Genomic DNA, 72,089 nt, shown 5'->3' with positions numbered 1-72,089 from the left:
CAGTGGGCCTAGTTTAGGTTTTGTTCAAGTAACAATGTATGATGTGCCAATTGTTCCAGTGTATTTTGGAACTGGAATGATACTTTCTTTGTATTTCTGAGAAGGATTTTTTTTTGCTGTGCTGAGCTTTACTACATCTAAACTCATATACAGTTCAGATACACACTGGTATAATTAAATTCAAATACATATCCAAATATATAATTATTAAAATGGCACAGAATGTTCAATTTGATACCTAGTATTGGTTCACGTAATTTTCTTTATGATTGACTAAACCTGTCTTGGAAAAGACTAGATACACATGCAGCTAAAAGTAAGCTTTTTGGTCACACACAAACTCTGGGTGGCCTTTCAGTTTCACCATGTGCAGAAGTAAAATATTTTGATGTTATTATTGATTCCAGTTTTTCATTTAAAGCTCATTAGATACAATTATCAGGGTGGTTTTCTTTCATCCCAAAAATATTGCCAAGAAGTATTTTACTTTAGAAAAAACAAGTCATACTTTTGTTACTTCTACTTTGGACTAATGTACAGTAATGCCTTACTGTCTGGATGTTCTACTGGGTACCTAAACAAGCTCTACTTAATACAGAATGCATCAGCCAGACTCCTTACTAGAACTAGATGATATGAGCAAATCATCCCTATCTTATCTGCTTTGCATTGGCTTCTAGTGAAATTTTGCATCGATTTAAAAATACAGTACTACTTTTCACCTATAAAGTTTTAAAGAGTACCCAAATTCCTAATGTTTTATGAACCTGTATGCCTACTTCAATCTAATAATAATGAAAATGTTGACAGGGGCAGAACTTTTCCTTACAAAGGTATGGAAGATAGCCTTCGGGTCTTAGTGAAGTAACTGGTTGCTTAACTTCCCAGGGAGCACTCATGTCTTTGTTTTCCCTTTTAGTTATGGTGTCATAGATAATCTTGCCTGAGTCACTGGTTGTACTCTTTACAAAATATACATTAACTTTAGACATTATGTGACTTTTAGCATCCCTAACTATTTTCTCTCTTTCTCTATCTCTCTCACACTCTCTTTCTGTCGAGCTACGCATGGCAATCCTGACTGCTCCCACCCTCAAGACCTATTTGAGACATCCTGGTGCTCCACTTCTGGTTGGAATTCTCATCACCTGGAGGCCTGCTGATGGCTCTGTATTGTGTGCTTGGGATGTGTGTGGTGACTGAGGATGAACTGAGGATTTTTTCTGTGATGGCTTGTGGCTGCAGTTACTGGAGTTTCCAACAATGAAAGTGGACACCATATAAATAAAATAAAATGTAATTAATAAGTTAGTTTCCAGTGCAAATGTCATGTTTTTCATCACTTTCAGTTTGTGTGCTGTTGACGTCTATGTTACTTAACAAAACATTAAGTGGTCTTTGTGTTAATTAAAAGTTAATTAGTGTGAAACAAAATCTTGTTTGCTTGGTCCTTATTTTGTATGTATTTTCTCAGAAAGGCTGGGGAATTTGCTAACTGAAGAGTTTCCTGTGTGGTGAAGAGATTAAGAGAAAGTGTGTTTGATCTTTTCTTAATGTGAAGTAGTTACATGTACCGCCTGGCTAATCTCAGGAAATACTAACTTAGTTGGGAACTTGTTTGCTAAAATACCCAATATAGTCATTTCATACAAATGTATCACTGACCTGAGCTACTACCTTAATTAAGTAACTGTTCCTCCTCTACACTGTACCTGTAAAAGTAGTAAGGCATGCTTATGATTCCGTTTCACGTTCTTTAAATATTATCAAGTGTAATTAATCTCCTAATTAACCCTTCTAAACACTACAAAACTGTCCGTACAACAGAATTTACAATTCAGCTCTATTGTTTTTTTGCCCAACACTGAGATAAATATAAGATAAAACATTTCAGTGTTAATTATAATAATAATATATATGCTATATATGCTTAAATGTAAAATGGGGCACCTTTTATTTGAACCCTCCCAATATTCAAGTGATCAATGTCTTTGGAACATTTAAATGACAGGTGTTTTATTTGTTACCTTGTTATTCTTGTTGCAATCATTTAATAGCTCTGAATGTCTATTTTCGGATTGAGTCCTGGGTTTCACCTATAAAATCTGCATCAGTTGGTAAGAAGGATAAAAAAACATGACCAAAGATTATTATTATTATTTTTATATAGTAATAGTGCAAGGCATTTGGAAGCTATAGAAAATAGGGAAACACTTTTGCAGAAGCATTAGGCATGGCCAATACAACAATTTGGGGCATTCTGATAGAAAAAATAAATAAATAAATACTAGGTACTAGATACTAATCACCCATTCAATTCATTCACTCACTCATCATCTATACTGCTTTATCCTGTCTGCATGGTCTATTCGGTCTATGCCAGGAGACTTAGGGCAAGAGGAGAGATACACCCTGGAAGGGCTGCCAATTCATTGCAGGGCACACACATACACACATGCTTACATGCTCATTCATACACTTCAGGTAATTTGGAAACCCCAATTAGCCTAATCTGCACATCATTTGACTGTGAAAGAAAACCAGAGTCCCCAGAGAAACCCTACCAAGCATGGCAAGAACATGCAAACTCAATGCACGCAGACCCTGAGGCAGGAATCAAACCCAGACCCTAGGGGTGCAAGGTGACAGTGCCACTGTGCCTCCCTCATTTAATTATATCTTGTCTCTTTTAGAGCATCCTATCAAGCTTGCCAATAAGATGGTGCATCGTTATTACTTTCAGCACAGCAAGAAGCTGACCTTATGAGAGAACAGAGGAAGTCAATAAGATACAGTAGTGCAAACTAATCCCTGGAACCTCATGAAGGACCTCGTAGTTACCTAGGGGTAGTGACTGTGGGGTGGCGATTCTGTGACCTCACTAGTGACAATAGAGTGATGCATACTGTGATGTCATACTCTGATCATGTCACAGTTGTCCCTTGTCAAACGACTTCAGCTTCACCATTCTACTTATTTTTGCTTCACAAGTGCTTTTAACAATTGTTATTGTCGCAAAACTACTATAAAGAATCAAAAGGGTCATTTTTGTCCCATCTGCAGTAAGAAATTGGAGACCAGATTTTTTTTTTTGAATGGACTATATATATAATTTTATATATACGAAATGGGTTTTATTAACTATTAGATTATTTTTTTATGTTATTCGCTCTCTTTTCTTGATGACTTTGTTAACTTCTTCACAAATCCTTAGACAAATCTGGAAAGTACCATGGGCTGGAGTTGAGCTGTTGTTGCTTGTTTTTTACTGACATTTTGCTGAGAAGACACAAGAGTTCCCCTCTTTATACAAAATATGGCTGCTGACCACACAACCTCAGACTTGGCACTTGCATGAAATGAAATCAGTTCATGCAAACGTCACTTAACTTCAACAGAAATAGCAGTGAAATTTTTTTTTTATTGTGTGAACTGTAAGCAGGCTTCAGGTATCTGTTTGGCATGGGGGTTTCCCATGTGGCTATAAGGTAAGACCTCAGAATCTTGCATTTAAATGTACACCTTATGTATTAATAGAATTTATCATGCAGGGGAATTATATTTTTATGTTGCATCCTGTCTGAGGCAAAATCTACATAATTACTGTGTATATATAAAGCAAGACGTCTCCATTTCCTTCCACATAATTCCTCTAATAAAAAGGCTTTGCGTCATATTTAAGAAAAAACTTAGCATTAATGAAAGTTGCTTATTGTGTAACGTATTTCCTTCTGCCAGCCAGTTTCCTGTTGACTAATAAAAATAAACTCATGAGAATTGAGAAAATTACAAATATTACAGATGTTGCGTAGTTTAATGATTCCCACTTTGCATAATTTAAGAGTGTAAGAGTATAGGCATAATTTTTAAATAAATTTTGTTAATGTTATCGTATCTTTTTCGAAACAAGCAGTGAAATTGCAACAAAAATATTCATTTATTAATTATTTATTTATTAATTAATTAATATACATTTAACATGGTTCTTATCAAGACACATACTGCTCAGCTAAAACTACTATATATATATATATATATATATACTGTGTTTGTGGTATGTTTATGTTTATGTTAGACTTTATGTCTGTGTATGTTTAAAGTTTAAAATATGTGCAAATGTTGGCTGGAGCATTACACATAGTGCATGTGATGCAAAGGCAAGACCAAGAAAAAAAAATTCTGGGAAATCTTGTTGTCTCACAAGGCTGGCTGCGTCATTTCCTCCTATGACAAATGTGTGGTTTCAGGTCTTTAAAACGTTATGCCGGGTTGCGACCATGACTAGTTTCAACCTCTGTGCATGGAGAAATGAATGGCCATGATAGGAACATGTTTTGGCAGGGCCACAGACCACAATCAACATCTAGTAAGTAGAACAACTGCACAAAACTACTGCAGACACGCTTTAACGTAATGGTTAAATGGACAGTGATACGACAGATAAATACATGTAACAAATAACAAATGTTATTCAGTCACATTTTTGAAAGTTACTTATTGTACATTCAAGATATGTTGGTGCTTTGGTGGTGACAATAAGTAATAATACTAATACTAATACATTATTGGGGCATGACCGTTATTAATGGAAATGATTTTGTTTATTTATGTTTGCCAGTAGTTTTGTATTTTACCCTAATGTTCATAGGATGTTCTTAACTGATATTAAGTTTGATGTTTCTTCTATACTTCCTAGTGATCTTCCTCTCCCTTGTCCTGTTTACTCTCATTAAGTTAGTAAACACAAGCGTCCCATGCAGTGAGAGCTGCAGTAAAACTATTCACAAAGGTGTAAAGCTCAGCAAGTTTATGAAGAGGAACACAGCGGATCTAATAAAGGCATATGTAAGTCCATTTTCAATCTGATCTGTTAAACATATTCATAATCAATCATTTTGTCATGTTTAGTATACAGCATAGAAATATTGATTGGTTGTTAAAATCCTTATATGGTCAAATGCAGTCAGCTGCAAGATAAAACCTTCCATTCATAAGCTCATGTGTAACATTTGTGGGTGTTTGTGGGTATTGGTAGGAACATAAATAGCTGTGGCAGTATACAGCACAGGGTTGGTTTCCGCAACACATATGGTGCACTTGGACTGGGATGAAATGAGGAACTATCACTCACACATTTAGTCCTGAATTAGCTGTAATAGATATAAATAGTTATGTCTATAAAAAATGTATGTTAATATTTTGGTATATTATGGTTGACGTTGTGGAAAACGGGAAATCATAACCAATTTCTTGTTCGCTGTCAATTCACTTGCAACTTAAAGTTTATGGTTCAAGGCACTTTTAAACTAGCTGGGCAAATTTCAGGTCCTTGCTACAATTGAAGTGTGATGAGGAATTGAAAAGACAATTGAAAATGTCTTTGAGACAAACTTTGTTTTTAAGAATATTGATTTAAAAGTATGTAATACTCTATATTTTATTAGCTTAACTAAGAGGTATAATAATTCAAGGAATTCTGCTGATCAAGATGGATTCTATGCTAAAAAAAAAGCCTGAAATGGTTCTTTGCCATTGTTCAAAGTTAATAAAATATTTATGTTCTTTCATCCAGCAAACCATCCAGGGAGACTTTGCGGAGCAGTTCTGCAAAATGCAGATAGACAACGTTCCAGCATTGAGCCTCTCAGGACAAACTCCAGCTGATCGCATATTGAATGTTTACACACGTCTAAAGGAGTTCCAGCCTCACATCAGGAAAGTTCTGGAGCAGCAGACAGACTTGCTGCCTCCTCAGAGCCCTTTGCTTAAAAGCCTGGAAGACACTTTGCAACAGACTGACCACCTCGCCCACAAGGTGAACTGCATTCTGCAGATCTTGCAGCCTAATATTCCCATACCTGAGCCAGCAGCTGGACCCACCGGGATTCCCCTGCCTCAGAATGTGTTTCAGCAGAAGATCTACGGGTGTGTCGTCCTGACTCGACTCAATAATTTTCTCTGGATTACTGTCAACGAACTGAGGTCAATCAAGGGTAGCATGTGTATAAAAAAAAGGAACTTTGTTGATGTCACAGAACTAGTGGACAATGATTTAAAATGATTCATCTTTGAGGTTTGACTTGTATATTTATTATTTATTTATTTTGACATAAAGTAAATGAAAATTAAGGGACATACATTTGATTGTTTTATTTGCAGAAGTATTTATTATATTAATTTATTGCTATGTCATAATTAATTAATGTATTATAATAATGCACATCTGTTCTGAAATGACTGTAACTTATACCTGTTGCTTTTTAAACAAATCTCGGCACTGAATGAAAATCCTATTTTTTTACTTATTAAGAGGTGACTGCAGGTCTGAGAATTTAACTAACCTAATGGTCAAACTTCATCAAACCTGACATCTTAGCTGTGTCATACAATGTTATTCTTCTGTAGACAGACATATCAAATGCAGCATTGCAGTTTGACCCAGATTAAGATTTCTGTCCACTGGGATCATAAGTATTGTCTTAGATGATGATATTCGACTGCTCAGGAATCCATAAAGATTGTGATGTGGGCCATATTGGCTTTGGGATGTGCTTGAACAAAGTGGTGGCTATTGCTGGTGCTTTTGGGCTGCTGTCTGAGACATGTGTTGAAACAGGTTCAGTAGACAGGAAGTGAAAGAGACTGTGATATCAGCCCTTAATGACGCATTCAGCTAAACACATCAGATAGGAAAGAAAAAACACTGACTAGCCGTCGCCCCTGTCACAAGACGGGTGTCTGTGTGTGTGTGTGTGTGTAGTTTATCCTTTAACCTTGTGTGCATCATGAATTCCAAAAGTATACCACACTGCTGGACAAATCCATTCCTGTCAAGGCTGTAATCTCACCTTACAAATCTGTGCTTTCTAGGTATCTTGTGTCAACATGCCTATTCTGCATGGTGCTTAAAGGGACAGATATATAGGAAGTGGCACCCAAATATAATACCCTTTTCCCCAGTCACATGATTGTAGAAATAGAGTCTGGGATACAGTACATATTTGTTTAAGTCTGAAGTTCCTTGTTGAGATCCTTGTGCTATGCCAAGCTCAGCAGTTCTGACATAGAGGTCAGTAACTTTGTATCGAATATTAAAATGCATATTTTTGAACCACAATAAAAAATAAAAGTTTTAGTAAATTACAAACTAAGACAGATGATCTTATTATTCTTATAATTCTGGTTCTTGCCACCAACATTTATAACTAATAAACATTATAATTAACTATTTATAAGATTCAAAAGTGTCCCCTCTAATTTTTTTGCAAAAAGCAATTTGAGGGTCAACTGCTTGAGTTGGATTGTGCTTAAACCTGCAGAGTTTGTTTACAGACTCAAATGTAATATACCAACCTTGAATGTTAAGCATTTCATGTAGAACTTAAGTAACAGGATTGGATATAATTATGTATTGGACATGATTATTATTATTCAATTCAATTCAATTCAATTCAATTCAATTTTATTTGAATAGCGCTTTTAACGATTTACATCATCACAAAGCAGCTTTACACATTATAATATTCACTGACCAGCCAATTATATTACAACACAAAACTGTAGTATTGTGCAGGTTCCCCTTGTCCACCTGGTCTGCTTTGACCTCTCGGGACATTAGTCCACCAGACTTCTCTGTCTATTACAACGATGTGGTGTCTGGCATCAGGATGATGTCATAAACCCTATCTGTATTAAAAATTACTTAAACGCCTTTGGAATATGCAGTGATTGATATGTTTCAGCTAACTATGCAGTGAGTAAATTCTTATTTTTTTACATAACCATGTTGGAACACGTATTCTGCTGTCATAGAAAAGTTTACTGCAGTCATTGAATAGTTAAGGACTGAAATTCTCGCAAACAGTTTTGTATGTACCTGAACCTCAAATGACAAACTGGACTCCATATTAACTTTAAAAAATCCCTTGCAACACAATATTACTGCAGGTCAATCCCTGCTATACGTTATCACCCAAATGTCTTGAATATTTCAGATATTACGGCTTGCTTATCAGCAACAATCTGATAATTATAATTCACATTTATTTCCTTACACATTTCCTTAATTTTCTTATTGATTCTGTAAAGGTGCTTTGCAACAATAACTATTGCTGAAAGCACTATATATAAATAAAACTGAATTAAAACTGAATGGAATGTTATTGTCTTATAAACTTAAGAAGATTGCTGAAATGACTGGAACTAGGTTGAGAACTGTCTATCGCATTATTATCTTGAAAAATAGTGTTTAACTGTCAACTTTATAAAAGTAATATTGTTAAAAATAAATAAATAAATGATGGTGATTGGTGCATAAAACATCCACAGATGAAATCAGCTATTCTTTCAGCTATTTTATAACAAGTTTTTTTTTTTTTAATAATGAAAGAAAGAGCATGTCAACGCACACAATGTGATAAGAGCTCACAGGATTGTGACTCATCCCATCAGTGGATTTTTTTTGTTCCCTGGTGGCAAAGGTATATTCCAGGACTTAAACTGTGAACTCAAACTGTGAAATGCTTCCCAGAGGATGATGGAACATTTTGACACAGAGTTGGCACCACACTGTATGTTATAATCAAAGCTAAATAAAAGAAAGAAGATGGTTCAATGAAAGATTAGAGTCTAGACTTTCTTTATTTTATGCAGAAAATATCATCATGGGATGATTATATTTTTTATTAATGCAGACAAGAACAATAAGATGATTATGTATAGACATATAGATCTTCAGTTACTAAAAAAGGTTTGGATTAAACACAGTTTAAGTGACCATTAAAGCCAAAACTCATGCAATATCTACTGTAAGTGCTAATGCTGATTTAAAACAGAAAAGAAAAAAAAAAACAATGGCTATGCTTCACAGAAATGTTTGAGTCTCTGGACTGTATATCATACTGTAGTCTACCTATGAGTAAAATATAATTAGAACTGTAATTCTTATGAACTTAAAGAGAAACTGGTAAGTGGTAGACCCTTATGCTGAACATTACCTGTCAAGGTTACATTTTGAAGAAGAAGAAGGTGGGGATTTCTTACCTTCACACAATATGTTCTACAGAAAACAAAAAAGTGAGAGGGAGAAGAAAGGGGATTGTCTTACAGTAAAACAGAAAGGAGGGCAGTGAGAGCTCCTGTAAACTTCTTTCTGATTACACAACTTCACTTCAAAGTGGCAGTTTTCTTTTCTACTCACAGCAGCTACCAAGAAGTGGTTTCAAACCAACATTAACGTCCTGATGATATTTTTTTAAGTGCAATAACATGCAATTCACTACCACCATATAGTGGTGTATATATATATGTATGTATATATATATATATATATATGTATATATATATATATATATATATATATATATATATATGTATGTATATATATATATATTGTACCCTGTAGTAAAAGATGTATCTCTATTTAAAGAATTAGTTTAGTGACTGCTTAGAAAAATTGCCTCACCCTACTAGTATATACTGGTAAAACACTGTTGACTTCCATGTAGTGAGATAATGGAAGTCACTTAAACACCTAAATTGGAGTCACTTAAACAGTAGGTGAAGTTAGATAGTAAAAAAATCAACAATGGTAAAAACCATAGCTATGTTTAATTGGAAATTTAAGAGAATTTCCATACACACACCTGTTAATGAGGCTAACAAGATAAAAGGCTTCACCTTGCTAGGGAGCATAAAGATTAGCCTTTGGAGCAGAAAAAAAGCCAGGTGATCTGATGATCTCAGATTAAACCTAGTCCAGAGTGATAGGTGCATCACTTCATGCGCTTCTTACCCTGATGCACCGACTGACCATTACTCTTGTGACAGGATGATGGGCACCCAAGGCTCACTCATGCCCTCGGGCACTAAAAGCCAGACAATGCAGCACAAATTGCCAAAAAAGTCAATGCTGGGCATGATAAAAAGGCATAGGAACACATGCTGACTCGCCTCCATACTCCCCAGATCCCAATCTGATTGGGTTCCCATGGGATATGCCAGACAAACAAGTCCAATCCACAGAGGCCCCACCTAATAACCCACAGCACCCAAAGGATGCCAGACATCACATTACAACCACAGGGGGAACCTACACAATACCGAACATAATGATTTGCATTGTAATTTATGACGTGTATACTAGTATATTAATAATTAATTGATTATTGTAATAATAGCCCAAACATAATAATAACAATAATACAAAAATCACATTTCCCAAGGACACATAATATTCCATTTTTCATGGCTGTTTTTATACTGCTGTATCCATACAGTACATTTCCAATATAACTATTAACATAACTATTATGGAAATATATGTGGAAATTCAATTTAGTTTAGATTAAAGTAAAGTTTAGTGCTTTTTAGTTGTAGCAAAATAGTTCTTTCCTCATTCTTTACCACAATTTATGCTTGCCATAGGCTATATGCTATATATGTCTTTATACATGTGTCTTTCACGGTTGACTAAAGCCAATCGATTTTTCTTTTCATTATTTTGGCCATTTGTTAATTCACAAACTGTTTGCACTTTTTTTTGACAGACCTAGTAATTCTACAATCCACTTCATCTACTGTTAATCACATCACATCTTAGCATTTAATATAACTGAATAAGCAGTTGTTAACATTGTTGTTAACACGAGCTATCCAGAACTGTTTTCCAATCACAATAAACACAACATTGGTAAGCTGCAGTGCTCAATCAGGCCACCTTTTTTTGTGATCATCATTCTCTTGTTGCTAACTTATCAACATTTATAAAATGTTCAATGTTAACACCTTTTATAACTGGTGCTTATTCAGTAATATTAAATGCTACGACATGAGATGATTTAGATGTAGTGGATTGTAGGATTACTAGGTGTGTCCAAAAAAAAGTGCAAACAGTTTGTAAATTGACAAATGGCGAAAATATGAAAAGAAAAATTGATTGGCTTCAGTCAACCGTGAAAGACACTTGTATAAAGACACATATACTGTAGCATATAGCCTATGGCAAGCATAAATTGTGGTAAAGAATAAGAAAAGAACTACAGTAGTGTGTTACAACGAAAAAGCACCAAACCCTACTTTACTGTGCATGTGACAAAAAATAAATTCTTGATTCTTGATTCTTGATTTAATCTAAACTAAATTTAATTTTCACATATATGGGCAAGAAATATTTAAGTGTATTTGTGTGGGCCCCAGTATAAAATTGCTGTAGCCTAATTTAACTCTGTATACCATAGAGTATGCCATGGTTACAGCTACAAATGTAAGTAGATTTATTTGCTTTAATAAAAACAAAAAAATTACTATATGCTCTTCATATATATTTCCCTCAATGCTCAAAAATGTCTCTTTGTCTGTCAGGTGTGTCTAAGTCAAAGATGGCAACTCAAAATAAAGTGTAAACCTTTGACAATCAATTTAATTGGAAACTATTAGCCATATAAATACTATCTGTCTTGATGGAAAAAGTATTTATGATAAGTATCATCAGGACTTTGATGTTGATTTTATATCAAAAACTTGAAAGTACTTCTTGGTAGCTGTTGCAAGAAGAGAAGAAAACTGCCACTTTGAAGTGATGTGCTCTCGCTGCCCTCCTTTCCGTTTCACCGTAAGACATACCCTTTTCTTCACTCTCTCGCTTTCTGTGTTTTCTGTAGTAAACAATGTGTGAAAGAAAGAAATCCCCACCTTTCTTCTTCAAAATGTCCCCTAGAGAGATAACAGTAATACTACAGAACAAGGTTCTACCACATACCAGTTCATTTAAATTCTTTCTGCATGTTTGCCCCATGTTGGGTAACCACTGAAGTATAATAGCATGTGCCCACATTAAGTCATGTTTTACCTACACTCTGCTGAAAACAAAACCCTGCTTTTAAAGCACCAGTGTATAAATCACAAAGAACTGACCAATTAACTGTCAGGGCTTATACAGTATGTTAATATAATCTGCATGATATCATTATTGCCCTCTAGTTCCAAAAAAAAAAAAAAAAAAGGTTTGTAGGAAAACACCTCTAGTGAGCTCATATTTCCTTTGTATTTTATTATTACTGGTTGTTTGATTAAATTCATATCTAACAGTTTTTCCTTGGGTTATGTAAGGTGCATTTTGAACTGTTTGGTGGTTGATTAGGTGACGTTTTTTGGGTGTTCCCCAAATGCATGATATATTTTTACTTTTTTGTTTTGGACTTTAATCTCTGACAGAGTTTTTCTTTGCTGTTAACTTTCTATCCTTTATTTAAAAAAAGGTATCACTGCCTTTTGCTTTTGCTTTCCTTGTGCTGCTGAGAGGCCATTGGCAACTTCACATGGATTTTTTTTTATTACTCAACGCAGAAGTTGATGCTGTAAATCAACCAATGTTACTTCGCTAACTTATACCATTCTATTTGGTTCACTTGTTTTCTTGCATGACATGTTGATTATGTTGCAAAACCTTTATTAATGGCCAGATGTTATAATTAAGAGTACAAAAGCAGGTTATTGCTTTTTGGTTTGTTTCCCGGAAATTCACAGCTTTGAAGCTCAATGAAGACCACATCTGTAAGGCACAGTTTGCCTTGGATGCTATTTCAACTTAACAAAAGCAGAATTTTAAATAAGGGCTGATGCCTGCATAAATAAACCATCATGATTTCTTTTATAACTGTATGTTGGTATCATTCATTCCTGTATACATTTATATTAAGGCTACAGAATTGTTGGGGAAAAAATATACTAAATCAGATACTTTTACCCACACTTTCTCTATACCGCTATTCCTGTACAGGGTTGCGGAAGGCTTGGAGTCAATTCCATACGTGAGGCACTAGACGGAGAGGGTGACAGTCCATCACAGGGGACACAAGTACAGTACATACCACCTCACAATTAAAAAATACTCTGCATGTCTTTGTATTGTGGGAGGAAACCAGAGTTCCCAGAAGAAACCGACCAAGCATTTGGAGAACATGCAGACTCCAGTTTAACAAAGGTGCCACTGTGCCACTTAAATACTTTATCACATCAATACACATAAACACTACAAGATCAAAAGATTGTTATGGCTACTTCTAGGATTTTAACGATAATTTATTATTAATAAAGATATTGAAAAAGAAGAAAAATGATCTGTGATTTGAATTTCAACATTCAAAACATTTTTTTTATTGTAGAAACAAGTTTAATATTCCTATATTTTGCTGATTGTAATTTTATATTTCATAAGAATTACTAGATCTTTAACTTTATTAGATTTATTTTTGCCATTAAAGTGAATGATATCATAAATTATTGATTTATGATAAGATTATGCTTGTTTTGCCAAACAGGTAAGGCAATAGGATTATTAGACAGATTAGATATCAAATTCCGTGCATAATGGAAATGACCAAGCCTTATAGTTTTTTTTTTTTTTTTTTTTACAACATTAAGTATGTCACTAACTGACAAAGATGTGTATATGCATAGAGATTTTTTAGAGTCCTCTATTTTCAGACTGGAGCCCATGTTCCTACAAGTTATGTTTCTGTTTATGTTACTCACTAAAATGAATGGCCAACATGGTGAAACTGTGGAGAGCACCCACAAGTCACAGCCTTAAGGCTTTTTCAGACAGGCACAATATTCCGTAACTATTGCAGAAATTTAAAGGGTCCAGACGCGCCACGACCCTGTACATTAAAAGCAGTATGAAGAATAAGTGATTGACTAAATTATGAATTCAAGTTGAGTGAAGCAAATGATGCATCATTTTTTTTTTATAGATGGGTGGAGTTTAATTAGGCCATGAGGCATAGACCATGCCAAAAAATGCCACGCCTTCTAGAGATTTGGACTGATGAACAAAAAAGTAATAATTATATAAATATCAGTTACGGGCTCCATGTCCTGTATTGGTTTATGTGATTTCTGGCAAAGTGTGTTCTCCTTTTCCCGTTGTTCTATTCTTGATCAGAAAAAAAAAATTATTATCTAACCTTCTTATTGCGTTTTGGTTTGTTTGATTATGCACTCTGTGAAAACAAACTAAACTAAAAAGCAAAAGAACCAAATAGATTGTTTTCTTGAATGCCTGAATGTCATAAAAATCAACCAAGAAATTGTACTAGTAACCTTTACAAATCATTTCATCAAGTTTGAACTATCAAGTTTGAACTGCATGAACAAACTTTTGTGTAAGCACACGATTGTGGCATACTGACTATGCAGAACATACTGTAGTGTGTAAAGTGAGGCAACAAATCACAGCAATCTAATGTAATTTAAAATTATGTTGTAAAGCTGTAACTTGTTTTTCCCAGATAGGCCAGGTTTACCCATTGCAGGTTCAGGTAACAAAAAAAATCGGACTGTTTTTAAGCTCTGTAAAGTTGATATAAGGGCTCATCTAAATAGGGTTAAAGAGCATTCCTTGATCATAAAGCACGAAGTTCATTGTGTATCCAGACATTGTCAAACACATTATAAGCAAATCTGAAAATAAAAAACATCATGAAATAAGAACAGCTGCATATGTAATGTCACACATAAATTCCCTGCGTTTATTTATAGCTGATGAGCAATTTTAAGAATTGCATGTGTGTATACGCGCATGCGTAAGATTGACAAAGAGAGAGAAAAAGCAAAAGAAAGAGAAAGGCTCACAGTGAGAAAGTTTATTTATTGCCATTCTGTAGCATATTTATTGCTATTCTACAGTACATATATGCCCCCTGAATAATGACAATTAAATAACATGATAATTAAATAACATTCAGGTCTCTGGAATTGATAATATGCAAATTAACAGATAAATCCTTCAGTTCTCCAAGTAATTCATCACAGATCTTAAAATTGTTGCGTGAAGCGAACATGCAAAGTCTATTTCTGTCCATTGACTTAAACATGCTACACCAAATCTGTCAATTTATTTACTCTGTAATTATAATGTATATAAAACCTTAGCACCACCATAGTGCTTAACCAAGATATTATTTTAAGTGCAAAATAACCCTTTTACCTTCCTGCTAAGCATTAGCTTGAGAGATACCATTGGTGCCTTGGAATGTCTGGTGACACATCGGTGGCAGATAAGGCATCATTTGCACAGACTTGTCGTGTCCACATTTAAGAATCTGATGTGCATCCTCGTCTCAATTTCTATTCCTTTCAGAATCTGATTTTAAAACAAATGCATTATTAAGTTTAAATTAATTCATAATGTCATTAAATGATAAAACCCTTTTCAAAAATTACATAGACTAGATATATTTAATTATAATGATATTATACATTTTAATTATGATATTATAATTATACACTACCAGGTCAAAAAGGGTCAAATTCTAGGGCCTATATCAAGCAAAGAAAACATTTAAATTGCTAGACCTGGGTTAAAATCCACCCAGTATGTTAATAAACCTACAAGCATAATGCTGAACTGTCAACTTTTGATTAAAATAAAATGATAAAATAAATACATTTTTTTCTTTCCTAATGGTACAAGCCTATTCGGGACTCAAACTGTGGTTCTAGGATCATGAACAAATACTTTCACACATGCACCATATTGCATGCTCTAATCAAAGATAAAGACATTGCAACAGACTATTTTATACAGTATACAGTATATTATTATGTGTGACTTTTTAGCCAGACAGTGTAATTGTACTGATAAACTCAGTACGTGACATTGGTCAAAAATATAGACAAACCTTCACAAAATGCTCAAATGTGATCCCCTCATAAATTTCATCCGGACCCTGGAAAAGAAAAAAAAAATAACCCTTTACACAGTACTCATAACATTAAATAGCAAGAAAAATTGTGGAAATAAATTTTGAGCAACATAAGACAGAAAATAAGATGATATTCTAGTCATGAGTAATTCTTGCAGCAAACTACAAATTTGCAGTTTGTAAAATATTCTGTGTAGGCTCACAAACTCTTGTTTGGCTAATGTCACTGTGAGTGATAGCAGAGAGGGGGTAAGCCACCCCCCAATAAACTGAACACTATGCAAGATGATATCATATAAGATAAAATCTTTAATGGTTGGTAATGGACCACTCTCTGTTAATCTGTTTCATAGGTGACTTGTGTTCCATTCAGTTGTGCATTTAGTATGTACTCTTTCAATAAATGCCAATAAATTAATACACTGCCAAGCCAAAAAGTCAAAACATTTATTTCCATCCAGACTTGCACAAATGTTTCTTCAAGTTCTTGCATTGATGATGGGAGAGTGACAGTGCTGTATAAAGTCTTCTCCAGGACATCCCAAAAATTCTCAATTCTCAATTAAGCCTGATGAATCCTGGCACTGCCATCTTGGGATATGCCCGTGCCATCAGGGAAGAAAAATCTATTGATGGAAAAACCTGGTCATTCAGTATAATTAGGTACTGTAGGCAGCTGACTGGGCACTTACTGTACAGTAACATGGCTAACCTAGATTTGACCAACTAAAGTAACACCAGATCTTAACACTGCCCTCACATGTTTGTATGGTAGGTTTTAGGCAAGATGGGTGCATCACCTCATCCACCTCTTCTCTTATTGTGATGTGCCCAACACTCTGGAACAGAGTAAATCTGGTCTCATTAGTCCCCATGACCTTCGTCCAATGCTCTACCACAGTCCATTCTTTGTGCCCCCTTCCAAATTGAAGGCTTTTTTCAGAATAGCCTCACTGAAAATTGGCTTTCTTAAGACAGTTAAGTGCAAGCCCCCTAACTCTTCACGTTATCCATGTGGAAATGCTCTTACTTTCACTATTAAACATAACTTTGGGTACAACCTCTTTTTGATGATCTCTGATCATGATCATTAAAAAAAAAAAAATTCCATCCAAATTGAAAGTAATGCATTACGAATATCTTTCCAGGTTCTCAACCCAATGTTACTAGTTTCAGCACTTTCTTAGTTGGTTCTTCGCTTGATTTAGCCCAGTAATTTGACCCTTATGAAACAGGGTAATATACAGTATTTGTCACAACCACTGGATATGTCTTCTGACATGTTTGTTTAAGAAAGTTTGAGAAGTTACTCAGTTATGGTTAAATAACTGCAGCAGTTCTGGTTAAATAACATAGGCCAGGTGAAACATACTGTACTTATCACTGCAGTAACTATCCAGTGGAATTATTCTGTGAGAGGCTCTTACCTATTTGCTTAGTGGCATGCTGTGACTTTATTTTGGCCGGGCAGTGTATATTTTTAGTGGATTTGTTAGTCTTTTTGGTATGTTAAAATCAGTTGTTAGTCTGGTCCAAAAATGAGTTTAACACCATATTGTAGACAATAAAGAGCCTACCATGGGACCCACTGAAATGCTAGCAACCTCCAGCATAGCAGCATCTGCAATGCCCTTGGCTGTCTCCCTTCCGAGCGATCCACTCCTAGAGAGCAGCTCTTCCACCACCTGCAACAAGTTAGTATCTTGTTAGTTATTGCACACCACACATGCTATTTTCATAAAATCCTGATTAGGACTGAACCAACGTGTTGACGTAATCAATTATGTAGAATATGTGAATCTACCAACTTGTGTGGATTGCATCAATACATTGCTGTGTTTTACCTTAGTCCAAAGAATTAGAAGTGCATGATTATAAAGGCCTTAAGACAAACCCAATTATCAGACGTGTGGGAATTCTTTGGACAAAGATCTAATAAATGCTGTATCAAAGAGAAATGGTTTACCGTACCAGCCCGGCAAATGCTATATACTGTATATATAAAATAGTGGGTTCAGTCCGAGTACTGGTTGATGTCAGTTCCTGGAAATCACTGCAACCTTATTTTGCATATTGTACGCAGTTTTTTAATGTGCTTTTAGACATTTAACGTAAACAACATAGATTTTTATTACCATTATGCTGTAAGTCATTGAACAGTATGTAGCCTTTTGCAGAAAAATAAACAAAACATTTACATAAACAATAAAATTTTTCTGTGGTAATTAATAGCTGAATAGTAAAACATCATTCCTAATTAAAATACAGGATAACTTTTGTAATAAATAGTATAAATAGTAATATGTAAAATTACTTTGAAAGTAATTAACCATGCAAAGTTTTTAAGTTAAAATATGTGATAAACGCCTATATACAGCTGACATTATTCATAGATTTAATGTAAAATGTCACAAATTTTATGTTGCATGTATTTTTATGCCCCAGGGAGGTTTTTGTTGTTATTTTTTTGAAAAATATTTTTTTAATCTACTGTACTGTATATAAATTCTGCCACTGTATAACACATAGCCACTGGACTCGCTTATAAATTCTTGCCACTTTTTTTTCTATCTGGGGACATTTTTACTTTATATAAGAAGTAAAAAAGATTAATAATTGCTATTCATAATATTAATAATAAAATGATTAATCAATCAAACAGGGACATACTGTAACTGCTTAATTAATTGTAAAAAATAATCTTTAGACTAACCAACTAAACACTACATTTAGACTTAAACACAGTCTCATGTGTTTAAGTCTAGGCTAAAAACCTATTTATTTATCCAAGCATTTTTGCATATAGATTCGTCTTAGGTAAAGGAGTAGATCTGGGGGACTCATGGACATAGAGTATTATGTTGAACTGGTATGTTCAGATGCTGTCTTCCCCACACTCATTGATTACTTAGGTTTGTTGACGGTGGAGTGACATGTCTGTGTTTCCTTCTGGCTCTGTCATGGGCGCAAGACAGAGTGAGGTGAATCCAAGTGCGGATAATGACTGCAACGTGATGCAGGGGCGTGGTCGGGAAGCGTAAGCGAGGGTCGAATGCTTGAATGACTAAAAGTCAGTCCGCGAAGCGTCAAAACCAAAACGCGGTATTAATGGGTTTGAATGGGCTGGAAGCGAGACGGCGTAGTTGGGACACGTGGAAGTTCGGGATGATTCGCCGCATGGTTAAGGGGAGCAAGAGCTTGACAGCTCAGGGGTTGATAATCTTGGTAATCGTGAAAGGGCCTACACTGCAGAGGGGAAAGTTTACGGGAGATAGTTTTGAGAGGAAGATCCCTGGTGGAGAGCATAACCCTTTGTCCTATTCTATATTTAGGGGCCTGGGAGCGTCTACGGTCCACTTGTTCTTTGTAGGACCTGCTGAGTCGTAGCAGGGTCTTTCTGGTTTGGACCCAGGACCTTCTACAATGGCGGACGAAAGCTTGGGCAGACGGGACGCTGACCTCCCGCTCCTGAGATGGGAATAAGGGTGGTTGGTATCCCATGCTGGAAGGTGGACAGACCGGGGGATGATGAAATCTGGGAGTTGTGGGCGTACTCAACTCAAGGTAGGAACTAACTCCAAGAGGTAACATCCCGAGTGGCCATACACCTCAGGGTATATATTCAAGGGACTAATTCTTTCTCTCAGTCTGGCCATTTGATTGAGGGTGGAAACCAGAGGACAGGCAGGGAGTGGCCCCAATCAGCTTACAAAATGTCTTCCAAAGCTGAAAGGTTAACTGTGGGCCCCGGTCTGAGACAATGTCCATAGGCTGGTCGTAGAGCTTGAAAACGTGGTTAATCATGAGTTCGGCGGTTTCCTTGGCAGACGGGAGTCTTGGTAGGGTGATAAAGTGTGCAGCTTTAGAGAACTGGTCCACCACGGTCATGATGCAGGTGTGGCCCGCGGAGGGGGGTAGCCCAGTGACGAAGTCTAGGGCAATGTTGGACCAGGGGCAATGAGGAATGGGAAGAGGTCTAAAGAGGCCAGCTCGGGCCGTGTTGACATGTTTGGACCTTATGCAGCCGTCGCATGCCAAAACAAAGCTAGAGACGTTCTCCTTGAGGGTGGACCACCAAAACCGCTGCTGGGCTAGCGCCAGGGTTCTGCCGGAGCCAGGGTGGCACGAAAGGTTCAAGCTGTGGGCCCAGTCCAGTACCTGAGAACGCAGAGCGAGGGGAACGAAGACGCGGTTAGGAGGCACGTTGGACTTGGCTCATAAAAAAGAGCCTGCTTGACTCTAGTTTCGATGTCGAGCTCGGCCACAGCGGGAGGGGCTAGGGTCCTGTGTAATCATAGACCTAGGACCAAGATGGCGCTGGTGAGGTCGACTGCTCCGACCACCTTTTCTTTGAATTTGAATCATAAATTGTCTTGAAAGAGTGTCCAGCTTGGTGTTTTTTGACCCTGGTCGGTAGAAGAGGGCAAATTTGAACCTTGCAAAGAAGAGGGACCACCGGGCCTGGCGAGAGTTGAGCCTCTTGGCGATCCGTAGATACTCAAATATATACTAGAGATAGATCCTCAAATATATCCGTAGATACTCAAATATATATAATAGTTACTGTGGTCGGTCCACACTAGGAATGGGACCTCCATTCTCTCTAGCCAGATTCTCCGTTCCTCCAGGGCTAACTTGATGGCTAATAGTTCACAGTCTCCAATGCCATAATTACTTTCAGCAGGAGTTAGGCGGTGGAAGAAGAAGGAGCAGGGGTGCAGTTTATTATCCAGGTAGGATCTTTGTGAGAGGACGCCTCCTCGCTGAAGGCCTTCTCAGAATCCAGATTCCAGCAGAAATGGGTCTTGGTAGAGCTGAGGGCTGTTAGAGCCTCTGATAAACCGATGATAGAAGTTAGCGAAGCCTAAGAATCTCCGAAGTTCTTGCCATGAGGTAGGAGTAGGCCACCTAGTGACGTCTTGGAGCTTGGAAGGTTCCATCTCGATGTCTTTAGAGCTGATAATGAACCCGAGGAACATGGTAGACGTGGTGTGGAACTCACATTTCTCAGCCTTGACAAATAGGTTGTTCTCCAGCAGCCTCTGCAGCACCTGACAAACATGGTGTTGGTGTTTTTCTGGGTTCTGAGAGAAAATCAGGATGTCATCAATATAAGAATACTGTACGAATACTGAAAAATTGAGGAAATCCCTGAGAACGTCATTAAATAGGGCCTAAAAAACTCATTAGTAAGTCCAAAGGGAACCACCAGGTATTCATAATGTCCTGTTGGGGAATTGAAGGCTTCCATTCGCCCCCCTCCCTCAATGGCGTAATCGTAGGCCAAACGTGAGCCTTGGCGAAGTTTCAGCAGTCTTCGGCCCGCCTCCCTGCCATGGCATGAGCGGTCGAACACCCTCTTCATTTCTTTGGCAAAACTCTCGTAGCTGGAACAGCAGGGGTCGTGGGCATCCCAAAGCGCTGTGCTCCATTCCCGGGCACGTCCTGACAGGAGCGTGGTGACGTAGGCCACCTTGGATCGTTCAGTGAAAATGGTGGAGGTTTGTAGCTCGAAAATCAGTGAGCACTGGGATAGAAAGGAGCGCCAGGTGCCCAGATCTCCTTCGCAGGTAGGCGTGAGGCGTGGCTCAAAACGCGAAGCGAGAGCCGTAGTCAAAAGGAAAGCACAAGATTAAAACCGGAAAATACACAGGAGCGAGGCAAACAAAAACTAAAAAACGAGAGACAGGAGCCGTAAATCAAGGGGAGAAGCGTGGGTTGAAACCGGAAGATCAGATAGCGAGGCAAACAAAAGGTGAAAACCAGGAACGAAAAAGAAAAACAAAGCGAGGTCATAACGTGAAGACAATGAAAGAAAACGCGAGAGAATCAAGGTAAAATTACACACAATAATCCAACGATTTAAGCAGCGCGTGCTTAAATCACTGGAATAATCAGTGAAGGAGATGAGAAACAGGTGCGTAGACTGGGCGGAAATGGGGGGCATGGGAAAGGATACATGACGGGCTGGGGAAACACGTGAGAACGTGGGGAAAGTAATAGCATGGGAAAGACCTGACACCTGACATTCTCTCTCTTTTAGTAACAGTACCTGCTTGAACTTTATATATAGACATTTATCTTGTATTGATGCTGTAAAGTCTTCTCCAAAAAGATTCTCTATGGCTATGTTTACACTGCAGGTCTTGATGCCCAATTCTGATTTGTTGCCTATATCTGATTTTTTTGACCGTCTGTTTACATGTTCTTTCAACTACAGTATAACTCATATCCGATAACGACATGTGTTTACACTCGCCATACCATCTGAAACATTGCGCATACTTAAAGGGAGGTTCTTGCGCTACACACTAGCCAAAACAGACGAAGGTGAAGTATGCTTAACGCTCTGTGATATATGCAAAGTTCGCGAAACATCACCATGGTTTTAAAACGGAGGAGGAGAAAAAAACGGCATAATTGCAGCCTGCACATATGCTTCATTCACCAAATACTGATTTCTTAATGTTATTTAGCCCAAATAATTATTGACAATTGAGCCTGATACATCCTGGCTTTGCCATCTTTGATTATTCCTGTGCTATCAGGAAAGGAAAAAATCTATTGATGGAAAAACCTGGTCATTCCTGATCAAGTTTTGGGCACTTAACATTGCTAACCTAATCTGATCAACTTAAGCAACCCCAGATCTTAACACTGTCCCCACATCCTTGTATGGTGCATCACCTCATCCACCTTTCTACTTATCATGATGTGCCCAACCCCAAATGTGCATTTCTTCCTTGAAGATGATGAGTTACCACTATCCAGGTTTGAGGTTCTCATCCCAATGGTTCTAGTTTCAGCAACTTCCTTAGTTGATTCTTTGCTTAATTTAGGCCAGTAATTTTGTTGCTTTACTTCCCAGGGTGCCCTCATGTCTGTGTTTGTCTTTCTTTCTGGCTTTCCCTTTTAGTTATGCTGTCATAGTTAGTCCTGCTGGAGTCCCTGCTTGAACTTTGCACTAAATATACATTTACTTTATACATTTTTTGACAGTGACCATACCTACGTTCTCTCTCTCCCTCTCCCTGTCTTTCTCTATCGAGCTACATATGCCATTTTTGAGCTGCCAGTGAATCACACCCCCTCTACCCTCTGGACCAGTCTGACTCATCCTGCTGCCTCACTTCTGGTTGGAGATCTTGTCACATGGAGGTCCCATGTGGACTGCTTAGGAAGCATGTGGTGACTGGGGAAGGTTCGACTTTACCATAAAGACTTGTAACTGTAGTCACTCTTCAGGACTGGAATTTCCCACAGTTTTGTACCTGTGCCTCCAATAACAAACTGGACTCCATATTAACTTAAAGCCATCATCTGTTATATTGAACTTCCAGCTGCCTAACACACAACTGCAAAACATTTCCTGCTATCTGTTTTCACCCAAATGAAGATGGGTTCCCTGTTGAGTCTAGTTCCTCTCAAGGTTTTAATCTGATCGTTTTGATTAATACACACTTTCTCATATTTCATACAAATTTCCATAAATTTCTTTTGATTCTGTAAAGCTGTTTTGTGACAATGACTATCGTTAAAAGCGCTATACAAGTAAATTAAATTGAATAAATAAATTAATTTTCTCTCTAAGAATAGTAAAAAAAAAATTATTTAGGAACAACCTAATTAACCCATCATTTAATAAATTAGCTTACCCTTAAAGTTCAGCCTTTATTTTTAATGCTACTTTTTTGAACCTTTGTGTATTGCATGAAGTGTGGCACATGTCTGGTCCTAGATTATTTACAGTACAGTACATTAAAACATTACTTACATGTTTGTATTCCTCCAGTGTTATGGTTCCATCACTGTCAGTATCATGCATGTTAAACAGGACTGTCAGGAGAAAAGAGGGTGCATAAATTATTAATGTTGTTTGGAGCACCAGAGTCAAATGTCTAATGTATACTGTGTCAAGTAGCAATTTTTTTAAAGAACACCAGGGTATTTAAGCTTCATTTTTTTCCTATGTGCCTCTATCTACTACATTTGCGCCATTGTCACAAACCATAGTCTGCAATGACCGTTGGCTTAATGTCAGCTGTCATTACTATAAGGGGGAAATTATTTCCACTGAGAACCCCACCCTTCTTGCAACCTACACACCTTTCAACTCATACAGAAGAGGCAAGATTCAAACACCTAAACTTGGAGGTGCTCGGCAACAGTGCTAACCACAAAGCCACCTTGCCACCATTTTCTACAAACAAAAACATATTTCACAATAATTATTACCTAGACTTTTTTTGCATCAAAATATGCTACTACTGAAATTATTTATCAAGCAGATTGGGGAACGAAAAATACATACTGACCTTCATGTTTGGGCACGAGAAAGGGTACACCCTGGGTAGGGTGCCATGCCACACTCACTCACACACTACGGGAAATTAAGGAATTCCAGTTAACCTAATCTGCATGTCTTTTAACTGTGGGAGGAAACCAGAGTGCCCTGAGGAAACCCACCAAGCATGGGGAGAACATGCAAACTCAATGCACATTCCAGCCCTGGAGGTTAAACGTGAGAGTGCTAACCACAAAGCCACCGTGCTTTCATTGCTTGATCTATTAAATTCTTACAGCGCGGCTCCGAGTGGCGCAGTGGTAAAGCGCTCGCCCTATCATCCGGGGAGCGCTGGTTCGAACCCCGGGTGATGCTGTTTTCCTCTCACAGCCGGAGGCACAGAGAGAGCTGATTGGCCGAGCTCTCTTAGGGGGGAGGGATAAGAGGTACTTGCGCTCCCACATTAGTCACGGCGCTACAGCCAATCAGGGGCGTCTGTGAGCTCGCGCACACGGAAGGAGCGGCTAGCGCTTTCCTCCGAGTGTGTTACTCCGCCCCTAACGGTGCGTGAGCGAGCAGTTCGAAAAGATGCGGTCGGCTCGCGTCACGTGGTTCGGAGGAAACACGGGATAGCTTTCGTCCTCCCGACTGAGTGGTTGTAGTAGCCTTGATGTGAGTGGGAGCCCCCTAGTGACGGGGAGTAATTGGCCACGACTAGATTGGGTTGAAAATCGGGGAAAAAAGAAAAAAAAATAAAATCAAAAAAAAGAAAATTCTTACAGCGCAGTTTTGTCCTTCGTATCTCTTCTCGCTGCTCCTCTGTCATGTGCACTGATGGAGCTCTAAAGTAAGACATGACAATGAGGAACTCCTCAAAGCCAATTTCTTGGACTGAGCCTTCACCTCCTCTCTGGAAATTTCTGTTGGGATAATACATATGAGTATGAATGGACAATGGTTTAAAAAATGTTTGACATGAAGTGACTTATGCTATATAACCAGTGATTTTGGCAGAAGTTACATGTAGATGTTTTGAAACTCACAATTAAAACAAATATCAACCATTCAGGGACTTGTGCAATGCTTTGAAACACATTAACATAACTGACAGGCAACACATCTGAAGCAGAGACATCTTCACATGCTGATTGCTTGGTTGTTGGTGGTATTGAGCATTTGTTTTCCCCCCGCCTTTTATTTAAAAGAGTCTAGGTCACCATAGTGGTGTACTGTAGTTTCACTTCTGAGCATTTAGTTTAATATGTTGCCTTAATGTTTAAACTTAAAATTGAATCACTGTGCCTGTAAGTTCACTATTCTCACAACAAGCTGCACCAACATTTACAAAACGGGTTATGGAGGCCTCAAAATGGTGCAACAGAAGTGTTAAGTAAATTTAACTGGTCTTGAAACAAGAATTAATTATAGTCATGGACACAATTTATAAATGAATAACTTAAAAATATTTAAACATCACTGACCTTCTGTCAAAGAAAGCTGCTACAATCTGCGATCGAATAGGGTTGCTTGCTAGGTCTGGAAGTGTGTTGAGATCGTCTTTCCTTTAAATAGAAAGCATTTAATTATGAAAAGGGCTAATTCAGGTGTGGCTTAATAAATTATATACCATCATAATGAATAATATCTTCAAGATATATACCATACAACATATAATTATGTTATGATATTTGTAGTATAATTGTATCCAAGAGAATGGGCTTCTATACCCTACGTAGGACTCAGCTACTGTGAGAATGATAATCAGAATCAGAATGAGTTTTATTGACCAAGTATGTTACACACATGAAATTTCTCATGTTAGATATGTATAAAATAGAAAAAAGAAATTGGAAAGATTTGTCATTGAGCAAAGTTTGGATATTGTCTGGTTTAACCTACCGTAGCACATCATCATTGTGGCTTAACTGCTTAAAACGATTGTGAAGAATTTTTATCTGCTCCAGTGTAACTGAAAGAAGAATAAAAGCAAAATGTTAATATTTAGACATCAATTGGGCTATATTCAGAGGCATTTTCACACAACAAAATCTAAAAGTAGATATGTTCTTCAAGCTATATTCAAGATCAACTATTAGTAAATTGAATATTCTATTTTTAATGTGTATAACAAATTCCCATCTGCTACTGTCTGCAGATTCTTAATAATTGAAGAATAATTATTGGACACAAGAGCTTTTAACTTGAGTACTACAATCCTAAGCAACCGTACTTCCTATATGGAAATGTGACATATGGACATATATGAATTTCCAATATTTCTAATACATTAAATATATATTAATATTAAATATGGATCATAAATGGCAATTAAATTTTTTTTTATTTTTTTTATTTTATTTGTACTTTGTATACATTCCTACATGCATATATGTACCACATATGAAAAAAACTCTTTTTGACTATGTAGGATTACCAGTCAAACGCTAAAATACTATTTTTTTATGTTTTTTCTTGATTTTTATAGTTTTCAAACTTGTATGTTAATACTGAAGACATTGAATTATGATAGGAAAAATGTGATACTGTGTAGTTAACAAAAACGTTTTTAAATAACCCAGAATATGTTTTACAATTTTAATTATTTAAAGTAGCCACCTTTAGCTTTGATGACAGCCTAGCACACTTGCCATTCTCTCGATCAGTCTCACAGGGTAGTCACCTGGAATGGTTTCCAACAATCTTGAAGGAGTTCCCAAAGGTATTGAGTACTTGTTTGCTGCTTCTCCTTTACTCTCCGGTCCAACTCATCCCAAATCATCTCAATTGGATTTTGACCAGGTAATTGTGGGGGCCAGATCACTCCTGTTCTTGGACAAATAGCTAAAGGTAACCAAACCTGAAGGTGTGTTTGGGGTCATCAAAATAAATGTGCCACTTAATGATAACCTGTTAGATGGCATGTTGCTGAAGAATGCTGTGGTAACCACAAAACACTCCATTAGTTTTTCACTGATCTAATGTCCATTCCTTGTTTTTCTTGGCCCAAGCATGTCTCTTCGGGGGTTTCCTAGGCTGGTCATTCTAATAAACATATTATCTGCAGCAGTGGTAGCTCTTGGTCTATTATAGCAATGTGATGGTTTTGGTGACTGCACTTGGAGATGCACTTAAATTTCTTGAGATTTTTTGGAATGACTGACATTCATTTCTTTAAATAATGATGGATTACCTACCCTCTTTACTTAACAGAATTTTTCTTGCCATAATATGAACAGGGGTATTGACTCCGTACCCACAATTCCTCCGCACAAGACATCTGATGGTCTAAAGAAGATTAAGAAAGCAAAAAATGTCACATATTAATTCTTGACAAGACACACTCAAGGCCATTCCAGGTTGGGATGTGAATGGGGGAATGCCATGAGTGTGCCATGCTGTGATCAAAGCTAAATTTAGCTACTTTGGACAATCTAAAATATAAAAACATGGGTTGTTTTCTACATAATTCTGTTCATGCTCATTCATAGTTTGGATGTCTTCAGTATTACTGTACAATGTTGAAAATAATAACAGAGAAGGTGTGGCCAATTTTTTGTCTGATAGTGTATATATATATATATATATATATATAGTTCTTTATGGCCTAACTATTGTGTCTTTCCAGTCACACAAGAGGTCAACTTGTCCAAAAGGAAAAAGGTCCCCTTTATGCCTCAGGTCAGCTAAAAAAAGCAGTTGCATTAAAATAACTGTAGGACAAATGCTACACTAAAATAGACTACTGCATATTCCATAGTGTCTTACTTATTATGAGAAGAAATCGACAATGTAAATTCAGTTCACCCTGCCTTAAAAACAAACTCTACTTTTGCAGACTGTCAAGCTGGCTGAGCACCGATTTGTTTATTTGTTCACCATTTTGACCCCAGGGAGGATCCGTGGTACATCACTACATCTGAATCATAACATCAGGTCGCAGTGGGATCGTGTACCTACAAATGGCCAGCAATTTCAGACTTTTCTGCTGGTAAGGGAAAATGTGGATCAACCCGGTACAACAGATATAAAACAATTGTTCGCTGGCAACAAGATAACTGTAGGTTGAGAGCTGAATAAGAATAAGGATGATCTAAACCTATACAGAAAGTTTTGTAAAACTGCACTGTGAAAATTTCTGTTGAACATGTTTACAGTTGCTAGTCATATTTCCTGCTATTATTTATATGTGTAGGCTTCTATTTATCTTTTACTTTTCACATGGGTTAGTTTTTATTTAATGTTGGTTGGATTGTAACATAGTAATAATTGTTACTGTGTTCATTCCATCTGTAACAATAATAACAGTTACAATGTTCATTCTATTTGCAACAATAGTAACAATTGTTGCAATGTTTATTCCATTTGAAAAGTATTGTTTTATTGAACAAATATTGTTTGACATAATGCAATAATTCGAAGTTATTTTGGTTGTTTTTGTGGTGTGAGCATTTCCCTTCAGTTTCATACGTCATGCAACCCGGCTGCCTTTAATACACCTGACACTACAGTATGTTGTTAAAGCTTTATAAAGAGCGTAGGCTCTGCTGTGCTGCGCTTCACCGAGACACAACCAAAATAAGACAGCAGTCATACAACTGCATCGCGGAAACCCGCTTCATCTGTATTTGTAAAGCCTGCCTTACTTACAGCCTGTCTTCTCAGACAAAATCCGGTAATGATGATCTTCCGGTATTGGATGAAAAGCCCCCATAACGGCACGAAAGTTCTCTCGCGGATCTGTGTTTTTTCCTGTCACTAGTAATTTATACAGAACATCCGCTGGTTTCAGTTTCCAACGAAGCTAATGCAAATTTAAACCGAGCGAGTTCGTCATTTCCCCGCGGTCCTAGTGCATCAAGCGCATCCGCTTCGCTGTGATATACTACAGTGGTGCAGATATCGGGGACGCTTTTTTCTGACGTAATTAAAAAAAAAAAATTTTTAAAGCAAGGCCTAGTACAAACCTATATTAGACATGCACTAGATATCCACCAAAAATGCAAACTTGAAACACCCTGGCACACCAAAGCAAGTGTACGTTATCACACATTACAAATGACCAATTCTCTAACCAGGAAGTAATATCCTATTAAAATGAATGACTTTAAATGATCATTGGTGGCAGGGTGGCGTAGTGGTTAGCACTGTGGCCTTGCACCTCCACGGTCAAGGGTTTGATTTCTGCCCCTACTTCTCCCTGTGGTTGGTGGGTTTTCTCTGTGTACTCTAATTTCCTCCCACAGTCCAAAGACATACAAATTGAGTAAACTGGAATTCCCAAATTGCCTGCAGTGTGTGTATGTGTGTGTGTCCTGCAATGGATTGGCACCCTACCCAGGGTGTACCCCGCCTCGTGCCCTAAGTCTCCTTGGACAGGCTCTAGGTCCCTGTGACCCTGTACACAGAATAAAGCACTACAGAAGATGAATAAATTAATAAATTGTCATTCTGTGTCTCTTTCTTAAAGTTACCAACCATTCTGTAAAATACAGAATCATTCTGTAATTGGAAATTTAAACACCTGTTCCTTATTTACCCCCGATATGGAATGCTGCTTTTTCCATATTTTTGAGAATCAAAGTGTAATCTGTAGGAGAGAAATATTACATCTTAGTCTATTGAGACACAAACAGTCTGTGGACAGAAGGTAACCCCTCCTCTCCTTCAGCCTGTCTGTCAAGGTCTGAAATTTTTTAACATAGTCTGGAGTGTGTAATGTCCTGATGCTCATTGATTGAATGAACGAATGTATAAATGTTAAAGACATTAGGATCACAGTTTAGGAAATTGAAAGAAAAGGAGAAACAGAAAAATAAAAGTATGCGGTTGTTACTGTATATTTTTATAATATCATGCATATAGTAAATTAATTGAATTACAGTGCTGTGAAAAACTATTCCACTTCCTTTTTTTTTGGCATATTTGTCAAATTTCAAAGATCATCAAAAAAAAAAAAAATTCTATTATACAAATATTCAATTCAATTCAATTCAATTTTATTTGTATAGCGCTTTTAGCAATTTTCAATGCCGCAAAGCAGCTTTACATAGTCAAAAGAATTATTTAAGTTTGTATGAAATGTGAATTTGTATGAATCAAAATGGTCAGTTTGTCCCTGGTGAGCAAGCCGAGGGCGACAGTGGCAAGGAAAAACTCCCTGAGATGGTAATAGGAAGAAACCTTGAGAGGAACCAGACTCAACAGGGAACCCATCCTCATTTGGGTGAAACAGAAAGCAGTAAATGATCTGCATTTATACAGTGTGTAAATATAACTGAACTAAAGCAAGGCACTAACCAGACTTGCTGTCAGCATCAGATATACATACCAGTGCAGCATCCTGGCCAAAGAAAGACAGGTCTGGAGTTGTTGCTGCTACCTGGAGACCTGTGCTTTTTGAATATAACTTTATAATGTTCTTCAGCACAACCCCCACTCAGCAGCATTAAAGAAAAGATTGGTAAATTCACATTCTACTGTAAGTACAGACTAAAGCAAAGTTTAAACCCATACAATCACTGCACTATTACAAAAATGAACAGTTAATCAGATGCTGTTACAATACAAGGTAGGAAACATGGAGTGCTTAACAGTTTATTGCTATCTCTACTGCATGTCTATCGCATCAACTATACTACATGAAAGCTGAATGTGTTTGAAGCAGGCCCCATCTGGCCCATTAACCCCTGCATATACTTTAAATTAGTAAATATAACATTAGTACAGTACATACTGTATATTAGATATTTTTGCGTTAAATTTACCAAACTTTTATTTAATGATCATGCTACCTGAAGTGGAAGCACCAGTGATTACCAACATGGTCCCATCTTTGACAATGATTAGTCTGGTCCTTTCTGGATGTCTGATTACAAGAAATCCTTCTTTTTCCTAGTGGGAAACTATAATGAAACTGTTTTTCGGGTTTTTAACCTTGCATGTTGTGGTATTAACATGCACAAAAGCTGTCTGGTATTGTAAAACCACAGAGATTTCCAGATAAAATGGCAACTTTTTTGGTTTTATATCTAATCCAATCACTGAGTACATTAAAGCTCTTACTCATCTCACAGGGGGGGCTGGAGCCTATCCCAGAAGACTTGGGACACGAGGCGGGGTCCAGCCTGGAAAGGGTGCCTATCCTTCGCAGTGCACAAACACACACACACGCGCACACACACACACACACACACACACACACACACACACTACAGGAAAGTTGGGTACGCCATTTAGCCCTTGGACTATGGGAGAACACTGGAGTACCCAGAGGAAACCCACTAAGCAAGAACATGCAAACTCCATGCACAGAGACAGAAATAAAACCCTGACCCTGGAGGTGCAAGGTGACAGTGCGAACCACTACACCACCGTGCCACCTACAGTACATTGAAGCTGATCAGCTTATTTTTAGCTTTAGCCTTTTATCTATTTCTACTAAAACTAAAAAACTAAAAATCATAACCATAAATGATGGGTACTTATGCTAGTGCACCCTATAATCCCTATGCAAAGCAGGCACAAATAAGGCTGCTTAATAACTTTAAGGTTTGTTCAAACCAAGGACACTCCCCAGTAGAATTTTGCAGCACAAGTTAAAGGTTGCACAAGATGTGGTAAACATGCACAGCACTAATGAAACTAAGAAAAGATGTGCTGCACGTACTGTATGAAAGGTATTACTGGACATCAGAAGGCTACTAAAAGCTTGGATTTCTTCCCCAAAATAATGCACACAAAAGAGAATTTGCCAGGCAAATGCACCAACAAAATTGACTCAAATACAAAACAATCATGCTTCAGTATGATATCAGCCATCTGCATGGGAGGACAAAATAATCTAGGGTGGTTTAACTCCATCGTGGCAGTTGTGGATGGATGCAAACTACGAATTTGCATAGATCATAGTGATCTAAACACAAAGTCAAAAAAAGAGGACACTACCCTTGTTTATGCCAGGTGCAAAATCTCAAGTAATTTAAAGCAAATTAAAGCATTGTTTAATTAGCCCAACTAATATGTGGTTTTTCCAGCTTCACAGCTGTCCCAATCTCTTAAGTTCTCTTCGCATTATGCATGTGGAAATGCTTTGCATTATGGTTAAATAACTTGTTGCCAGCTGAACCATATTAATTACTGCAGTAATCCAGTGGATGATGTTACCTATTCGCTTTTTATCTGATGAAAGCTGTTACCTGTTTACAGCAAGTTGGGACAGTAAACTATATAACATTGCCATTCTTTGTCACAACACTTAAACATTGTTTAGAGACTGAGGACACCATATAATAAATGTTTCAGGTTTAAATGTTATCCAATTCTTCCTGCAAACAAGTATTTAGGTTCATAACAGTCCTAGATCTTCAGTGACACAATCTGAATTTCAAAATGTGCCACACATTCAGGCTGCATTTTCAGCATTAATGGTGGCATCACAGAAATGTAAGTTAATTTGCCAATGCCATTAACTTTACCCCATCTCAAGACAGTTCCTAGCTTTTGGGACTTGCTGGTAGCTATCTGGAAGGCTCTTGTAATCTTCAGTCCAGCTCACATATCCCTTCCTTTCAGAAAAAAATGTCAAATCCTTTGACAATAGTACTAGAGATGAGAAACCCGGATTTATTAACAGATTTAAAGCCTTCTGTATCACTCACTAAACAGTCAGGAGGAATTCTGACTGATTTTTTCTACAGTCTCTCCACTAGAGGGCACTCACCGAATCCCTAGAATCCACTTGGACTCTATTTGGACTCAAGAATCTCACACGTTTTATTACTACTCAGTGAGTAGTAGTGGAGTGGAGTCCACTGATCCACTGAATCTCACGGTTCAGATGAATTAGCCAAGGCACAGCAAGTTCTTTTTTTGTTTCTGACCATTAGAAATATAAGTGGCTGAGAATCAAGAGTTATTAATGCTACATTCATTTTAATGACAAACGCACATAGAAATAAGTTTAGACAACAACAAAATTGTGTTGTGCACATTTGTTTAAAATGAAAGGTATTTTTTATTTTAAAATAATTACTTAATGGTTTTACTTCATTCCTAACCCTACAAAATGCAATCGTCCTAACTTTTTTATTGTGTTGCTAGACTGAATGTCATGAATTTATGTTTATTTACAAATGGTTTGAAGTGGACTAGACAAAACAAGAAATATATAGTGTTCATAATGCCTGCAATGTAATAGTTCACTGATTTAGTATTTTACAGTACATAATATTTTGGAATTAATTTGGAATATGGAATACATGGAATATTTTTAGCTAAATGGAATACGGTAATTCTAGCATTCTGATCAAATATTTAAAATAGACTGGCATAGTAAAGAGAAGTAAGTTTTATTTTTTGTTTAATTTTTTCTCTTTCTTTCTTTTACAACCACATTAAAACAATCTAGCAATTCTTACACTGAGACTTAAAGTTTTTACAATGGCAGCTGTGTAATAAGCTCACCATAAGCATAAATAAAACAACACAGAAGCAATTCATGATGATTTAGAAGCAATTATTAAGACAGAAAAGTGCTGTTTAAGATGACATATGGTCAGGTGTGTTTTCTTGACGGCAGGGCTTCCTGGACTGATTTCAATTTTTTATTTTTTTTAGTTCAGTTTTGATTCAGTTTGTAAAGATCTCCACATGATGGCAGCAAAACCTGTCTCTAGGTACATGAGGTCCTTCAAAGTACTGTATCTTAACGTTCATGATACAATAAGAACATTTCTAAGAAATTTGCTCAGTTGAAACTTACTGTATAGTAATTGTTCTATAAAAAATGATGTGAAGACAAAATAAAAGTTTTTTATTCTTTTTTTTAAATCAATATAAAAATGTGAATAATTAGTTGTTCCTGAGAAATTGTTATTAGTATTTGAGTAACTACTGTAAATTATGTGTTTATTTTAAACAGAATAGTAGACTGTACAATTGCAATTTCATACAGATTTTAGATGTGCACAGCTTGTTTATACCACCGCTGGACATAGTAAAAAAAAAAAAAACTGCTTTATATGTTATATGTAAGAAAGGAACATGCAAACGGAAGTAGAAGAATTTATTGTTCACATACTGTATACAAATCACATTAAAAAGGTCGAATCTTAGGCCTTAATTAATTTAGTGGTGATATTTAGTTGTCTTTATTACAAATAGTAGGATTACAAATATAACAGATATACTGTACCATACATAATAATCACAATGATCATTTATGGGTGGGAAAAGGGGGTAATTTTTTATAAGCAGCCTACTTTATGAATGTAAATGGCATTTATTCTGAAGAACCTGTAGTTATACTGGCAGTGGAACTAATTTGAACTAGATCATACTGAATGAAATACAAGATGACATTCTTATTCAGGAACTCATTTCTTGGAAGCACAGTGTTTTCCTTTCAAAACACTCCTTCCCCTTATTTGATCTGCCTTGCTAAATTGGTCAACAAGGGCCAACGGTACAGCTGTGTCAGTAACATACGTCTATGAACATGGACATGAGCATTAAAAAGGGCTTACGTAGGTATACAAGTGCGATACCACAAGATTGAAGTTATTTAAATAGAATTTTACATCACATTGTTACATTACATTACAGAATTTGGCAGACGACCTTAAAAAAGTAAGTTAGCTCCCAATATTGCTATTTAGGATACACTTATATTAATTAAGCAGAACAACTTTAGCAACTTACATTGATCAGTTTTAATATCAGCAGCAGACAAGATCAAAAGAATGATGTAGTACTATGATAGTGAATGTCACACAGTACTGGATACAAGTGTTGCAAAATGTACCAATTTATAAACTGGTTATAATATAACCTACATATAATATAATGTATGGTGTTGTCTTGTCCTTAAAAGCTTTTATGAACAAGGAAAAGCATTCAAATGATTTGAGAGACTACACTTGATATACTTGTCAACGAACCACAACATGTCTTATAATTTAACTTACTAGATGATAAAATGTTTGGTAGCTGGCAGTAATAAATTATGTCTGTGGGGAAGCATTAATGAGCTGCTGATCCAAAAGCATTCAGAGATGTAAGCTATTCCACTCTAGTAATAAACATATGATGTGTAGTAGGTATGAGGTTGCTGACCCCAGAGATAGCAATATCTTGTAGTTCATAAGTGTGCCAAGCCAAGTGTGACAAACTTATCTGGTTACTCAGTTGTACTGGGGTTCTACATGTGCATTCTTTACATACAGACTTTGGAATTTAGAATGTAGAATAAAAATTCTGATATAAAACTGGAATTTAAGATATGATTTGTGATAGTATGTAGTATTTATACACTTTTAAAATTTATTTTGCATATAGCATGTACCGTATAGTGTATCACAAAATTCATAATTTTATATTGTTTACCTGGTTTTACCAAACACTAAAATACCCAGAATGGAATGTGCCAAAAGTTAATTTAGTCATTTTCTAAAATGTTATGTTGTACATATCGAAACAGACTTATTTTCAAGCTGATAAAAGATGAATGTTTTCAGGCAGTTTGGAGGGATACTTCTGGTCTAGGTTCCTCTTGCATGTGTAACATGTGTAGGTTACAGTATTTTGCTTTAACAAACCTATATGTGTGCATTATCCATGCAGTTGTGTCCGACGTGTTTCAGTTGTGTTTCAGGGTTTCAGCATCTCTTTAAATGCATTGCGACCTTGTGCCAGCTCTTTCTATTCACTTATGTTCTTGCTAGCGTCTGCCCTGATGGTGTCAAGCCAGCGAGTCATTTAATCTCCTTGTACCACTGAGCAGGCTGGCAAATGACTCGCTGCATGTCTTACCAGCATGAGGTTTTTTTCAAGGTAACACTATGGTTGTGATGAGTCTGCATTTTTGTCATGACACTTATATCTTTGCTATAGGTCTACATTATCCATGTTCTTACTGAAGAGTTGCTTATAACGAACATGTAGTGATCTAACTTTATTACAAAAGAATTTATAGCATTTTTCAGCTTTTACTGTAACAGGTAACCGGATCACCTGCCCTGCACAGTTTACTGTTTTCTTAGATCCCAGTATGTCAGATTTAACCAACCAGCTAATTTAAGTCGAAGTGGGTGTGATAGAGGAGGGAAAACACTAAAATATGCGGTAGTGGGTGCTCTCCAGGGCTAGGGTTGAGAATCACTGCTCTAAAGTTGCACATTTGTAACTGTTAGTTTTGCTGAATAGCATTGTCTTGTGTTAATCCATAGAACTACAAGCATACTGTAACATTTCAAATAAACATACATTTAATTAATTTTTCACACAAATGTGGTATTAAATTATTAAGTGAGTTATAACAATTTTTAAATCTGAATATGGTCTTCAACATTATTGGATTACTTATATTCTTTTTTGGTTCATTTTTTCATTTCTACACCACACAATTCTGTTAACCCTTATTTATTATCATTGTTTAAAATGATTACATGTTTTTGCAAAGCACTGGTACTTTGAATCCACTCCAAGCTGCTTGTTATATCTATAAACTATTAGATGGTATTTGTGGATCTGTGTATTCTTTCTTTTATTCAATTTATAATTGTTCATTATATACATACAAAATATTTATGAAGCATGTTTATTAATATGATATGTAAGTGAGCATGATTTGGAGACAGATATATTAATGTGTGTCTTGGACTGGGCTTGGCTTTTGGCTTTTTGTCTCATGTTACTAGATTAAATTGCAGCTACATTGAGGTTGCCATATAAGTCATGCCTCTTAACTTGGCAACAGTTCATATGCGTGTGACAGATGTCAGCATTTTAAAAATGCCAAGTAAGTAGTAATAGATAGCATGATAGTAGTCATATCATGCTACGGCTATACTGAAATAATCTTACTGTTACGTGCATTGATTGTTAAAATAAAAATTAAAAAAACAAGTCGTACTATACTATTTTTTCATTGTAAATTATTATAACATTATCTGTCCACTTTGGATTTGTCACTTAGATGTAAACACAAAATCAACAACAACAACAACAAAAAAGTGTGTACACAAAAACAGGGTTACAATACTCAAAATAATATATGTATACATACAGGTGCATCTCAATAAATTAGGATATCATCAAAAAGTTGATTTATTTCAGACTGATATATTGTAGGTATTTATTTGTTTTCATTTTTATGATTATGTCTTATACAGTAGCTAATGAAAAGCTAAAACTCAGTATCTCAGAAAATATTAATATTGTAAAAAAATAGACTCATGGTGTCACACTCTAATCAGCTAATTAACACCTGCAAAAAACCTGAGCCTTTAAATAGTCTCTAGTCTGGGTCAGTAGGCTTTCTGTTGACAGAATGCTGTATCCAAGCACATTAAGGATAAGTTATATGGAAGGAAAAAATGTGGTAGAAAACTGTGAACAAGCAACAGGGATAAACGGAGTCTTGAGAGGATTGTGAAACGAAGCCCATGCCATAGTTATGAAACTCATAAGCAGTGAAATCAGTGCTTAAAGAGCCACCATACTGTACTGTACATATCCGGGACATGGGCTACAACTGTTGCATTCCTTGTGTCAAGCCACTCTTGAACCACAAACGTCAGAGGTGTCTTACCTGGGCTAAGAGCAAAAAGGACTGGATTGTTGCTCAGTTGGCCAAAGTCCTTTTTCCAGTTAAAAGTAAATTTTACATTTTATTTGGAAATCAAGGTCCCTGTGTCTGGAGGAAAAGAGGAGAGGCACAGAATTGCCAAGTTGCTTGAGGTCCAGTATGAGGTCTGCATGGCTAAAGAAGTACAGATCTTCACTATAGGGTGTACTCACCTTTGTTGCCAGCTGTCAGAAGACAGTAAATCTAAACTGTTATACACACTGCACAATGACTACACTAAAATATATCTAAGACTAATTTCTATAGTATTGTAGCGTTTTTACCGCTAAGCAGAACTTGGAGAGACAAGTGAGCTTCCTGGCTGCCCAATGCAAATGGCTGGGAGTACTTTATTGAGCAACAGCACATTCCACAGTCACTAAACAGACATCTACCCACACACACACACAACCTGGCCGAAGCCACTACCCCAAACACCTTTCCCCAACACGGTGAACACATCATAACCCCTCCCGCAAAGCATGATGGTCGTCTGTCAAACCCCACCCACGCCACACTGCCCCCACCCGAGCTGTGACCGTCCCCGGTCACCATGGCGAACTCAGTCCTGGAGGCGTGACGGTGGCCGGCGCTGGCGTTGTGAACGCCGGAGTCCTTCCGCGGGGGAAGGAGGGGTGCAGCCCCCCTCCCGAGGCGGACCGGCCTCCACAGAGTTCAATGTTTCACTGGCGTTGGGCCGATAGGGAGCGAGACGGTCTCGGTGGAGCACGACCACTCGCGACCGCCCCGTCAACCGCACCCGGTAGACTACATCGGAGAGCTGGGCAATGACCGTGCAGGGGCCCACCCAGTGAGACATGAGCTTAGGCGAGAGCCCCCTTTTCCTTCCAGGGGAATACACCCACACCTGCTCCCCAGCAGCAAAGTCTCGCCCCTGGCTGTGAGTGTCATACACGCGGCGCTGTTTAACACCGGGGTCCGCCAAGTGTCTACGTGCCAACTCGTGGACACGGAACAGTTTGTCTTTCAGTACAAAAAAATAATCCAATCCACTTGTGGGGGGGACCCGAACACAAGGTCCACGGGCGTGCGCAACTCGCGACCGAACATTAATGCAGCTGGCGTCAGCTGTGAGGACTCCTGCACTGCTGTGCGATAAGCCCAAAGCACGAGAGGCAAATGTTCGTCCCAATCCTTTTGACGGTCGCTGGTAAGCACGGCGAGTTGGGTGGTGAGCGTGCGATTGAAGCGCTCCACGAGGCCGTCACTCTGCGGATGAAGGGGCGTGGTGCGGGTCTTTTTCACCCCGAGGCGCTCGCACACCGCCGCCTGATCGCTGTGCAACTGCTCCGGGGCGCCGAATCGGCAGAACACCTCATCCACCAGCACTCGAGCCGTGGTGGAAGCGCTCTGGTCAGGGACAGCAAACGCCTCCGGCCACTTGGTGAAATAATCCATGGCCACCAGCACATACCGGTTCCCGCGATCGGAGATAGAAAACGGCCCAAGAATGTCCACGCCCATACGCTCCATAGGTGCCCCCACCCGAAAGTCTTGCAGGGGTGCCCGCGAGCGCTGGGTAGGTCCCTTCTTTGCCGTGCAGATGTCGCATCTGTGCACAAAGAGTTCACTATCCGTGTGGCAGCCCGGCCAGTAGAAGCGAGCGCGCAACCGCCGCAGCGTTTTAGTGACTCCGAAGTGTCCCGCACCCGCATGCCCGTGTACCATTCCCAACACTCGTGACCGCAGATTCCGCAGCACCAGCAGCTGAAAAGATTCGCCAGCGCCGCACGGTCGTTCCCAGTGACGGTAGAGTAAACCTCCCCGCAACACTAGTCGGTTGAACTGCGAGTGGAGAGCTTTTTCCTCGGGCCCCAGGTGAGCAACCGCGGCATAATCCGGTCTCTGGCCCGCGTTAACCCACCCCAGCACCCGCTGCAGCGCCGGATCCTTCTCCTGCTCGGCAGTTAGCTGATCACAGTCCATCTGGAGCACAGACGAAACGGCTACAGGCGATGGTTTACGTGACGCGATAACTCGGCTGCACACCGGATCGGACGGCTGATTACCGACGGGGGCTCTGGAGGACTGCTCAGGGAGAACATTCGGCTTCACGGGGGTCAGAGAGTGTTCGATGTCGCGATCACCCACGCGCTCCTCCACCCGCTCGCAGTGCCGACAACGCTCTTTGCTGCACGGCCGGCGGGATAAAGCATCGGCGTTGGCATGCAGTTTTCCCGCTCGGTGCTGAACGGTAAAATGGTAGTCCTGCAACCGCTCGAGCCATCGCGCTAACTGCCCCTCGGGCTCTTTAAAACTAAGCAGCCACATCAGCGAAGCGTGATCGGTCCGCAGCAGGAAGGATTGCCCGTATAAATACGGCCTAAAATGTTTAAGGGCCGCGACGACCGCTAGCAGCTCGCACCGGGTGACACAGTAGTTCCTCTCCGGTCCTGACAACGCGCGGCTGAAGTAAGCTATAGCATGCTCTTTACCCTCGGAAACCTGAGACAGGACGGCCCCCAGCCCTACATCGCTTGCGTCCGTGTCGAGGATAAACATACGAGATGTATCAGGATATCCGAGAACGGGCGACGTGACCAAAGCTTTCCGTAACCGAGTAAAAGCACGCGCGTGCACCCTGTCCCAGCGAAACGGCTGATTCTTTCTTGTGAGCCCGTGCAGCGGACTGGCGATCGTGGCAAAATCCTTCACAAACCGGCGATAGTAAGAGGCTAACCCGAGGAAGGTGCGCAGTTGTGACACATTTAGCGGTTCAGGCCAATTCTGCACTGCCGCAATTTTTGCTGGATCGGTGGCAATACCTCTAGCACTAATTACGTGTCCTAGAAAACCCGTCTCCTGCCGCAACAGCTGGCACTTTTTGGGGTTGAGCCGCAAATTCGCCCGCCGGATAGCCGAAAATACTTCACGCAAGTTAGCTAGCGCGACCTCAAACTTCTTGCCGTGCACCAATAAATCGTCCAGGTAAACGACACAACGGTTGCGAGGAATATCCGTCAACACTTTCTCCATCAACCGTTCGAACGTCGCTGGCGCGTTACAGAGGCCGAACGGCATGCGCCGAAATTGCCATAGCCCTTGGCCGATCGAGAACGCGGTTTTTGGTCGTGCTTCCGGGGCGAGCTCTACTTGCCAATACCCGCTACGCAAATCCAACGAGCTAAACCACGCCGAGCCTGCAACGTGCTCCAGCGCGTCATCTATCCGCGGTAACGAGTAAGAATCTTTACGCGTTACCTCGTTTAACCGCCGGTAGTCCACACAAAACCGCCACGATTCGTCCTTTTTACGCACGAGCACAACGGGTGAAGACCACGGTCCGGACGCTGGCTCTATGACGCCCAAATCGGCCATCTCGCGCAGCTTCTGCTCGGCGATAGCTCGTTTAGCTAATGGGAGGCGTCTCGGATGTAGCCGAACAGGTGCTGCGTTACCCGTATCAATCGTGTGCTGCACCAGATTGGTATGTGTGCACTCGCACTCATCTACCGCGAAAATATCCGCGAACTCGTGCAAAAGGGACTTCACGGTGTCGGCCTGTGACTGGCTAAGCCCTACACTGCTACGCTGCATTAGCTCGGCCATTATCCTAGCTCGGTCGGCTACCGGATGTTTACATGGCGCGTCCACCGGAAGTTCCGCCCCCCTGGTGCGTGCTTCTAACCCGTCCGGCTGCGGTTTGGGCACTAGCAACCGGGCTAACCCGAAGTTACCGCGCAGAGTTCCGTCCACGAGATTCAGTACCGCACCCCACCTTTCCAAAATGTCTAAACCCAAGATACAATCATCCTCGATGTCTGCCACAAAGAACGGATGGGAAAGAATGATTGCACCTACTTGTATTAGCACCGTGCGACAGGCCCGTATCTTCAAATAACTTTCCGATACGGTGCGAATGCTCAAAGCCGGGTCCGGCAGCATACAACCGCGCTCGCCTTGATCTAATACTCCCCAGCGCAGCAGCGAAACCGTAGAGCCAGTGTCCACGAGCGCCCGTAGCGAAACGTTGTCCAGGCCACAATTCACGTAGACACCCGCGCGATTTCCTACGCGTCCTGACCGGAAGTTAAACCCGGCCGTTGGGGAAGCAAAGACGGCTGTAGGAGGCAGCTTCTCCTCGGCTAGTTTTAATGGCTGCTGGAGTACATTGTCCTCAGGCCTGAGAACGTCGCAGCGGTAATCCGTCAGTCCCTGGCCTCGGCGGGGTCGCGAAATCTCGGAGGCTGAGTCGAGGCCTAGCCGCGACAGGTAGCCCTGTCCCCGGCTAGGTTCACCTACCGAGCGGCCCCGAGCCACGGGAAAACGCTCGGCTCTTTCGCTGTGGTGGTCTGCCATGATGGGCTCTGCGCGCTCGGCTTCGCGCAGCGCCTCAAACAGGGAAGCCGGTGCCGCCAACCGGATGTGCTCGCGAAGCCGCGACGGCCGAATTCCCCGCAGGAACGCACGCCGTGCTAGCTCTTCCTGCTGGACGGGCTGAATTCCGGGTAGCCCCGGCGTGCGAGAGATCTCAGGTCCATGGCGAACGCCCCTAGTGGCTAGGACGGCAGGTGCAGCTGCAGGTCGCCTCGCCGGCTGACGGCGCACGGAGCTGTAGCTTGCTCTGGGGTGCGCTCTAAGCCGTTACTCTCCATCCCACTTCTGACACCAAATGTAGCGTTTTTATCGCTAAGCAGAACTTGGAGAGACAAGTGAGCTTCCTGGCTGCCCAATGCAAATGGCTGGGAGTACTTTATTGAGCAACAGCACATTCCACAGTCACTAAACAGACATCTACCCACACACACACACAACCTGGCCGAAGCCACTACCCCAAACACCTTTCCCCAACACGGTGAACACATCATAACCCCTCCCGCAAAGCATGATGGTCGTCTGTCAAACCCCACCCACGCCACAGTATTGTCCTTTGAGAAGATATATTAAAATGTTTGCTGAAATCAGAGGTGTACTCACATTTGTGGGTAGAGATATGGAAAATGTATTGATTTATTTAATCTATCTTTTTATGTTAATTTGTGAGTTGGCAATATGAGTGTATGCAGGAGCCCTTATACTTCCTCTTTGTTCCTCATACTTTCTCCTGCATGACTGCTGAATTTCACTGTAAAGCTGTAAAGTGGGCAGAGAAATCACGGACACGAGGGCTATTGCAGTGCAATAGGGTGCTTGGTTATTTTTAAATGCTTTGTGGCAAAAAGAGCAAATAAAATAAAGAATAAGTCGTGATATGTTCCGCCAATTAAGCCTCTTTTATGGAGTAGGAAGGTGAGCAGACGAGACGAGTGTTTTGGGGCTGGTTGTGTGGTGGACAAGTGAGAAGATGCTTTTATATTGGCCGCACTGGCTATAAGCCCGTCGCCACATAATATCCTGTGTGTTTTGTTGTATCCTCTATTAATCAAGTGCGTTAGCGCCTGAGTGATCTTATAAATATAAATAGTGATACAGTGTTTTGTGGATGATCTTTATCTAAGTTAAGGGTATTGACAAATATAATTTCCCTAAAATAATAACACAAAAAAATGGATCTTTAATGTAAAAATTAGATGCCTTATGTGTCTGAGCTCTCTCTCTTGGCCACTCCATAAGGCGGATTTTGTATTTCCAAAGGCATTCTGTAGTGGACTTGCTCTGGTCTTTTGGGTTATTGTCCATTTGCATCATCCAACTTCTACAGAGTTTTAGCTGACATACAGACATTCTTAGATTATCCTAAAGATTTTTTTGATTACACTTCCTCTCAATGACTGCAAGCTGGCCACACCCTAATGCAGCAAAGGAGGCCCAAATCATAACCATGTTTTTATGATGATTTTACCTTATTGATGTGTCTTTGTTGTGCTTTGAGGTGATTTTAACTGTGTGCCCACTTGTGTCTCGATTTTGTAGATTGTGCCTGTAGGACTGTAGACTGGTGAATTTCTAAAGTCTTTGAAATCACTTTGGAACTCTTTCTAGTTTGAGAGAAGAGGATGTTGAGAGAAGAGGATGCAGAGGATAGGGTTAGATGGAGGCAGATGATTCGCTGTGGCGACCCCTGAAAGGGAACAGCCGAAAGACAAAGAAGAAGAACTCTTTCTAGCTTCATGTAAATTAACCATTCCTGATCGCAGATCCTCTAATACTGTAGCTATTTTTGTCAAAGTATGGCTCACATAAGCGTATTCTTCTTCAAAATTTTGAGGGGTTTTTATTAGTCAAAGTAGCTCTAGTCCACACCTTTAAACTACTTTTCTCAAGAAAACTACATGTATGCTAACTCCTGACTCCAATTAGCTTTTTTGAGGCCTTTAACCCAAGGATTCACATACTTTTTCCACTAGCACTGTGAGGTTGTTCTCAATAAAAAAAATAATAATACAGTGAATTAATGGATACAATGGATAGTATATGCAGGAAACTTAAGCTTGAATCCTGCCCGACATTATCACCTGAATTTTCTTTGTTATTATCATTATTAAATAAAATTATACCCGATAGGCTACCTGTTTACCTCTGATATGTTTAAAATGATATTATTTATTTTCTTTATTTTAAAATGTTTTGCAATCTAAAACGTTTTTATCTAAAATTATTTCTGTGCATTTCTCATTCTTTATCCTTAGTCACCTATATTTTTATGGTCAAAAGCAGGGCAGAAACAGGCACAAACAGGCAGAATCCATATCACAATGAATAAACCGCAGCCGTTTCACTCAAAATACTATACGTGTCCCGGCTGACTCATCTGAACCGCGGGATTTAGCGGATCTGTCGGACTCGTAGCGTGGAGTGAAACAATCGTATCCGAGGGTTTAAGAATCCTAGGTTCAAGAACTCAATGGTTTCTAGGGATTCGGTGAGTGCCCTCTTGTGGGAGGACCATAAGAACATGCAGTCAGAATCCGATGATTTTTGAAGTGACTCAAAGGGTTTCAGGGAATGATTCAGAATAGAGATGGGCAAATTCAGATGTATTCAGGTTAAATAACCCGATCCTTTATACGAATCACGAATCCTTCTTTTCATTTACTCAGCTCAGTTGAGTTCTTGTTGCTAACAACAACTTACATAAATACAAACTGATAATTACATAATTCAGTTGTTAGCTAGTAACTGTAGGAACAAGTGGCTGACTGAGTTGTTTATAAAACGTCCTGCACAGTCAGAAACATGAAAGACTCAAAATAGCAGGTACTGATTCGGCTGATTTATCTGAAAAGGGGGACTCGACGAATCCGCCGAACTCGCAGCGCGGAGTAAAACAGCCGGATCCGGGAGCCTCGGTGTGTGCGCCCCTAGTGGAGGACCAGGGCACAAACAGGCAGAATCCATATCACAATGAATAAACCGCAGCCGTTTCGCTTTTACAATATTGTGTGATTAGACATTAGTTATGAAGGTAAAACAGTAGCAAAACCCGAGAGCTTGCAAATTCGAATGTGAGAACTTGTAAAATTAATATTTGTATTTGTAAGTTGAAATTTATACTCACAGCTCTGATGTGAAAAGCTGCATCTATCGATTTGCACACCTCTGTTTTGAATTCGAAGTTGCAGATTAATAGTGACAAATGTGTAACGTGTCATTCACATAAACAAAATGACAGGCACAATTGTGTACTACACATTTATCTTTGCGCTTTACTTCAGTTTCGCTGTACAACCACAAGTCGGCGCTCACAACCTCTCAGATCTGGCAGTACAACCTCAAATCCCGGCGCTCTGACTTTTGCTACTCATTTTGCGATATTCCTGTAGCAAAACTGACTTGTGCACTTGTAAACGCGGGGGCGGGGCTGGGGTGGGAATGAAGTCATTTTATTGGTCGATGCCTCACCAATGAACATTTAATTGGTTGGAGCCAGCCAATGAAGTGGGACGTTTTGTGCGCGATGACGTCACAGACTACACAGAGCAGCTCACGCCGTTTCGGTGGTGGTGGTCGTCTATGCCAACCAATTAAACGACATTGCTGCGCTTTTACTGGTATATAAAATCCAGTAAAACTAATGATATTTCATTAAAATATTTTCCAAGCGTTTAAAAACAAAATAGCTGATACATATGCATACAAATGTTTGCATTGTGGCTGGCGTTGTTCATTGGTGAGGCATCGACCAATAAAATGACTTCATTCCCACCCCAGCCCCGCCCCCGCGTTTACAAGCGCACAAGTGAGTTTTGCTACAGGAATATCGCAAAATGAGTAGCAAAAGTCAGAGCGACGGATTTGAGGTTGTACTGCCAGATCTGAGAGGTTGTGAGCGCCGACTTGTGGTTGTACAGCGAAACTAAAGTAAAGCGCAAAGATAAATGTGTAGTACACAATTGTGCCTGTCATTTTGTTTATGTGAATGACACGTTACACATTTGTCACTATTAATCTGCAACTTCGAATTCAAAACAGAGGTGTGCAAATCGATAGATGCAGCTTTTCACATCAGAGCTGTGAGTATAAATTTCAACTTACAAATACAAATATTAATTTTACAAGTTCTCACATTCAAATTTGCAAGCTCTCGGGTTTTGCTACTGTTTTACCTTCCCATTTAGTGCTCTATCATCTGATTTTAGTAACACCAAACATATTTGTTACATGTTGGTGTGATGTAGATGTGTATTATGATAAACTGGGATGAAAAACGGCTTTGGCATTTTTATCACATCCAACACAGCACAACTTCACCAGAATGGAATACTAACAATGTGATGCTTTAGCTGCTCAGGGTATACAAATCAAGTTCAAATCCCGGCTTTAACACCTGGACTTTTTTTTTTTTTAACTATCTAAAACTTTAAAAACTAACTATACCAGATAGGCTATCCGTTTTTAACCCATAAAAATAAACAAATATCAGATACCGCTGATGTATTTATTATCTTATTCATTCGGTACATTTGTTGTTGTCTAAACTTACTCCTATGTGCATTTTATTAACATAAATATTTGGCATTCATCATTCTTGATTCTCTGTCATTTACATTTTATGGTCAGAAACAAAAAAGACTCAATACTAAGCCGCGTCCTGGCTGATTTCTCTAATCTACGGGAAGCCAAACACATTAAAAGTGGGACGAAACTGTGGCACCCGATTGAGACAAATATCTGAGGGATTCACTGTGAGCTGTTTTGATATTTCCAATACCCAGTGCTTGGGTGTCTATAAGTCTGTTTCATTGTGGCATGCAGTGGGTTGGTACCCCATCCAGAGTGTACCTTGCCTTCCAATATTTTGCTTTTGAGTTTTGCAACTATTTAATCTACTTTTACTGTTTTTTTTTTTTTATTCAATTATTTTATTTTTGTTTAATTTGCTTTTACACAAATGTGGTGCCATGCGTAATTTATGTCAGCACACAGCATTAATGCATGATTATAACTGCAGGTCTTCTATGAATAAAAAGGAACCAAGAATAATTTATTTAATAATGCCTTTATTTAAAGTTTGTTGTCACAAATAAAACATCAAAAATTAGGTGATTATTCTGCTGATTCTTTGCCCTAAAAAGGGAGAGAGAAAGAGAGAGCGAGAGAGATTATTATATATTATAAAAAAATGTGTTGGGTCTATTTACAGTAGCTTCTTAAACAAACATAAAAGATGAATGTATAATAATAATAATAATAATAATATATTTTTTTTAAACTATCTTTACCTTTCCAGCATCACGGCTCTTAGCTCTGAGCTTGTTGACTTGAGACTCAGCAAGGTCAGCACGCTCTTCAGCCTCCTCCAAATCATGCTGCACCTTTCTCAGCTTGGACAGGTGGGTATTGGCCTGTTCCTCCTAAATACATAGAGTTGTAAAGATTATGCTTCTTGATGTTTTAGAAATGGTATTACCATCTTCACTAATATGCCTAGGCTGATTTGTCTCACCGCTTCCTCAGACTGTCTCTTATAGGCCTTGACCTTCAACTGCAGTTTATCAACCAGATCTTGCAGCCTAACAATGTTCTTCTTGTCCTCCTCAGTCTGCAAATTAAACATTTTTTTTTTTTTACTTTTTTTTTAGTGAAAAAAAGGGCCTTATTATTTAACACACTTTATACATACTTGGTAGGTAAGCTCCTTCACTCTCCTCTCATATTTGCGTACGCCCTTAACAGCTTCAACTCCACGTCTCTGTTCAGCCTCAACTTCGTTCTCCAGCTCGCGTACCTGAAAGAGTTCATATGAAAATTATTGAGAAAACAATCATTTAATTCAATATAATGAGTTACAAATCCTTGTCTGTATTAAAAACGGAACACTGGGACATGGACAGCTTGTAAGGCTTATACATAAATAATTGAAAAATTGCTTTCAAGACCTACCCTGGACTCCAGTTTCTGAAGTTGTTTCTTTCCTCCCTTCATGGCCAGATTCTCAGCCTCATCCAGGCGGTGCTGAAGGTCCTTCACTGTGACCTCGAGGTTTTTCTTCATTCTCTCAAGGTGAGCACTGGTGTCCTGTTCCTTCTTCAACTCCTCAGCCATCATTGCAGCCTAATAGAGAATTGCAAGATTGCTTAATCCTTGAATTGTTGAAGCTGATAAGCTAGGTGTAACGAATAGGAAGCAATATTTACATCAGTTATGGCTTTCTTGGCCTTTTCCTCTGCATTTCTTGCTTCCTGCACAGTGTCATCTACATCACTCTGGATTTGAACAAGGTCAGCCTCGAGCTTCTTCTTGGTGTTCACCAGACTTGTGTTCTGTAAAGAAAGTACAAATTATATTATAGACTTTCCCAAGCAGTAATACACATAAAACAATAATAAAATAAAAAGTCAGGTTCTAATACCTGAGAGTGCAACAATCCACAACGCTCACTAGCATCATTCAGCTCTTGTTCAGCAACTTTACGGCCTCTCTCTGTCTGTTCAAGGGCAGCTCTGAGCTCCTCTATCTCAGCCAACATTAAAGCGTTTCTACGCTCCACCATGGCCACTTGCTCCTTCATGTCCTCTTGGCCTCTCAGGGCATCATCAAGGTGCAGTTGGGCATCCTGAAAGCGAAGATAAATTTATATAATATCCTTTTTATAGATGATTGGATGTATGTGGAGTCTTTATAAGGACTAGTAGTCATTTATTTTAACGTCACCTTGAGTTGTGCCTGGACGTTCCTCAACTGTTTCTGTGCCTCAGCAGCTTGGCGATTGGCATGGCTGAGCTGAATTTCCATCTCATTGAGATCTCCCTCCATCTTCTTTTTAATTCTCAGAGCATCATTCCTGCTCCTGACCTCAGAATCCAGAGTACTCTGCATGGACTCAATTACCCTCTGGCTGTTCCTCTTGATTTGCTCGATTTCCTCATCCTTCTCAGCAAGCTTCCTGTCAATCTCACCCTTTACCTGGTTAAGCTCAAGCTGGACACGAAGAATCTTAGACTCTTCATGCTCCAGTGTGCCCTGTGTATGAAATATAATAGAATGTGCTTGAAGTAACATATATAAGATCTGTTTAATTGTGACCATCAAAATCCAGTTACTGACGAAATATTTTCATATACGCATCGATATTCATTTATGTGTATATTTAAGTGCTATCAATCGTCCTTGTGTGTGCTGTACTCTGTGTACCTCAGCCTCCTCTAGAGCAGTCTGGATCTCAGCCTTCTCAGTCTCTACTGCTTTCTTGGCCTTTTCAAGCTCATGAATGCTCTTTCCAGTCTCACCAATTTGTTCAGTTAGGTCTGAGATTTCCTCTGTTCAAAGACAGCACAAAATTGTAAACAAATTATGAGGGTGTGCTCATAACTAAGAATGAAAAATAGGGTATCTGGTAATGAAATAGATCAGATAGTTTTGACAAACGCTGTAGATTCTTGTTCTCCCTCTTGAGTGTTTCAAGTTGATCAAGAGCTTCCTCATAGGAGTTCTTCATCTTGAACAGCTCAGTGCTCAATGAACGAGCCTCCTTCTGGGCTCCCTCTAGCTCAGCCTGACCCTCCTCATACTTCTGCTTCCATTCTGCCAGGACCTTTGTTAAGAGTGAGATGCAACAGTTATTTTTGGTAAATCTTGTAAAAAGACAACAAATGGAAATGTAAAGCGTCTCAATAAATGTGAATAAATAAATTATATAGTTTACCTTGTCAAAGTTCCTCTGCTTCTTGTCAAGGTTAGCAGCCAAGGCATTTGCTCTTTCCACATCAATCATGAGGTCCTCCACCTCACCCTGCAGTCTCTGCTTGGTCTTTTCCAGAGAGCCACACTTGGAGTTCACAGCCTCAATTTGTTCCTCAGCCTCCTGCAGACGCTGGGCCAGCTTCTTCCTGTTAAGCATTTCATTTAATTTTAGGGGTAAGTTTGTAGGCGTTTTTGGTGTTATGATATTTCTATTTTGTGTTAAACATACTTGGATTCTTCAAGTTCTTCAGTGCGCTGAATAGCATCAGTCTCATATTTATTTCTCCACTGAGCCACTTCACTGTTGGCCTTGGACATTCCACGTTGTAATTCAGCCTTTGCCTCTTGCTCCTCCTCAAACTGCTCCCTGAGAAGATCACAGTCATGACGGGCAGACTGCACAGCATGAGCCAGGGCATTCTTTGCCTGAGAAGAAAAAAGTATAATTTGGTTATAATTATTTTTAAAAACCCTTTAGAAATTCATATAACCAGTTATGTATAGATTTTGGTAGCATTTCATTATGCTTTTACCTTAACTTCCTCCTCCATTTGCCTCTTGAGCTCCTCAATTTGCTGAGTAAATGCCTGCTTGCCTCTGGTCAACTGAGAAATCAAAGCTTCCTTCTCCTCCAGTTGACGTGAAAACTCACCTGTTTGATTGCAGATCAATAGTAAATTACAGCAACATAATGAAGGCTAATTTGGATTAATATAATGAAAGCTTATTTTTATTATAATTGCTTGAAGTTTTGTGTTTCTCTTCATCAATTTGTTAACCTTTCTGTCATACTATAGAATGTATGATGGTTAACCAATTGATGAAGAGCAACATCTTGACAACTTATAAAGGTCTTGTACCATTTTCAGTTTGTAGTCTGGCTCTTTGAACACTGATGTCATTAACCTGGCGTGCATTCTCATCATTCTTGGCCTTGATCTCACTCAGTTGGTCCTCAAGGGTACGGCACATCTTTTCAAGATTTGCCTATAGAAATAAAAGGATAGGTTTAATTGTTTAAACATTCCAGTCAGTAAATGATTACATATTGAGTGAACATTAAATAAAGCTTTTGACCTTAGCCTTAGCAACAGCCTCCATATTGCTGGAGAGATCATCAATCTCCATTTTGAATTCACTCTTCTCCTTCTCAAGTTTCTGCTTGACGCGCTGCAGGTTGTCAATTTGTTCTCCCAGCTCTGCCACACTGTCAGCTTGCTTTTTGCGGAGGGCAGCAGCAGTTGCTTCATGCTGTAATGTGGATTCTTCTAGATCACGACGCAATTTCTGGAACTCAGCCTCTCGCTTCTTGTTCATCTCAATCTGAGCTGAAGTTGCTCCACCAGCCTCCTCAAGCCTCTCACTGATCTCCTCAAGTTCCCTGGACAGATCAGATCTTTGCTTCTCAACCTTGGCACGAGCAGCACGCTCAGCCTCAGTCTCTTCCTCCAGTTCCTCAATGCGGGCCTATTATTGAAAACCACAGATTTGTAAAGAACCATCTAATTATGTAGAATTAATTATGTCAAATTTTGTCACATTCTTTCATTTGGTTCTAATGAAAACATGATGCAAACTAAACATATTTTCTGGCCATTCAATAAAGTAATCAATAAAATTAAAAGAAATTACATACCTGAAGCTCCTTGATCTTCTTCTGATGTTGAGCACCAAGAGATTGTTCATCCTCAATCTTGCTAAGGAGCTGGCTTATTTCAAACTCTTTCCTGAGAGAATTAAACAATAACCTTGTTTTAGCATACTGAAATATGTGTATAAATATATTTAATTTAACGAGTGAGTAAATTAGTTTTTTTTTTTTCTAATTTGCTATATAATTACTTTTTCAGCTTTTCATCAGACTGCTGCTTGTCATTCTCCAGGTCCATGATAGATTCCTGGGCCAGTTTTAAGTCACCCTCAAGCTTTCTCTTGGCTCTCTCTAGATCCATGCGGAGTTTTTTCTCTTGCTCAAGAGAACCTTCCAGCTGTAAAAATATGAAATATGGTAAAACCAAAATATTGATTGCTCACATGCAGAAATGTTAGAAATCAGTTTTGCAGTTCTTTATCATGTAACTTACATCATCTACTTGCTGTTCAAGCTTAGTCTTGGCTTTTGTCAGAGTGTTGACTTTGTCCTCCTCTGCCTGAAGATCATCAAGGGTCTGCTGATGTGCCTCTTGGAGGGCTTTCTTTTCTTTTGTGAGTTTTGCAATGCTCTCATCTTGAGTTGCCATCTCCTCTGTAAGGTTCTTAACCTGTGTTTTTGAGAACACAATTATTGTATTTGTGGAAAACCATTGAATTAGACAAACGGAAAAAAGTATTTTAAACATATTACTGCACCTTATTTTCAGTGGCATGTTTCTCCTTTTCCACTTTAGCCAGAGTGAGCTCCAAGTCATCAATGTCCTTCTTTAGCTCAGAGCACTCATCCTCCAGCTTGCGCTTCTTGGCTGTTAGCTCAGCATTGATCTCCTCTTCATCTTCCAGTCTTTCAGTGGTCTCTTTGAGTTTAGCTTCAAGCTGGATTTTGCTCTTAATCAGTCCCTCACATCTCTCTTCAGCATCTGAGAGATTCTCAGATTCCTATATATTGTGTAAAGAAAAATATCCATATTACAAAGTTTGACCATTTGTAAAGTAAAATGGATTTAGAGTTGCATAACATAGTGGTAACTAAACACTGAAATTGAAATGAATATTCTTACAGATGCAACTTGAAGCTGCAGGTCATTCTTCTCTTGGAGGAGTGCCACCATCTTCTCTTCAAGCTCCTTCTTTTTGGCTTCAGCCTTGACAAGATCTTCCTTGCATTTTAAAAAGTCCTCTTTCATGGTGGCCAGCTCCTTCTCAGTTTCAGCACTCTTCAGCAGGGGCTTGATCTTGTAGAATACCTTCATCCATGGCCAATGTTTGACATTCATGAATGAGCGGATGTTGTACTGGATGGTGTCAATAGCTGACCTGGTAAATATAAATTGTTCTTTTGTACATTTAGTCTGATTTATGTCTTATTTTTAAAAAGTAATTGGGATTAAAAAACTGCTTTATTCAAAGAAATACATTTGTGAAAATATTGTTTACCTTCATATTTTAAAACAGTTTTAGGTGATGTTAATAATACTGTTCAAAACAGTAAATAATTGCTTTTTAAAGGTATAGATAAAATGATAAAATACCTTCTCTCCATCATTTTCACAAACTCTCTTCTCATGAGGAAACCACGGCAAAGAGCCTGAGTCATTGTGACCAGAGTAGCCAGTTTCTCATCTCGCATCTCTTCAAGAGTACCCAGCAGACCAGCTTTGAAGAACACCTGAATTAAATGGCAGGGTATTATGTCACTTGGCTCTTAATTGGTTACTTAATATTTATTTAGAAAGGACAAATGATAACTCTCTTTTTGACCACTTCAGCCTATTCACCTTAGTGTGTCCAAATCTATACTGGTCATGGTCAATGTCGATAGAGCCCAGAAGCTTCTCGCAGGCCTTCTTGTTGTCAATAAACTGGCCCTCAGGAATAACACTGGCATTCAGCACTTTGTATCTGTGAAAATGTATTATCTCAAGATTAGATGACAACAATTAGCAACAACTAAGCATTAATTATTAATATGAAGTGCTTTTGCACCTTTGCTTGAAGTCACCATAGAGGATTCTGCTGGGGAATCCCTTTCTGCAGATTCTGATACCCTCCAGCACACCGTTACATCTCAGCTGGTGGATAACCAGGAAGTTCTCCATAAGACCTGAAAAAAGAACGGGGTAACCAGACATGGAGTTATCACATGTTTATCATTTCCACTGCTTACAGTGGGTCTGCTGACATTGAAATTATTTGGAATAGTTTTGCTAACATTTAATCATCAAATCTATACTTTACCTGGAGTCTTAGACTCATTGGGAATCAAGCAACGCACAAAGTGAGGATGTGTGCTCCTCAAGTTGGTCATCAGCTTGCCCAAGTTCTCCTGTGTAGTTAACATATTATTAGAATTTAAAGTTAAAAGTGAATTGTCTTGATATTGATGAAATATAAGTGTTACAAACCCTAAACTGTGAGGATACAGTCTGCATAGAACCACCCTTCTTCTTGCCTCCCTTCTTGCCGGCCTCTGTGTGCATAAAATGACATATACCGTTACAATTTAAAAGCATACAACTAGGCAAGTAGCATAAATATTTCTTTAAAATAAATGAAATTACCCTCAACAACTGGTGGATAAAGGGTGGACAGCAGTTTAACAGCCGACTTCTGGTAGAGCTGCACAACAGACTCATTCAGTGGGTCCTTGTTTTTGTCCAACCAGCCAGAAATGTTGTAGTCCACAGTACCAGCATAGTGAACCAGGGAGAAGTGGGCCTCAGCCTTGCCTTTGGCAGGTCTGGGTTTCTGGAAAGCATTGCACTTGCCAAGATGCTGGTCATACAGCTTGTTCTTGAAGCTGGTGTCTGTAGCCTTGGGGAACATGCACTCTTCTTCAAGGATGGAGAAAATACCCATGGGCTGTTACAGTACAAGAAAGATAGTGTTGAGTGGACATTATACATATTGCAAATGTAGTATTCAACAAACTGACCGGCATAGTAACCACACCTTCTCAATAAGCTCAATGCAAGCAGCCAAGTCCATGCCAAAGTCAATGAACTCCCAAACGATGCCCTCTTTCTTGTACTCCTCTTGCTCCAACACAAACATGTGGTGGTTAAAGAACTGTTGGAGTTTCTCATTGGTGAAGTTGATGCACAGCTGTTCCATGCTGTTGAACTGAAGAGATGTAGATAATAATTACTGCATATTATTTAAAATGAAAAAAAAACATAAAAATGTCAAACTTTAAATATAAAACCAACAACTTAAAAACATAAATCACATACATCAAAGATTTCAAATCCAGCAATGTCCAGCACACCGATGAAGAACTGTCTGGCCTGTTTGGTGTCCAACATCTGGTTGATACGTATGACCATCCACAAGAACATCCTTTCATAGATGGATTTGGCCAATGCACTCACAGAATTATATACCTAAAAGTACAAATGTCTCATCAGTTTTGCTTAATTTTACTGACCATTTTTCATGATTTACATATATGCATGATTTTCTTTAATACTTTTGCTCACATACCTGTGGCACAGTCTGACCCTTTGTCACATATTCATTTCCAACCTTTACTCTGGGGTAGCACAAGGCCTTCAGCATATCCGCTGAGTTCAAACCCAGAAGGTAAGCGACTTTGTCAGCCTCTGTCAATAAGTAACAAAATTATATTAATTGCACATACATGTACATGTTAATCTATATAACCAAGAAATATGCTTGAGTTGTGGTTTTGAATGACCAGACCAGACCTTTCATGTAAGAGATTTTCATAAAATATTTCATAATATCTTCAATAAAGTTCAGTCTCACCCTCTGTGCCATCAGGCTCAGCCTGCTCCTCACGTTGCTTTTGCTTGAACTTCATATTACCATGATGAAGAACAGCTCCAGTAAATTTGTAGATGCTCATTTTCTCCTCATTACTGAAGCCCAAGATGTCAATAGCAGTCTGTAAAATAATGGGAATAGTTAAAATCCATAAGGCTTCATAAATTATTTCAACATAAGGCCTATTAGCAAGAATCACTTACATCTGTGGCAATCAGTTCCTCCTTATCATTAATGCTTGGCACAGTGATCTGACCCTGACTGCACATGGGGAAGTCGTAGGGGTTGGTACTAATGAGCGTCATTTCTATGGAAAAAGGATGGTGGTTAAAACATATTTTTAGCTAGTGTAGGCTGAGCAAAGAGAACTTTTATATTATTTTCTTACCAATCAGCTCAGGCTTTTCATTGGTCATCATCTGATAAAAGATGTGATATCCTCTCTCATCAGAAAGCTGGAAGGTTACTCTAGACTTCTCCAGCAGATCTGATGGGAAATGTGCCCATGTTATCTCCAAAAGTTGGAGTAGTAGAACTATGATTAATAACAAATGTTTTTTTTTTTTTTTTTTTTCACAACTTACATGTTTCAATGTCAGCACTAGACAGTTTGCCGGATGTGCCAAAATGAATTCTGATAAATTTACCCTGGTTTTGGAAATACAAAGGATTTCAGGTCATTTTGACCAGCATGAGCATTTTGTACACTGTGTATAAATACCACCATTTATAGAATATGTGGAACTATGTGGAGTCAAACAGGTTCACACTTACAAAACGAGAAGAGTTGTCATTCCTCACAGTCTTAGCATTACCATAGGCCTCAAGCAGAGGATTGGCTGCAATGATCTGGTCTTCCAGAGATCCCTGCAACACATAAAACGTTCGTTGTGATTGTTTTACATTGTTATTGTCTCACATGGCATTCGATTTCAAGTGGGGGAGAAAGAATATTTAAAAACACTTAATACAAATAAGTTCTCATATTAAACATTTTTTTGGCCTTTTCCAATATGACACCATTATACATACTCACGATAAAGATGTATGTTTTATAAAAAAAATGTAGGCAGATGAATATATACAGTAGAGGGTTCTCATATTTGGAAACTGCCTGACCCAAAAAAGTGCCCTGCAAACTGAGTAGAGCTTAGTTCATACCTGCATTTTGCTAGGACCTTGGTCCTTCTTCTTGTCACTCTGCATTGCAACTGTGGCAAAGTACTGGATGACACGTTTCGTGTTCACAGTCTTTCCAGCACCAGATTCTCCACTGGTTTAGATTAGATAAAACGATTAATAATAATACTAAAAAAAAGAGAACATTGTTTTTATTTGCATTTACTCAGAGGTACTTACGTAATCAGGACAGACTGGTTCTCCCTATCTGTGAGATGAAAATAAAATAAATTTTAATTTAAAATAATTAAGATTTAAAACAAGTTAGTAGTATAGTCAACACTGTTTACAATTAGATCTCTCTTACCAGTAAGCATAAACTGATAGGCATTGTCAGACACAGAGAAAATGTGAGGTGGGGCTTCCATGCGCTTTTTGCCTCTGTAGGCAGCCACCACTTCTGCGTCATACACTGGCAGCCACTTGTAGGGGTTCACAGTAGCACAGAAAAGTCCAGAGTAGGTCTGAAACACATATGGACAAGAATGCTCTTATACAAGAGAAGAAGTACACTAAAGAAGTGTTCAATCCTTTTAAATATGCAGCTCTTAGGATGAAATAGTCCCTTAAACTACTAGCTTGTTTAATTATTATATAGTGTAGAACTTTTTCTTACGTAGATCATCCATGCTGCGTAACGCTCTTTAAGGTTATACAGCACAGAGGCTTCATTAAGGTGGGTCATCATGGCCATGTCCTCAATTTTATCGAACTTGGGAGGGTTCATAGGGGAGACATCATCCTCCTTAACTGTTCTTGACTAAAAGAGAATCAAATATTGGATGTTTAGTGTGATTGAGTTTTACACACTGTTATGAACATTTGCTGTGCATTTCATCATCAATTCTCACCTCCTTGGTGTCAAGCAGTTCAACAGTGACTTTGTCACCATCTCTGCTCTTGATTGTACCCTTAAGATACAGTTCCTTGGCATCAGCCACATAACAGGCAGTCTTTGCATCAAAGGGCTTGCTTTGAGCTTCAATTCTCTCCTTCTCAGGCTTACGGAGATAGATGGCAGCTTTGCCGTAAACGGCCATCTCCGCGTCCGTGCTCATGGTGGCAGCTGACTGCAATAATATATATATTATAATATATAGCACATTATACAAAATGTACTACCTAGAAAGAAAACATGAGTCTAATATTCATTTCCTATTCATTGTCTAATATTGTTGTACCAAACTAGGTACAACAATTGTGAAAATGAAATAATGGTTAAATACAGTATAAATAATCAGTTATAGTTTGATGCATAAAATTATTCATCCCACAAACCATGAATAGTTATTTACAGTTGTAGTTTTTAGTTTTTAATTTACCTGTTTCTGCTTCCAAGGGTGAAGAAATGTTTAAACCTGTAAGCCAATCAGATAAAAAATATAGTAACCACAATAATAATTATTATGGCACAACTCATGGAGTCTATGCCAGCTTAAATTTGATGCTGATAAAACAGTTTGTAGTGAAAAGTCAGGGTTTTTTTTGGAAGTAATGCAAAAGTTTATATACATATATAAAGTTATATATATATATATTTTTATAAAGTTATATATATAGTTATATATACATATATATATCTTAATTCAAAAGCTTAGAATTATTTTATACTAATTCTATAGAATTATGTGATATAAATAAAAGTGCATCTCACCACACTCAAGCACTTGACAGGTCTACACTGTAGTCTCCCTGTGGGTCTTGGAGCTACTTATATTAGAGTGGTTTTGCCAGCTAAGCAGAAGTCAAATATGGCCAAATCACAATAATGCAGCATAGAAACATTAGATGCTGGCATGCATTGCTTTGTGCATGCATTTTTGTATTTATATTTAGGTTTTTTAGATACCTGTGTTTAAGATTCTTTGCTTTGGTGATCTGAAGTCATTTGTATACATTAAAATAAGCAATTTAAACATTCATCACTAATGTTTACTGTATCTTATATATGCAATTAACAGTCAAAATATATTTAATTTTTACATCTGGCACATTACTTCAGTGTAATAAATATTTGTATTTACACCATAACACAGACAGAGCAATTGCTTAAAAAATATGCTGTATATAAAATATTATTAAAGAATAATCTATGTTGTATTGGATACCCAGAAAATTGCATTTAATATTAAATTACTACAAACGTTAGGGTTGCATATTTCTCTCATTTTGGGTCTGTGCCTATCTGAAGTCTGCAAACCATATTTTAAATGTATTTTTTTGCAGCTTTTAGCATTTAAATAATTATGGAACATGCAAGTTCAGAGTAATTCAAGTGATTTATTTATTTGATACATATTGATCATATTTCTAAAATTGCTAACAATAAAATTGATAGTATTTCTAGGACAAAAACAGTTTAATGTGATATTGTTGAAAGTATAGCTTTAAATTTTATGTGAACTATGAATCTTTTATTTATGTCTCTTGCTTATTCCTTTCAAGGTGATGGTGGGGCACCCTGCAGCCGATAGCATTCTCAGTATTTCATATCCCTGTCTGTCCACAGCTGGCCTTGTCATGTAACTGAGGAGTATTTTTGGCAGTTGCATAGATCCATATATTGATACTTGTATGTATGTATGTATGTATGTATATATGTATGTATGTATGTATGTATGTATATATATATAATATATATATATATAATATATATTAATTAGTATGTATCTTAATTAAGTTTATTTATATAACTGTGCACTTTCCGAAAGAGAATGATTTACTTAAAATGAGCTTTAAAATCAGGATACAATAACTACTAACCAGCCACACTCCTGCACCTTATAGATGCATGGATATACTGAGCAATACCCCTGATTGTGAATGTTGAACTATTAAGCAGGCATATTAACTGCAAGGAATTTTATGCATGATAGTTTATACATAAGAACTAAGTATCAGATTTAGTACAGTATGTCTAGAATAATTTGTTTAATGAGAAGACCTAATTTGGTTGTCATTTTAAAAATTGTTTCATTACATATTATAGATTATGTACTTTCTAAATAGCTATTTTATTCTTCATAATTATATTATGTTTTTTTTTAATAAACAGCTTAACTCCTCAATGCAGGAGTGAAAAGACCTTTGGAATGGGTACTGTCACAGCTAGTTGGTCAAGATAATGGATATGTGTAAGGTAAAACCCGCAGCCCAAGTTGTCTGATCATCCAGATATGGTAGTCAAAATGGTGGAATATTTTTGCTTTATAATTAGCTGTGGGAGAGGTACAACAAGACACATAAGCATTTTAGTTGATCTACCAGAAGGGTCCTTATGAGAAGCCCATAAACAAGTAGTGGGCTTGGGTGAGGATGAAAGATCTAAAGCAAAATGTTTCATTTACATTTAGATTTGTGCTGTTACAAACTAATAACCCATTATTAGTTATTAAATAAATGATCCAAGGAAGTATGTCCAGGGTTATGGTCAAATTATATCAGACCATTTTGGTCAGGAATTGAGTCTGATTCCCATAAGTCAGATAATATGTATTCTGTAACTACACCGTTAACCATAATATTGAGAGGTGACATTGATAACATTCATAATCTTAATGTCACCTTTCAATAGGTGAGATATATCAGAGCAACAGGTGGACAGTTTAGTTGCCCTGTTATCCAGTTGTCAAAATTGATTCATTGGAAGCAATAAAAATGGGCAAGCAAAGGATTTAAGTGACTTGAGTGGCCAAATGGTGATGGCTAGATGTCTGAGTCTGAGCATCCCTAACCCTGCAAGTCTTGTGGGATGTTCCTGCTCTGCAATGGTCCAAGGAAGGACAAGTGGTGAACTAGTGAGAGGGCTATAGGCATCCAGCACTCATTGATACTAATAGCATAACAAGGTCTAGCTCTTCTTGTCATATACAGTACCACAGAAGACCTTCTATAGCAAAAATTGTCAGAACACACAATAAATCACAGCAGGCTGCATTTGGCACTGCATAGCCCATGGTGACCACATCCAGAAGGGCCTACAGTGGGCATGTGAGCATCAGAACTTGACCATGGAAGAAGGTATACTTGAATTACATGAATTACATTACTCGTCTGATGAATTACATTTTCTTTTACATCATGCAGAAGGCTGAGTGTGACAATATTAGGTAAGTATACTTTTATATACTCTGTAGTGGTTAGAACTGTGGCCTCACACCTCCAGACTCGTTCCATTTCCGCCCCATGTCTGTGTGTCTGGAATTTGCTTAGTGGGTTTCCTCCAGTTTTCCCCCCACAGTTCAAAGACATGCAAATTAGGCTTATTGGTGTAGGAAATAGTTAATTTTTAGTGTGTTTCATGATATTCTGTGTGCGTGAGAACAGAGTGTTTTCTTTCTTTTATCTCGACATGCACTATTAATAAACACATTCTATATTACTTTATGTTAAAGTCATAAAACTGTTGAATGCTCATAAATGCAGAGCTACTACCAAGTTTCTGTTCTTCTTCATCATATCTTTTATAAACATTCCAGACCAGATGTACCTTTTTTTGGTTCTTTGTATGTGTGCATACAGTATACTGTATATACTGTACTCCTGTCTCCCACAGTAAACTTTGAACATCTCACTGAGCACTGACTTGTGTGTTTCATTGAATCCAGGCGGGACAAGCAGAATACAGGCTTAGCACTGAGGAGACAAAAGGGGCTCTCCCTAAAATCAAGAAATCCTTACAATCGGCAATCCCAAATTGCCTATTTAGTGTGTGTGTGTATGTGTGCGTGTGTATTTCTGCGTGCGCGTGCAAGTGCATGCACTGTTATGGATTAGCACCCTGTCCAGGGGCCTTATGCTCACAGTTTCTTTGCATAGACTCCAAGATGAATGAATAAATGAATGAAGGGCCTTTCCTTCAAGTTTTACATTTTAAAACTTCATTTAATATTTTATTATGTAAACCAAATACATAAACAGCTTAGCTCCTCAGGACACCAACTTGGTGTATACCAACTAGATGTAATTTAATATGAATCATTATTTAAATACTGCAGTCAGTAGTAACATTTCTTTCTTTTCATTTAAGATGTGGACAAAACTGTTAATTTGGTTAAAATTGCTTTTGGTCGAAGCATTACATTTAAAATTAAAGGATGGTAAAGTTATTGTGAAGGTTTTATTAATGGTGTTCCTGTGAATGAAAAGCTAATTGTGTAGAAATTACAGTCCTTTATTTACATACAGTAAGTTATTATATGGTAGAAAGTTGTTATTTTTTTGGTACTTAGGTAGCAGATATTTTGATGACTAGATTTTGCTCACACTGCTCAAATGAGTATCTCAATAAACATCATAGAATGGCATGGCATCCAACTTAAGTGCCTAGTGACATATATAAAATTTAACATGTTTTGATTAATGGAGTTATTTCTGGGGTTTTAAACTTGCTGGGGCTTCCTGACCCCTGCTGGTCAATCAGATTTTATTGCACAGATTTTACCTAAGGAAATGGTAGAAATCGAGGCAAGGTGGACGTTTCCATTGTTTTCTTCCTCTGTTTAACCAGCTTCTACCATCTGTTTCAAGGAAAAAAATTGCTGATCTAAAATGATCTAAAATGATCTAAAATGCTCGACTTTGGCCAGTCCTGGAAAGAATCCCATCTTCCGTTTCGATTAAAAAGAAGATGAAGCAAGCAGATCTATCTGTTGTTTTAGTTAGATTTTTCAGCAAACTATATCAGCAAGTTAATGTAATGTTTTCCACAGGGTTCTCACCTTTTATGAACATTTTTTCTTTTTATACTGTTGGCACCTACAGTACATAAACAAAACAGGGAGGTAAAGCTTTTACTATGATGCTTCAGTCTGACGTACCCACAGCGACGCAATCCTCCCCATATTAATAGCTCTGCAGAGATAATGGCAAATTCTTGGCAGATGACAATAGGCACACTGGTGATGGTGTTCTCGCAATGGCCTCTGTAATCTACTCACATCTCAGTGCTCTTTACCTCACTGTAGTAACTGCATGTTTCTCTAGCTGGAACAGTATGTGTCCTTCATCAGTGAAAGAGAATTTAATTTCCTTATAAACACTAGTAAGAGCCAAACACAGACTGCATGGAAAATGCCATTATGTTAGTACATCAAAGCATTATAAATCAGTGCTATGTTCAGGTTTTTATTGCAATTTGTTGAAATTTATTGCAATTTGTTGAAATTTATTGTTGGAATGTATTTATATTCAACATTTAAAACAAGCTTTAAAGATAATACATTTAAGGCAATATGATACTTTAATACTAATAATGTCATGGCAATATTGGGCCTGCAAGGATTTATTAGAGTTCTTGAATTCTTTTATTAGTTATTAGAGTCCTGATTTTTAAGCACAGAAAGGTTTTTAGCTCCTAAAGCTTAAAGTTAGCCTGCTTTACCTTTCCCGCAACCAGCTAAGACCAAATAAAACGTGCTTGACTGTAGACAGCTGTAGTGATCAATATGTATTATAATACTTTAATATTATAATATAATATAATATGTATTATATCATCGGGTCATTATGGCCAAAACGGAGAGACCCAGGAGGAGTTTTTATCCACAGGCGATTAGACTCCTCAGTCAATCATGATGTGCTACTCTCCGTTCATAGAACTGGTATCAGTATACTTATACACTGTTGTGCTGACATTGCACACTGCACATTGCACTTTAGTCTGGACTATAAGCATTACTTGCACTACATTCTTATTTTGTTTCATATACACTCTTGCAAATCAGGGTTTATTATTATTATTATTATTATTATTATTATTATTGTTACCTTTTTTTGTTGTTATTTGTAGGAGCAGTTGAGGATAAATTTCACTGCGTGTTGTACCTGTATAACTATGCATGTGACAAATAAAGAATCTTGAATCTTGATGCAGGTATTAAAGCAGCTTCAAGACAGTCCTTTTCATCCAAACCAAATTTCTCTGAGTTAAGGATCTGAGTTGACACTTTGGGTCTTCTCTCAGACCCTGGCAAAGTAGATACACTTCCCAACCATTTTTACCATTTTTAAACCATTGTTTGATCTGATCTTAGAATATGCAGTTGCTTAAAAATGGCGTAGAAACAGACACTCCTGCTTAGTATAAATCAACTGTACATCAAAAAAAATTTTTTTTGGTATATAACATGCCCTGACATTGTGTGCCTCATAATTTGCCCATCAAGCAGACGTACTTTCACAATAATGTGCAAAGTCAGTGTCCTTGTGAAAAGGTTTAGATATGCTGAAAGTCATTGTGTAACTACTGTAATAGCCATAAATTAAAAAATAACATTTGATAAAATGCCATTTAGTGTCATTTCCAAAATAAAGGAAACAGAAGACAGGTCATTTCATGCTTTCTTTAATTCCAGACAACTACAGCATCTTGCATCATCCAATAAGTATTTGAAATCCCTCATCACAGCAGACTTATGCATTTTGCCTCATTCCACTCTAATCACCCAAAGTAATGTTCAAACCCACGTGGAATTTGTAGTTCCCATTTCAAGTGGGAAATTGGGAAAGTGGGAAACATTGGGAAATTAAGCCAGTCAGTTTAATAAGGGATAAACCATCCAAAGAAGAAAAATAAGACAAAAAGAAAACATGAGAAAATGCATGTGAACAAAGGAGTGCAGATTAAAGGATGGAGTTTATGCTGCTACACGTCATACTGTTGCATAGAAGGTTTCCCAATTCTTGTATAAGGGAGAAACTGAAACAGAGAGAGAGAAAAAATTAACAAAGGTTAAGCACACTAATAAACTATAAGCTTCATTAATATTGTAAAAAACTAATATCTAGACTATTTAGCCAAAAGATGTTTTGACATTTCCTACCAAAAGATCAGTCCCTCTTTACACCCATAAAATAAATGCCAAGGCTTCCCAGAAACATGTCACTAGATCTTGGAGCGTGGATTTTAGCTGCAAGAGAATTTGTAAGGTTAGGAACTGATGCCAGTAGCTGAGGACGTAGCTTCCTGTTTTTGTATCGTTGCCGCGAAAGTTTCGCGTTTGTATTAGCGTTTATATTACATAACTTTTTCATTTATACAATAATAATATTAATAGCAACTAGTTTTTACATCTCATACTATTTGGCTTCGCCTTTTTCTGCGCTTTTTGGAGAACGCGCGAGTTTCTTCGTCTAAAAACAACAAACGGAATTCAGCTCCAAACAACTAAACTCCGACTCAGGTACGATATAATGTCTAATATTCAGCTCGTTCAGTGTGTGGAGTGCAGGATGTTTGGACATTCTTTCTCCGTCGTTAGTGGTAATTTTATTTGTGATAGGTGTGTGTTAGTCAGCACTCTGACGGAGATGATATCAGCGTTAGAGGAGCGCATCCAGACTTTAAAGAGGGTTAGAGAATGTAAGAGCAGTGTTATTCCTGTAGCGGACAGTCTGGGTGCCACAGGCGGAGATAACCAGTCACAGCGGGGCGAGTGGGTGACGACTCGGCGGCATACTCGTTTAGCCAAAGCTAACGCTAAGGCTAGCCCACCGGAGCACACCTCTTCTGCGCTTCACGTTTCCAACAGGTTTGCTCTCCTCAGTATTGCACCCACTGAGAAACCTGGAAGAGCTCTGGTTATAGGAGACTCTATAATGAGACATGTGAAATTAACCAGGCCTTTAGGGGCGGCAGTGGTTAGGTGTATCCCGGGAGCCAGAGCACCGGACATAGCAGGTAATCTTAGGGCTCTAGGACAGCACAGATTCTCCAAGATAGTGGTACATGCTGGAGTTAATGATATACGCCTTCGTCAGTCAGAGGTTAGTCAGAATAACTTTATAGAAGTGTTTAAATTAGCGAAGGCAATGTCTGATGACGTAATATGCTCTGGTCCCATCCCAATGAGACGTGGTGACATAACTTACAGCAGGTTATGGTCGCTGAACCGCTGGATGTCCAGGTGGTGCTCCGAAAACAACGTGGGCCTCATTGATAATTGGAAGACCTTTGAGGGCAAAGGAAGGTGCTGCTCTCATTTCTTGTAGTATAGCTCATAGTCTCAGAAGAGGCCTAGTTAATCGGTGACAATCCAGAGCCCAGGCCAGGGAGCAGACAGACAGGCTAACCCAACCGTCTGCTAGCTGCATAGAGTCGTCACCCAGGGTTCACTGTATTGAGACTGTGTCTGTTCTCCGAGCTAAAAACAAATTTAGAAAGACTCAGAAAGTCTGTTTTAGTAATTTAATTAACATAAAGACCACAAACTCAGATCATCCTTAATGCGCAGCCGGCACCTCTGATCTGAAGCTAGGACTGTTAAATATTAGATCTCTCGCATCTAAAGCAGTTATAGTTAATGAAATTATCACGGATCAGGAGTTTGATATACTTTGTTTAACAGAAACCTGGATTAAACAGGACGAGTATCTAGCTCTAAATGAAGCTAGTCCTCCTGGGTACAGCTACATACACCAGCCTCGGTTAACTGGTAGAGGAGGAGGCGTCGCAGTTATTCACAATGATAATCTGACTATTGTACAAAAACATGGACACAAATTTAATTCATTTGAAATTCTTTATAGTAACATAAGTGTATTTAACTATATTAAGTCAGCTCAGTCGATTCCGCTAATTGTCATTTACAGACCTCCAGGGCCGTACTCTGAATTTCTTAGTGAATTTGCAGATTTCCTCTCAAACCTAGTCGTTTCTGTAGACAAAGTGTTAATTGCTGGAGATTTTAATATTCATTTTAAAAATCCAGAAGACCCTCTGAGAACAGCATTTATGTCCATACTGGACTCGGTAGGAGTAAATCAGTGTGTAGTAGGACCCACTCATAAAGCAGGTCACACTTTAGATTTAATAATATTATTCGGATTAAGTATAAGAAATTTATTCACAATATATATCGAGTTTTATTCAATATATTCAGAATCCATTCAATATATTCAGACTTTTCATTCAATATATAGAGTTTTCATTCAATTCTCTCATAAATATTTTCCTAAACGGCTTGCCATGATATATATATATATATAAACTGTATTTTTCTTGTACCTGTCACTAACTTTAATCTAGTGTTATAAACAGACCTGAATCCACCTTGTTTCAAGACAAACCACCTCATTGTAATTGGATTGTTCAGAATGGAAATAAATATGTATTTATTTATTTATTTATTTATTTATTTATCTTTAATCTGACCAATTTGCAAAACAATACATTTCACCCAATATGTTAAAACTATTATTTTCTTTTACTTGTCTCAGTTCCTGGCTGAATTTGATGTGTATTTACGGCACCAGAGGTAGTTCTAGGTTGATTTCATTTGAAAAAAAAAAAGGAAATTTTTTTTTAAATCTCACAAATTAGCAGACAAAGTCTTCTAAAATGTAGAAATTAGAAGAAAAATTTCTACATTATTCCAAAATAGTTTTTGAAAAATCAAACTTTATGACTCATTTTTGTTCATGTCTGCACTATACTGTAGCTCCTGTGTCCAAAGATCAAATCAGTCGCCAGACCACCGTGAATCCTCCCGGTGGAAAGAAAAAGCACCCAGCTCATCCTTTAGTTAAGGGAGATTAAAATGCTCTGTGTGGACCACTGTGTGAACAACCTTCAGAACTGCCTTAATTATTTATGTGATAGATTCAACAAAGTGTTGGAAACATCCCTTAGATATTTTGGTTCATATTGACATACAGTACATGTAGCATCACATACTCACTGGAGATTTGTCACTACATATCCATGATATGAATTTCCACCACATTTCATTAGTGCTCTATTGGATTGAGACCTGGAGCCTGTGGAGGCCATTTTAACTCATTGTCATGTTCAAGAAACTAATGTGCCATGATTGTCACATGGAACATTATACTGTAGTCATAATTAGACGGACATCAATACTCAGCAAAAATACACAGCTGGTAATAAGGGTATTATTACACCACCAGTAGCAGCCAGAATCGTTGAAAGAAGGCAGGATGGATCCATGTAGCCTCAGTTTCCAATTATTACCTGACAGGAACATGAGAAGAAAAGTCCTTTAACTATTTGGACAGCATATACAGTAGTACATGGAGGCACTGCAGATCCTATTATTAAAACCATCCCTGAGTCAAACACAGTGATGGCAGTATCATGCTGAGGAGATGTTTTTCTGAGACTGGGACACTAGGCAGAACAGAGGTTAAAACAGATGCAGAAAATTTAAGAGCTCTCCTGATTGAAAACCTTTTCTAGAGTGTTTAGGATTTCAGGCAGTGGTTTGAATTTCAACAAAACAACAACTACATTTAAATTTGGGCATTTGTCAGACGCTCTTATCCAGAGCGACTTACATTTTTATCTCATTACACATCTGAGCTACCCCTGGCCCCAACTAGCACCCAGTGGCAACTCAGAACAGCTCTGTCCTGGAGAAGCCCAACCATAGTCCATAACTAAGGAGCATCCCAGGAGGGAAATGAAAATGGCTGTGGCTATACAACAAGGTGGCACTTTAGCAAAAAAGAATGAAAGAAACTTCCAGATGAAAGTTATGCCAATAATTCACAAAAAGACCCAAGATTGTGCTTTAACCAACTACTAACCGATCCATAAATGTTTGGTTAGGATATTTAAAGAAATTGAAACTATAGTTCAATTGAAATGAGTGAAACACACTCAGAACTAAAGTAGTTACAGTACCAGACTGTAATAACGAATATTGACTATTTTCCATACAAGGCTGAGGTGTTATGCCGTCTGAGGTAGACCTATTAAACAATAGGCACTACCCAGATCTTCTGAATTATCCAACATATACAGTGCATTTGACAGAGTGCAATTTCAACTCTTTAAACAGTTTTAGTCATCATTAACTACAGTAACATGGATTCTTATACAACCACCTAAGCTGGTCAAAAAGCCAACTTTTGGCCTGTTAGTCTGCTGTCCAAATTATCGATGTGAGAGTTACACACCCTAGGAGTGCAGAATTTGAAAAAGTTTAGGCCTTAGCTTTTCTATTAATTTTTGTAGTTGGACCACCCTGCAAAGGAAAGATGGCAATATTACATAACTACCAGAGGTCGGTAATCAAATTCAATAAATTGACACCTGACTTTCTTACGAATAACGCACATTTCATTCAAAATATTATGAACACAGACCAATAATTAGCCTTTTTTTTTTATTGTGTGAAATGGCTAATAAAAATAGGTAATAAAAACGATTATGATGTGGAGGTGAATTGGTTTAGTGACTCCTGGTCGTGAGTGACAGCGTTGGGGGAAATCTGTTGATTGTCGAATCGTCGATTACAAAGTAAACACCAGAAAAAAGCCAAAGCTGTCAGGTGCCCAATTTAGGAAAAAAAAGAAAAGAAGATGGGGAGAAACGGGCAAAAGATAAAGGTATGCAACAATGTTCTCTCTGTATGATTAATGTATTCATGTCATTATGTTAATTAGTGGTATAACGTTAACTCTTAGGTTAATTGTTAGCCTTCTTGCTTATGCTGCTTGCTATGCTTACCATGCTAAAAAAAAAAACACAATAAAGGCCTAATATACAAACCATCACAGAAATTCTAATGGTTTCTATTAAATACCATTATGAACCATTAACTTTTTCCAGTAAAACTATCACAAAATTCCTTATTCCACCAACCAATAGAATCCATCATATACCAGCAGACATTGTTATACTACCATTAATACTACCATTAAAACCAATACAATTCCTATTATAACAATTAAATCCATTACAATTTTTATTATTTTTGGGCAGGATTCTATTGTTTTTTTTTTCAGCAGTGTATACAACATGAGATCTAATAAAATTTAAGCCCAAAATTATGCTTTGCAACAAATCTGTTGCAAGTACATTTATTTATTTCCATTATTTATGTTAATGTTGGCTAGAGCCAATGTATTTACAATATATTTATAGTATACTGTACATAGCCTGTGTAATTTACATATGTGTAGATAGTTAAAAAGACATTTTCCATTTGCTATAACTCTGTTATGTGACAAAGCATATAATTTGAGGCAGTAAATTAACCAAGCAGCTAATTGTTTCTCCCTTAGATTAGATTATATTAGATTAATAAACATAATAGGGCATATTTATTTAAATTTGCAATATTTTAAGAGTAATATTGTAGACAACAGTCTTTTGATGTCAATTTCAATTATTATTATTAAAAAAAAATTCTTAAATAATATTTGTTTGTACAGAGTATATTTTTTTAAGTTATGACTGGGTTATTTATTTCTTGCCAAAATTGTAAATAATACAATTAATAAATTCTAAATAATACTTTTTGAGGTTACATTGGGAACACCATATTTCTTCCTAAATTTACTCTGACATCTCTTAAACAAATGGCTGTTTTCCGCCTTCCTTATTGGTCCAACTCAGGGGCATTCCAGCAGGTTTTAAGCTCCATACATTGTGGAGAACATTGAATGTTGTCCATTAGCTTACTTTGGTTAGCCAGCTAACATGTTATACTTGCCACGCATGCTAAGCTATAAGTATAAAAAGGAAATAATTTTTTTGGAAAAAAATGTCTCTGTTTTAAATATCATTAAAATAAATTTAACACAAATCAAAAAATGCTACCAAATTAAGTGTTAAATTGATCTCTTCTTTTGTTTTGCAGTTTACTAACTGCTAACTGCACTCATCTTCAAAAGTACCTGTACTTACACCACACTTCCAATTTCTCATGCTTTCATATTTAAAACAATTGTCTGTGGAAGACATAAACGAAATTATTGAGCTCCAGCCTGCTTTTGAGTCAGCTATAAAGGGCTTTTATTTTAAAGTCAAATCACTACATCCCTACACAGGTGTAATGCGGCCAGGGTGCAAAAAATTTAGCTCTGCCACTTTTTCTCTCCAAGTAAAAAATGCGGTTGAAATGAACACTTCATTTCAACCGCACACATGAACACAGTAGTAATGGTAAGTTTGAATCATTTTAGTGATTCAGATCTTTGAATCTCGTTCATCAAAATGAACTACTGTAATCTTTTTTGAGTCATTTAGCTCATTTTGTTCTTTTGATTAGAACTAAAATAAAAAGTTTAACTTTTAATAAACAGATCCCCAACATGTCTACTGTACATACACAAATTGAATAACAGAATGAGCAGCTCACCTCTCATATCTTCTGATCTTCTGAGCCGTTCGTACTTTTGCATCTATTGCACTGTATAGCGTCTATGGGAGTCATGTGACAAAATAACAAACAACTAGGAGTAGAAAACTTATTAGGAAAAAACATTCAATTTCCTGTTTACTGCATGGCATACAGCAGCGTCTATGGGAGTCACGTGACAAAAGAACGAATGATTCGGACCAAAGTTACGTTAAAGACTTGTTCGAAAAGAGTTAAACTTTTATGAATGACCCATCACTAATTTACAGCCTTGTAAAAGCATCAATCACACCCAAAAGAAGGTTAACGAATTAAGAGAAAATCATGAGCATTAAAGAGACAAACAGAGAGAGAGAGAGAGAGAGAGATTCACCATTATACATGCTGCACGTATATATTTATAGTCAATATCTTTATTTTTTCCTTTTCTTCTCCCTTTTGTTTTTTTATGAGCTTTAGCAATAACGAATGTATGCAGGTGCCCTCAAACATTCTCTTTGTTACATGACTTTTACTTCTTGTATCCTCTCTTAAGCAAGTGTGTTAGCCCCAGAGTGTGAATTAAAAGTGCTTGAGTTATAAAAAATATAAATAGTGATATAGTGTTTTGTGAATGATTAACCTCTATGTCCTGTGTGTAAATAATTTTACAAATTACAAATTACATGAAATTATATGAAATATAATTTATATTACATACAAATTATATGAAAATGTATATGTTGTATATGAAAAAATAGGAATATAATTTTTTTTATATTTTTTCAAAACAACCCTTTTCTTGACTTTTACTGTATGTTTTGTATTATAATTTTGTGATAAGGCTTATAAAGTTTTGTGCTGAACGCTACTGTTGGCTCTGAGCTCTTTTCCCCCCGGCTATTCGGTGCAAAGCGGCACAGTTTGTGTGCATGTGAATGTATTGTAATCCTATTCCATACGTGTTCTGAAACCACACCCCCTTTCACTTTTAATTTACAGAGGGAAAGAAATGAATCCTTTCTCTATACAGCAAAGAATGAATAATTGCCATGGATGAAAAAAAAAAAAGGTGGAGCTGAAAATTTATGCGAGAAGAAGAAAAAGCTTTAAAAGCAGATGCTGTGAAATTCTTCAAATTAGCAGATTATGCCTTTGGCATGAGGGGAAATTACATTTCTGCAGACTCTAACAGCTCTAACATTACGGTCAGGGACAAAGAGTCTGGATCCAGCAGCCTTAGGGTTGACCAACACCTCTCCCCTTCTGTACCCGAGCCAAGTGAAAAACAACTAAACAGTTTAACTGGAATAAAATCAGAGGCAGCATTAGCTCGGGCTAGTAAACTACTTACTCATTTTAATTATTATTGTAGACAATATTAATTCAAAATAAGGCTGAGAAAATATTCTTTTTTAATTAATATTGACTACAATTTTTTAAATTCCAGATTACCTGTTCAGTTTGATTGGCATCATTTTTACCCAAGTAGATCAGGTGAGAAGTGTTGGTCATCATCAGCAGGCACTGGTTCATCATCACTGACCTGCTGCACTTTATACTGATAAGTGATATATCTTACACTGACTGCATCAAGATGATTTTAAGCATATTATTTCTGTATTGCGTTATATTTTTATACTAGTAAGTTGTGCTAAAAATAAATCTACACATTAATGAGCCAG

At 38.1% G+C, this 72,089-nt stretch overlaps 3 protein-coding genes across 3 annotated transcripts; 1 reads left to right on the top strand and 2 right to left on the bottom strand.

The window, feature by feature from the left end:
• The first annotated feature begins 4,251 nt into the window (after positions 1-4,251).
• Positions 4,252-7,151, top strand: m17 (IL-6 subfamily cytokine M17). Its single transcript, XM_053485640.1, has 3 exons — positions 4,252-4,366; positions 4,697-4,845; positions 5,573-7,151. Exons 1-3 carry the CDS (start codon positions 4,309-4,311, stop codon positions 6,059-6,061), a joined length of 696 nt encoding a protein of 231 aa, XP_053341615.1. The 5' UTR covers positions 4,252-4,308; the 3' UTR covers positions 6,062-7,151.
• A 7,479-nt stretch (positions 7,152-14,630) lies between these two features.
• Positions 14,631-28,845, bottom strand: tescb (tescalcin b). The gene is made up of 8 exons (XM_053486047.1): positions 28,639-28,845; positions 25,891-25,960; positions 25,473-25,553; positions 24,772-24,911; positions 23,482-23,543; positions 17,285-17,392; positions 15,684-15,731; positions 14,631-15,145 (listed from the first exon to the last, which is right to left on the bottom strand). The coding sequence occupies exons 1-8, from the start codon at positions 28,700-28,702 to the stop codon at positions 15,068-15,070; spliced, it is 651 nt and encodes a 216-aa protein (XP_053342022.1). The 5' UTR covers positions 28,703-28,845; the 3' UTR covers positions 14,631-15,067.
• Positions 28,846-46,996: 18,151 nt separating this feature from the next.
• On the bottom strand, positions 46,997-58,009 carry LOC128512659 (myosin heavy chain, fast skeletal muscle-like). Its single transcript, XM_053486036.1, has 41 exons — positions 57,972-58,009; positions 57,640-57,675; positions 57,169-57,387; positions 56,934-57,077; positions 56,625-56,781; positions 56,498-56,525; positions 56,300-56,411; positions 55,913-56,005; positions 55,723-55,786; positions 55,527-55,625; positions 55,342-55,445; positions 55,121-55,259; positions 54,836-54,954; positions 54,586-54,735; positions 54,305-54,475; positions 53,914-54,214; positions 53,758-53,822; positions 53,591-53,678; positions 53,339-53,456; positions 53,131-53,254; positions 52,885-53,021; positions 52,414-52,669; positions 52,049-52,291; positions 51,784-51,960; positions 51,542-51,687; positions 51,336-51,426; positions 50,777-51,166; positions 50,560-50,686; positions 50,233-50,351; positions 49,929-50,125; positions 49,662-49,845; positions 49,385-49,550; positions 49,151-49,275; positions 48,671-48,979; positions 48,369-48,572; positions 48,154-48,279; positions 47,900-48,070; positions 47,640-47,744; positions 47,463-47,558; positions 47,239-47,370; positions 46,997-47,083 (listed from the first exon to the last, which is right to left on the bottom strand). Exons 3-41 carry the CDS (start codon positions 57,373-57,375, stop codon positions 47,063-47,065), a joined length of 5,805 nt encoding a protein of 1,934 aa, XP_053342011.1. The 5' UTR covers positions 57,376-57,387; positions 57,640-57,675; positions 57,972-58,009; the 3' UTR covers positions 46,997-47,062.
• Positions 58,010-72,089: the final 14,080 nt, after the last annotated feature.

Source organism: Clarias gariepinus, chromosome 24 (genome assembly GCF_024256425.1).
Source record: "Clarias gariepinus isolate MV-2021 ecotype Netherlands chromosome 24, CGAR_prim_01v2, whole genome shotgun sequence".
Lineage (NCBI taxonomy): Eukaryota > Metazoa > Chordata > Actinopteri > Siluriformes > Clariidae > Clarias > Clarias gariepinus.
Note: the sequence above shows the minus strand (reverse complement) of the source record. Positions and strands in the feature narration are given on the sequence as shown.

Excerpts from the sequence above, each read along its gene's own strand:
- m17 (XM_053485640.1), top strand. The coding sequence starts at position 4,309 with ATGAATGGCCATGATAGGAACATGTTTTGGCAGGGCCACAGACCACAA. Across the intron at positions 4,367-4,696 it reads CAGACCACAATCAACATCTA|TGATCTTCCTCTCCCTTGTC; the intron begins GTAAGTAGAACA and ends TATACTTCCTAG. Across the intron at positions 4,846-5,572 it reads CGGATCTAATAAAGGCATAT|CAAACCATCCAGGGAGACTT; the intron begins GTAAGTCCATTT and ends TCTTTCATCCAG.
- tescb (XM_053486047.1), bottom strand. The coding sequence starts at position 28,702 with ATGGGGGCTTTTCATCCAATACCGGAAGATCATCATTACCGGATTTTG. Across the intron at positions 25,961-28,638 it reads TTTGTCTGAGAAGACAGGCT|TTACACTGGAGCAGATAAAA; the intron begins GTAAGTAAGGCA and ends TTCTTCTTTCAG. Across the intron at positions 15,732-17,284 it reads GCATTTCAGTGGGTCCCATG|GGTCCGGATGAAATTTATGA; the intron begins GTAGGCTCTTTA and ends TTTCTTTTCCAG.
- LOC128512659 (XM_053486036.1), bottom strand. The coding sequence starts at position 57,375 with ATGAGCACGGACGCGGAGATGGCCGTTTACGGCAAAGCTGCCATCTAT. Across the intron at positions 53,679-53,757 it reads CTGTATCCTCACAGTTTAGG|GAGAACTTGGGCAAGCTGAT; the intron begins GTTTGTAACACT and ends TTAACTACACAG. Across the intron at positions 52,670-52,884 it reads GTGAAAATGATGGAGAGAAG|GTCAGCTATTGACACCATCC; the intron begins GTATTTTATCAT and ends TATATTTACCAG.